At 35.9% G+C, this 51123-nt stretch overlaps 6 protein-coding genes and 3 pseudogenes across 7 annotated transcripts; 5 read left to right on the top strand and 4 right to left on the bottom strand.

Annotated features, from left to right (window-relative positions):
* Positions 1–428: 428 nt before the first annotated feature.
* On the bottom strand, positions 429–1002 carry LOC104715277 (uncharacterized). The gene has a single exon (XM_010432696.2). It carries the CDS (start codon positions 959–961, stop codon positions 608–610), a length of 354 nt encoding a protein of 117 aa, XP_010430998.1. The 5' UTR covers positions 962–1002; the 3' UTR covers positions 429–607.
* A 978-nt stretch (positions 1003–1980) lies between these two features.
* LOC147938316 (vacuolar protein sorting-associated protein 36 pseudogene) lies at positions 1981–7820 on the top strand (annotated as a pseudogene). Its single transcript, XR_015566247.1, has 2 exons — positions 1981–2136; positions 7005–7820. The product of XR_015566247.1 is annotated as a vacuolar protein sorting-associated protein 36 pseudogene (transcript).
* A 9152-nt stretch (positions 7821–16972) lies between these two features.
* On the top strand, positions 16973–17939 carry LOC147938315 (uncharacterized). Its single transcript, XM_087465586.1, has 3 exons — positions 16973–16997; positions 17075–17202; positions 17250–17939. Exons 1-3 carry the CDS (start codon positions 16973–16975, stop codon positions 17937–17939), a joined length of 843 nt encoding a protein of 280 aa, XP_087321712.1.
* Positions 17940–25798: 7859 nt separating this feature from the next.
* On the top strand, positions 25799–29044 carry LOC104715276 (serine/threonine-protein kinase GRIK1). The gene is given in 13 exon segments (XM_087466541.1): positions 25799–25999; positions 26210–26453; positions 26559–26907; positions 26991–27065; positions 27171–27215; positions 27389–27463; positions 27552–27639; positions 27734–27849; positions 27943–28038; positions 28121–28303; positions 28378–28456; positions 28583–28698; positions 28700–29044. Coding segments are annotated over 11 exon segments (1287 nt in total). The 5' UTR covers positions 25799–25999; positions 26210–26453; positions 26559–26607; the 3' UTR covers positions 28814–29044.
* A 7874-nt stretch (positions 29045–36918) lies between these two features.
* On the top strand, positions 36919–38413 carry LOC147938314 (uncharacterized). Its single transcript, XM_087465585.1, has 6 exons — positions 36919–37169; positions 37285–37650; positions 37729–37815; positions 37956–38030; positions 38123–38197; positions 38291–38413. Exons 1-6 carry the CDS (start codon positions 36975–36977, stop codon positions 38411–38413), a joined length of 921 nt encoding a protein of 306 aa, XP_087321711.1. The 5' UTR covers positions 36919–36974.
* A 472-nt stretch (positions 38414–38885) lies between these two features.
* On the top strand, positions 38886–39735 carry LOC147938313 (uncharacterized). Its single transcript, XM_087465584.1, has 3 exons — positions 38886–38945; positions 39038–39325; positions 39439–39735. The coding sequence occupies exons 1-3, from the start codon at positions 38886–38888 to the stop codon at positions 39733–39735; spliced, it is 645 nt and encodes a 214-aa protein (XP_087321710.1).
* A 2788-nt stretch (positions 39736–42523) lies between these two features.
* Positions 42524–44350, bottom strand: LOC104715274 (uncharacterized; annotated as a pseudogene).
* Positions 44351–45620: 1270 nt separating this feature from the next.
* LOC104710981 (uncharacterized) lies at positions 45621–46548 on the bottom strand. The gene has a single exon (XM_010427644.3). It carries the CDS (start codon positions 46383–46385, stop codon positions 45849–45851), a length of 537 nt encoding a protein of 178 aa, XP_010425946.2. The 5' UTR covers positions 46386–46548; the 3' UTR covers positions 45621–45848.
* Positions 46549–46814: 266 nt separating this feature from the next.
* LOC104710980 (uncharacterized) lies at positions 46815–47602 on the bottom strand (annotated as a pseudogene).
* Between the last annotated feature and the right edge of the window lie 3521 nt (positions 47603–51123).

Below are 51123 nucleotides of genomic sequence, written 5' to 3'. Positions count from 1 at the left end.
GCGCCTAGCGCCTAGAACGACTAGTCGGAGTTTAGACGTTTTTAGGCGGTTTAGGCGTTTACATTAAAAATTATTATATATATGATATTATATACAAAATTATGTAAAACATATGTTAGAATAAATAAATAGTAATAAATTATAAACCAAAATTAGTTAAAAATAAATTTATTTAATTTAAATTAATAATATATGAACATTTATAAATATGTATATGAATATAAAACTTAAAATTTTAAATATATTTAGTTAAAAATAAAAAATATATTATTATGTAATTTTTATGCGGTCTAAGCGGTCGTCTAAGCGTATGCTGAGCGCCTAGCGCCTAAATGGCGCCTACGCGGCCGCCTAGACCGCTTTCTTCAACAGAGCTTCCCAATAATAGTCATATTTTATCAAAAAGGTTATGGAGGTCTGGATTCATCTATATGCATGTCAAGCCTTAATATTAATATCATATATACCATATAGTTGGATCAAGAACTGTATTGGGATAAATAACAAATATATAGCAGTTCATAAATATGATGACCTTTATAATTATTGTATCCAAATAATAGCGTACATGTTACTGACATTTGTTAAAGCAAGAGACACACAAATCTTATTTGGGATAACCTAGTGCTTTGCAGGTAGTTTTAAGTACAGCGTCATAGATCCACCGCACAGGGAGCAAAGTACCAAAACAATCTTCTGGAAGACTGAGTAGGATTTTACAACACACTTTTGTGACCTTCTTGATTTCAAAGTGCTTCAATGCGTTTGTACAATTTGTAATTGTTCTTAGCTGGGAAGCACAAGGGATAGGCTTAGGCAATATTCCCATCTGTGATTGAGGTGCTAGTACCGACGATGAAGCACGCGCAAGATCATTTACTTTCTCATTTCCCTTTGTTTCTATAGATTTTGATAATACTATTATCAAAACTAAGATGATCGTTGCCCACATGATTTGCATGTTTCTACTCCTTTTTTATGTTGTACAACTTTGGGCTTATTCTTGACAAAATTATATATATATATATATATGTAGCTTTGTGCATATCTACAAAAAATACTAAAACTTCTCTTAGTATTTATAACTCTTAGATGATTGATTTTTTTTTTAGAAATCTATAATCTTTACTCATTATTTTTTTTACTTTATGCACATATTATTTTTCAATTATTCATATATCTTACCTTCCTTAGCTTCCCAAGATTGAAACAATTATTTTCTATTAAATAAAATAAGGAAGCTTGATGATATACAAAAATTTATTTTCTAGCCTAAATAATATTAGGGAGTATAGCATTACACCTACTTTTACCTAAAGTATTTTACCCACACCTATTTTCTGCTATTGCTATATTTCTTTTATAGCAAAATTATATCTTACCCCCTATAGGTGCTAAAAACCACAATTCTATGAACTAACTAAGTGAAATAGGATTAGGGAGACTTCGGGTCAGGCTCTCGGTAGAAATCAATAAGAACGATGAAGGAAGTGACGAACTGGATTTGTATTCAACTCTTTAATCGGAAAGTTACAATTACATATTTACAATTATCGCCAGATACTTATATTTAAGAACTCTTAACATAAATCTTCGAGATTTTCTCCAATGATCTTGCCTCGTTCGTCCATGATCCGCTCAACTCACCCCGAGATCCTCTCCTTCGTTAGACTCATCACTCCTCTAGGTCAAACGAATGCCTTCTGGGCCCTATGCCAGCCCACAATGAATTCTTAAAACCCGTCGCTCAGTGGGCCTCGTGCATGGTCTTTTGATCGGCAAAACCCAACACCAACAATTCCCCTCAGCCCTTTAGCTTCATTCTTGAGGTCGAGGGGAAGATATCCGAGGAATATTTTGATGTTTCGGTTTTGCGATCTTTCTTGGGGGATTATGCTAAATCTTGATTCCCGTGATTCGTGATGATTACCTCCTCTCTCCTCCCTAAGAATCCAACGGTGGATGCGAAATGATATGATAATGGGCAGCACTGAGAATGATCAAGTGGAAGTTGAGCTTGTTCAGGAAGATGCAATGCTTGTACCCGTTGGACCAATGATAATGGCGAGGACCAAACAACTTGCTGGAGCTGTCCAATTGATTTTTAACGATATTTGGAACAAAGAGGACAACCAAGTACAACACAACACCCTAACCTTGATCTGAACACAATGAAGAGCTAAGTGGACCGAAGGGTGTGTGGACATTGTACTCTTTTTCCTTATCATTGGTTTTGTCCCAATGGGTTTTTCAGGAAAGGTTTTAATGAGGCAATGGACTCACACTTCACTAATGGTCTACTCTTTTGTTTGGAAGTCCACTTTGAGCCGAATACAAGTCCAAGAAAGCCCAAAATAATCACTTTATTTTTTGGTCAAAGAGGGGTGACGAAAATGAAGTTCAACTCACCTTGGAAAGGAAAACTTCAAGAGTTTGGTCTACATTCAACTATCTATATTTATTGTCTTTTAGTTTCAAGAATAATCATTACTTAGCTTTGTTACCAAGTTTCTTATCTGTATATAAACACATGTAATCTCATTTGAGAATCATCAATCAATTTCCTTTTCATTTTATGAGTCTATCTCTTTGTTCCTTGTCTAGAACACTTCCTTGTTTCTTGATGTGTAATATCCAAAAAACAACCTTCTCTTGCTGGACTAGTGTGTCATATCTAGCAGCGATTGGAGTTGGGAATATTAGCAGCCTTCTGCAACTGTTGTGCGACCCCTCAATCCATAAAATCTCCCTCGTTGCACGTTGGACCTTGGCGAGTTTCTATCCTTTCTAATCCGGCTAAGTGATCCTCGAATTTGGATGTATCACGAAAGGTCCAAACGGTTCAGATCGAGAAAGAGAAATTCATGGGATCTTGTAAACCGTGGCCATTATGACTTACAAATCATTAATCACACGTCTCGTCATAACCGCACACTCATCCACTCACCAAGGTAATTTTCCTTTTCCCCTCTTTCTTAAGAATTTTAGGGCTTTCATCTTTGTCGTATATGCTTTTCTTCTAAAACCTTCTTCCGCTAACTCTCGTCGACTTCGAAGTCAATTCTTATCAACTCGCATCATGACAAATAAGCTAGAACTCTGAGGAAATCACATCCCACCGGTTACTACCGATAAGCACCTCACTGATCATCGTCAGAAGTTTGGTGTTCCTCATGATGTGGAGATGATGCTCTCCCCTGGAGAGTTATATACTCTGAAGACTGTTCCTCTCGGTTTCTGTTGTGCGTACAAGACGTACTTTGAGAGATGCGGGCTAGTTTTTCCCATCCCCGACATTATCTTCTTGATCCTCTGGGGGCTTCATATGGCGTTTTCATAGATGTGCCCAAACTTTTTTTAGCACGTTATCGGACTATACGTCAAAGGTCGAAGGAAAGACTCCTCCTTGGTGTCGACGACATCCTTCGATTATGTTTAATCAAACAAAACTCTGGTTTCCAAGGGACATTCTACATGTCTCAGAGGCAGGACAGGGAAATCCTTCACGCGATTGGAAAGGACAACCGTTGGAGGGGGAAGTATTTCTACTTCTGCATTACCCCCGCCTCGGTGGGGCGTTCAAACTTCACATAGCTCCTGACATAGTGGTCCATATGCGTGGGTCAGGACTATCTTTGACCATTTAGTTGATTTTTAGTTTTCCTCAACTCCAATTTTAATAGACCTTCGAGCTTTCGAACCTACCCATTGACTCTTTGTTTTTTTTTACAGATTCTGGAGAGCATCCCCTGACTCCATCAATCTAGAGTTTAACAAAGAGGTTATGGGGAGGATAAGTTTGGTGGAACACTTTTTTGCAAGCTTGAATTGTGGCAGCACTTAACATCCCGATCGTACCGGCCATACCTGCTGAGCTGCCGAACCCAAATTTGAACCCGCCTCCGGTCCAACTGATCCTGATTGAACATCCAGACTCACCTGCGCCAACTGCTCAGCCCTAAAATGAGGGCGCCGACTACTCGTCAGGTCCTCCAGGTAACAGGCGGGCCCTAAAACTGTGTCTTTTACGCTTATGTACTTGTTTTGTTATTTTTTTCTTTTTTGGTTATTGACCGTCATATCTTCGTCTTTTGAACAGCCAACCTAGCTCACCCACGCGTATCAAGCTCATCCTCGACCTCTACTCCTTCATTCTCCATGGCCAAGAAACCAATGCTCCGCGAAATCAGAGAGTAGACATCCGCCTCTCGCTGTGTTCGAGCTGGTGATGTGGACGCTGCTCTGACCTCCGCCCTTCGAGCTACCCGAACATCCCCGGCTTAAACCCACAGCGAGGAGGTGAACCAGGTGCTAGTGACGCCACCTGGACCTTCCAGCCATGGAAGGAGGTAATGCTGGTTAAATCACAGTCGACACACAACGAATCTCCCCCTCCTCAGAAAAGGGCAAGGTCACCTATCCTGAGACTACTCCAACTCAAGCACGTTTAACTCTAGAGTTCTCTCAGGCCCTTTGACCGAAAAGATAAATGCACTTTGGTGACATAGGTGGCCAAATCAATTCTTTAAACCTCTCCACAAGTCTCTGAAACCGGGGTGTCACAATTCACCACCACTAACAGATCGCAACGTCCTAAGAAATGGACACCTAAACAAAAAAAACATGAAAATGTATAGGGAGTATTTAAAGTATGTGTTTTTGTAAGAGGTTTCACATAATAAAGGTATGGGTGCTATTAACTCTTAATAATATAGATTAACTTAATACCCTTTCAATAAAATAATCTGAAAATAAAAACAAAAACACATAATTGAGTAATATATATTCATATTAAAATTACAAATATTTTTTGTTTTGTTCATCAATTATTTAAATAAAATAAAATATTTTCTAAATGCACCATTTATTAGAGAGTGTAATAAAAGAAAGGTAAAATTTACGCAAACATTTGTAACACCATATTTTGTGTTTTTATGTTCTAAATTTGTATATTAGTTAAATCTTATGAATTTACTAGATATTTCAGTTTTATAAGAATTGAAAAAATGTATAATAGACAAAGGTGGCTATAAGAGGGTGGATGCTCAAAACATAAGTATGAACTAGGATTTCACCCGTCGTACACTGCGGGGCTAAATATAAATTATTTTATTTTATTTTAAATAATAATTTTTAATTTATTTAGTTTTCAAATTCTCAATTAATTAACTTTTGTCTAATAAATTTATAATTTTGTTTACAATTCTTTTTCTTCTTCTTACAGTTTTATAAAGTTTATAACTTAATTACATTAAATTTTTTATTAGATAGAATATAAATTTCTAGATTTGTTTTGTTCTCTAGAATTAAACAGAGGTATATGCCTATATGGTATGTTATTTTATATTTTTATATGTATTTAATTTTTTTTTTGAATATTAAGAATGTGTTATAGTATGTGTAATATTTTTTAGTTCATATACCAAATAATTTATAAGTTAATTTTCCAAACTATGATTACAAATCTATAGTATATATGAGATAAACTAATAGTTTTAGTGTTGGTTCTATAGTCTAAACCCGCCATGCTAGGCGGGTCAGGCAACATGTTCAAAGATTTATAATCTGCAAAAATTCATCATATGAAATCCGTGAAAAGTAAAAATTAGTTTTATATAAGTTGAGATCAATGCGTTGAGATCAAAAATCTCGGCCACAGATCCTCCTTTAAGATCGAAAATCAATTAGTTTATTGATTAGGCTGATTGTTTAGAAAATTTGTGTATAGAGAAAATATTGTTTTGTAAAATAGAAAATTTTAATATTAATTAAATTAATTATAAATTTAATACTTACTGTTTAAGAGAATGGTTCCAATTGTTTTGGAAATTTATTTAGGATGGGAAATTTTGTTTTCAAAAATAGAAACTTAATATTAATTAATTAAATGAAAAACAAAATGTATATATAGATAGGGGAGGAGATGTTTACAGTATGTTGTTAGGTTTTAACTAAAAAATTAAAAAGTAATATTTTCTAAAAATTTAAGAAACATTTGTGTAAACAATTAATATATATTTTTACAAATTAAAAATTATTCTATAGAATATCTTCTAAAATATAATTGACCCACAAATAGAAAACCTAATCAAAGATAACTTAAAATGCCAAATCTTGGTTGTTGTAATTTAACTTTTTAAATTATGATCTTAACGAATTTAGAAAATAATTTTAATCCAATATAGCTAATGTTGTAATTAAAAATTAAAATTATGATATTAACAAATCTAAAAAACAATTTTAATCCAAAATAGCTAATTATAATAACAGCTTTGATATTTATCAATGAAAGTCATCCTTATGAAAACATGCAATTATTTTTTGTGTGAATTTAACTATTTCATATTAATATTAGAGAATGTAACTTTTTATTATTTTTGTATTTTTAAACAATCAGAATTAAGACATTTTAGAAAAATTAATTGAATGTTATATGGTAATTGAAAATAACTAAATTATTATGTTTCCAAAACTATTTAGTCTCTTACTATAGTTATGTATAACTTAATTACTACAGTGAAAATATTTTCTTTTTTTGAAATTATAATAATTATATTTCCAAAACAACAACTTAATTAAATTAGGATCCGATTTTTATGGAAAATTGTGTTTAATATTAGATTTGTAACAATAATTTATATATTTAAGGGGAAATTGGAAATAAAGGATGTTTTTTCCAAAAAATGTCCATATGTACTTTTATTTTTTAGGTTTGGTGAGATATGTTTTATAATAATAGGAATTCAGTTTTACCCTTACATTTTTAAACCAAAATAAAAACGAAAATACAGTAAATAAATAATTAACAAAATTTTTTTTAAAAAAACAAAGTGATGAAACCTCTAATCGAGTTAGAGGTTTATACACCCCGAAGAATGAAAACTCGAAAACCCGGCTTTGACGGACGGTGAATTACTGCGGCTTGTTCTTCTGATTAATCGACAGCGGTGGTTGAACAGCGGACAGAGAAATGTAGCTTAAAATAAAATAAAAAAGTTGTATGATCGATCTGCTTCCGAATTGAGTCTCCATGGCTTCGACGCAATGAGGTCGACTGTTTCCTCCTCTCCTCCGTCGATTTCGATTCCTAAGATGATCCGCCGCGATTCACCGCTTTGAAGTCCGGTAATCTTATCTTAACCACTCATCATCTCATATGGATCCCTTTGCAATCAAACAGATATGTTCCTTCTTTGATTCCTCTCGCCGCTGTTACTCACATCTTCTCTCATAAGAAATCGATAAGGTCTATGTTCCATTCGCCGAGAATCTGATTTCAAGCGGATCCGGGTTCGATTGTGGTGACTATTGTCTTCAAGGGAAAAGGGGATTTCGATGGATTTAAAAAAAAAATTTGGGAATGTTGGAGAGGCAGGGCATGGGAAGAGGGGGACAAGAGCGAGGCTGAGACTTCTCATTCAGGAGGATCTGGAACGGTTGCTCAAGGTTTATATGGAAACGATGGAACAGTGAGGATGGTGGGATTGGCTGGGATATTGAGGAAAGAGCAAGAACAGTGGGAGAGCACGCACAAGTACTTGCAAGATGATAAAAGTCTAGGACATGTATTTTTCATATGTTTTAACTTGATCTTGAAGAGTTTATCTGCAACTGTTTGTAGAAGGGAAAGATTCTTATTTGATTATTGGTTTCATATTCAAGTCAAGTTGCGTCTGAATTATAGTACTTTTGTTTGGTTTATAGATTAAGAAGGCTAAAGAGATGGTGAGTATGGCAGAAAAAATGCGTCAAAAGCTCTTGTCTTGCTTCGTCTGTATAATCTTGTCTTATCTTAGCAAAAATCAGTCTTTTTATGTTAAGGAACGAAAATTAAAGTTAGTTTGAAATTCAAATTAGAACGTACTCCTAACAAACAAATACAATCTTAGATAAATTATTTAGTTTCTTTTTTAAAATATTCACTTCCTATATATAGTGAAATCTAAAATTTTCAGAGTATACATTCTATATTTCTGTAGTATATATCTACTAATTTTTTCAGAAATAGAGTAAAAAGAAGAAGACATATTCTAACGTTTTCAGAGCATAAAGTAAATCGTAGAAGGTTTATACTAAAAAGTTTAGAACATAGAGTAAACCGTAGAATACATACTCTGAATATCGTAGAATTTTTGAATTTCGGACTACTAAACTATTTAGAACAAAAACCTTTTCTGAAATTAGTATAACATGTACAAAATGTTAGAATACAAAATCTAGTATTTTCAGAATAGTAGAAAACGTTTTCTAAATTTTTTATATCAAATTTTATCCATAAAAAAAATAAACTTATACATTTTTTTTTTTTGGAAAAAATAATATTACCTCTATTATTGTATATCTACTCATTTTCCTATATTTCACATTTTAAAACTTGTTAAATGTGAGGTTTTCAATTTCTATGGGTATTTTAGGTAAAAATGACCATTTTAAAAAAAAAGTGTATATAGACAGTTTTTTTTTAGTGATCCTTTATTTCCAATTTTCCCTATATTTAATATCAGTTCCAATTTTGGAAAATCGGTTAGTCATTTTAATATTTTTGTTTAAATTTTATAAATTAAATTTAAATACCAATGGCAGTCTTGTAAATAGGTGGCAAGTTTAGGATTTATTTGCTAAATGTACTTGAAAAATGTATATATAGATTGAGACCCACGCATCTTTCAAAACAAATTATAAATGCAAAAACCGTAACTTTTTGATAATGTATCCTATAAACTTTTTTAGACAACTATAGAGTTGCTTGGGGTGCGAGTCAGGACGGGCGCTTCATAGTTAGTTCAGCCTACTCCTTTTTAACTCGAACTAAGGTCCCATAGTTGTGTATGGAGTGCTTCTTTGGGCGGCTGTGGAAGGCAGTTCTTCCAGAGAGGGTAAGATTTTTCTTCTGGTTAGTTTCGAACCAGGTGGTTATGACCAATGCTGAAAGAGTCAGGCGCCATTTGAGTGATTATGGGATTTTTCAAGTGTGTAAGGATGGGGAGGAGAAAATTCTCCATGTTCTAAGAGATTGTCCAGCGATGTCGGGTTTGTGGAGAAGGATTGTGGCACCTGATAGATGTGCCTTGTTCTTTTACCAAACCCTGTTGGAGTGGATCCATACAAACTACAGGGACACAGAGTTGTGGTTTGCATTGCCCTGGGCTACCATTTTTGGAATGGCAGTGTGGTAGGGATGGAAATGAAGATGTCAGATTGTGTTTGGGGAGAATGGGAAATATCCTGATAAAGTTCGTTTTGGTAAAGATGTGGCACAGGAAGTGTTTCAAGCTCACTCGTTGGCGGGTACGAGGAGCCCGTTTGGTGACCAAATGGTGCGACACATTACATGGACTAGGCCGTAAGATGACTGGGTAAAAATTAATACAAATGGTGCTTCTCGGGACAACCTCGGGTTGGCTACAGCTGGTGGTATCTTGAGGGAAAAGGAAGGGGATTGGATTTGCGGTTTTGCCTTTAACATCGGTATTTGCTCTGCACCATTGGCGGAATTATGGGGTATCTACTATGGTTTGGTTATCGCCTGGGAAAGACGGATTACTCGGTTGGAGTTGGAGGTGGATTCAGAGTTGGTGGTTGGATTTCTTACGACAGTGATATGTGATACGTATCCCTTGTCATTCCTAGTACGCTTGTGCTATGACCTTCTTTTAAAGGACTGGACAGTCTCGATTTCTCATGTGTATATGTGACAACCCGTCCCGTTGACCCCACTAGCCCACTGCTAGCTTGCCCCCATAGGCCCGAAGCTGGCCCTGCAGGGCATCGATCCTAACCCCTCACTGGGCAAATGGAACTATTCATCCAAATCCATAGTAGGTTATTGGTGCGCCAGGCGTTCCTCGAACCCTGGTCCCCACCCTTTAACAACCTTCCCACAGGACAAGCAGTCACCAATTGACCTGCAGATCAATTGGTGACAGCTTGTCCTGTGGGAAGGTTGTTAAAGGGTGGGGACCAGGGTTCGAGGAACGCCTGGCGCACCAATAACCTACTGTGGATTTGGATGAATAGTTCCATTTGCCCAGTGAGGGGTTAGGATCGATGCCCTGCAGGGCCAGCTTCGGGCCTATGGGGGCAAGCTAGCAGTGGGCTAGTGGGGTCAACGGGACGGGTTGTCACCCTTTAACAACCTTCCCACAGGACAAGTTGCCACCATTTGCCCAGTGAGGGGTTAGGATCGATGCCCTGCAGGGCCAGCTTGGGGTCCGTTGGGACGGCTAGCGGTGGGCTAGTGGGGTCCACGGATGGTCCGTTGGGGCAGCTAGCGGTGGGCTAGTGGGATCCACGGGACGGGTTGTCACAGTATAGAGGCGAACCGTCTTGCTGACGGTTTGGCTAACTATGTATTCTCTCAACCGTTAGGGTTGCAGTTGTTAGAGGTTTGTCCCTCTTCTGTTGTTTTGATTTTCATGGAGGATGTTAGTGGGAATGTGTTCCCTCATTCTGTTCGTTTGTAACTATAAGTTTTCATTTTAATAAATTCAAGGAGGCTTTGTTTCCTTTCCACACAAACAAAAATGAGCTAATTGGATGAGAAATTGTTTACATATAAAAAATTGTGCAGAGATGTATGCGTCTGGCGTGCCAAACATTTTGCATTTACATCTTCAACTTATCCTATAATTTTTTAGGAAAGAATGAATACTTACATCTTCAACTTAAAAAATCAATACTATTTAATAATTACTAACTTGTTAAGAAAAGTAAATAGCACCAAATAATTTATTAATAGCAATAAATAACACGCCAAATTTGAAACTAGCTAAAACAACAAAATGTTTGAATTTAATTTTATGATTTTTTTTTAATGTATTACCGAAAATTCCGCTATATAATAAGACGGAAGTACAAAACATTGTTTTGTAGACTATATAATTTTAATAAGTTGGTTACAAATTGGTTATAGATTAATTTGTATATTATTTGTATAGTCTGGATTTATTGTTTCCAAAAATCTTAAAGAGAATATTATAAAAAAAATCATTTGATATCATCTAAGTTACCATATTAAATTTCTTTATTAAATTATTCATCAAATAAAATCCTTTGATATCTAACTTAACATATTAATTTGTTAATTATCATTATACTTCACCTCTCATTTTTATATATGAGTCTATTTTGTGAAACAAATAAATTATCATATTATTTATTATAATTGAAAATAGTTTTATTTTCGGATATAGCATAAGTTGAATTTTTAAAAACAAATATAAATGATTCAATCTATAAAATATTCAAGTTTTAGTAATATTATTCTTCAAAAATAATATCTATTGAATTAAAAAATTTACTGAGTAACGGGTCAAAACTTGAATATTTAAATTCAATTTCATACTTTTTTGTTGAATTTTATAATTTAATATAATATAATAAACTTTAAATCATTTATTTTGAAATATTTTTAAAATATTGAAACTTGATATAAAAGTTAGAAACTATAAACACTCTAAATTGGTTTGTTATAGCAATGTCAATAATATGTCACTATAATATGAAAGAATTTCAAAAAACTAAGTATATTAAAACAAAAAGTATAATATTATATTAAATTCCTCATAATATAATAACTCACTTTTTCAAAAACCAAATTCACAAAATTATGTCTTATAATGACATTCAAGTCATGATGTAGAATAGACATTGTTGAAATAACTTCACGTACATAAACTAATACAATATATTAAAATTTTATTTTAAAATAGAAAATATACAAAATTTTGTATAAAACAAAATTTAACCAGTGTTATAGCACGGATACTTATCTAAAATCATTAACAATATAAAACTTACAAAATAAGTGTCTTTTTTCAAGTCATCATATTTAGCATATGATTTTATTGCATAATATTTTATTAAAAAAAATAAAAACAAACGCATAAATTATATTTTATATAAAAATTACAATATAAATAAAATAAATTTTAACCCATGCTCTAACACGGGTCTTAATCTAGTATAAGATTATTTTTCATTTCTTTGACTTTAGAATTTGAATATTGTTATATTAACAAAATATTTTTGGATATAAATACACTAAATCCAAAGTATAGGGACATTCGTTGATACTCTCTTCCTCTCTTCCATGTAAAACATATAAATAGATACAAAAGCTCGAAATCGAATTAATCCTATCTTTGACTAGTACAACTCTTTCTCTCCCAGGCGATATAATCGAGGAACCCTTACCGCTTCTCTCTTCCGACGCTGGTGAAGTTTTACTTTGCCGGCGTCGGGACTTAATCCGGCTCCCTTCTCAGCCCTTACCTGCTAAAGAACTCTTTCCCGGAGATGGTATCTGATGACCCAGCTATTGTCAGATCTGGAACTTCGATTCACCAAAAGGAGACCTCATACCAGGCTTCAGAGATGGCGGAAGTAGATCTTCTTGAACCATCGGTTGCGCCGTACCTGGTGGGGATGTCGACGGCGCACGACGGTCCTCCCACCCTGGAATCGAGTTCCTTTACCGGAGATCTAAAGCTCCTAGGGTTCCATTCTGTTACCTCAAGCTCCGCTTTAATCCTCCAACCACCATCCCTCTCCTCGCCGGAGATGACTGAGCCCATGAATCCGACATCCGCTCAACCTGGCCGCCGCTTGAACTGTCCGATACACCCGCTTGAGAAACTAGGTTTCCCACTGTTGGGCTCAACAACTCTCGGCCCGTTAAGGTTTTGGAGCCCATTATCAATAGATGTCGCAATCGTTCCTCCTCTACTTTTATCCAGGTTTGATCGGAATTCAAATCTTTTCCACCCTAGCCAATTAGTGTGTAGACCTATGGAACCATTTGTTCGAAGACTGCATTTGGAAAGTAGTTCACCATTGTTGCTAGTTTGGCTAAGGATTTCTTTAGGGAACCTGTTTTTAGATATACTCATTGATTCGGCTCTTGAAGACAAAAGCCTGAATGAACTCGGCATTATGATCCAGACCATATGGCGCTGTGATTACCGACGTATCTTCACGCTCCCTTCACCATCTTGACTGCTTTCTATAAACTCTAAAATGCAATATTTTAACTTTGTGAAGTATCATCCTAAAACTCTAAAGATCAGTGGCATTATGATCCCAACTCCAAGGAGTGGGGGTTACCACTACTTCTTCCTGAGTTGCACACAGAACCCAACTACCCTGTCCATCGCTCCTTTTATCCTCAACCAGAGCACTTGCAACCCTGTTCATACCTTTGCCAAGGTTCTCCTTCGGGTAGACATCCTCATTACGGTGAGGCTTCAAAACTTGGCTTCCTTAACGCCGCTTAGTCTTAGATCCAAGACAGTGGCCACCTTCTCTTCCACCGACTTGTTCTTGGAAGTTACATTGATATTGCTTGACCTCACAAGTTCCATAACCCTTGATAGGATTTGGTCCATAGCTCTCAAGACTACAATCTCGATGACCATATTTATCTATGTATCTTTGTTATTTTGGCTTTGGGGATGGCCTTTCTTTGTTGTTTCTTTAAACTATGGTTCTTATCTTGTATGTGGTGTTCTATTTTAATGGAATGAAGCATATGGTTGTTCAAAAAAAAAAAGATACAAAAGCTCGTGGAATTGATCGGAAGTTTTGGTTGTTCAACTGCAGTTTTTGATTGACTCATTGTTGAACCCGAGGTACCTTACTTTAATTTGTAGTTTGTAAACTCAAAACATCTAATTATACAAAATCCTATAATCTAAAATACTGTAGATTATTGAAACTTTTATTGAAAGTATTGTGTGTGGTATTGGCAACCATAGAAATTATTTTTTGAAAATTTTATTACTGTAGATTATAAAAAATATCAGTGTTTTTGCAGCCATCTGACTACTAGCACACTCCGTCACTTTCGATTCTAGCGACACACAATTATTGTTGAGTTGACTTTTTTGTTGAATGATCTTCAGGAAAAAGGTGTTGTGAAAGATGTTACTTTTCTCAAAAGAGATTTAAAAGAATGATAAAAGAAAATATTGTATCATTGGTAGGGAAGATCGAAAGCTTACTACCAGATCCTCTTCTGTCCCGGGTACTCTTGAATCTTCCCACAAAAGATGATGTTGTTAACACAAGTGTTTTGTATACTAGATGGAGATCAGTTTGGCGTTTGGTTCCCGGGTTAGATCTTGATGATGATGAATTCTCGGATTATAGTTCCTTTATGAAATTTATCGATAGTTTCGTTAAGTTCTCTTCTGACTCACCTCACCCATTGCAATACTTCCAAGAGAGACCAGAGTGATCCCATGGCTATTAAGTCATGGGTATGCAGCGGTTATGTGACATTCTGGTTTCAGAGACTTGCGTAGAGGTTTTAAAGAATTGATTTGGCCACCTATGTCACCAAAGTGCACTTATCTTTTCGGTCAAGGGTCCTGAGAGAACTCTAGAGTTAAGCGTGCATGAGCTGGAGTAGTCTCAGGATGGGTGACCTTCTGGGAAGTGACTGTCGGAACTGTGCGAGTGAGGATAAAACACAAGGAAAGATCATGTGGTGATTTGTAGGGACGGTAACAAGTCATTAAAGTCTCCTGGACGTAGCATACCGACTGTCGGATATTGATGGGCTCACGGTCCTAGTGAGAGGATGTGAGGCCCATTAAGGAAGGTGGGCCCATGGAATGGGATTGGACATGGGGCCTACTAAGAGGTGGCGGTTGTTTACAAGTGGTATCAGAGCCGAACCCAGACGAGTGTGGAGTCGAGTGGGCTCACACCATCGGGGGTGACGGTCTTGGTACGCAATGAGGACGTTGCGATCTGTTAATGGAGGTAAATGGTGACATCCCAGTTTCAGAGACTTGTGGAGAGGTTTAAAAGAATTGATTTGACCACCTATATCACCAAAGTACACTTATCTTTTTGGTCAAGGGTCCTGAGAGAACTCTAGAGTTAAACGTGTTTGAGCTGAGTAGTCTCGGTCAAGGGTCCTGAGAGAACTCTAGAGTTAAACGTGTTTGAGCTGAGTAGTCTCAGGATGGGTGACCTTCCGGGAAGTGACTGTCGGAACTGTACGAGTGAGGACAAAACACAGGGAAATATCATGTGGTGATTTGTAGGGACGGTAACAAGTCTTTAAAGCCTCCTAGACGTAACAACCGGCCGTCGGGTATGGTTGGAATCACGGGTCTAGTGAGAGGACGTGAGACCCATTAAGGAAGGTAGGCCCATGGAGTGGGATTAGACATGGAGCCCACTAAGAGGTAGCGGTTGGGGTGTTACACGTTACACATAAACTTCAACATCTTTAGGTTAATTATACTAAGAGATATATTGGTTTCGAGCTTCTACCTATAAGGCTCTTTGTCTGCCAGACTTTGGTATGCTTGAGACTTCCGTTATGTGACCTTTAATGTGTTGTACAATGTTCCTTTACCGCGTCTTAAGACAATTCATCTGGAAGAAGTTTGGTCCACCAACCATGCGGCTATAGAGACCCTTATCGCGTCTTGTCCGGTTATTGAGGATTTGAGCATAGTTCAAGATGATTTGAAGGTCATACATGTGTTCTCTCAAACAATAAATAGTTTCAGTCTGGTTCGTGATTATATTGTTACTAACCATCAGGATATTGAAAAGTGGAAAGTTGAGATTTTCTCCTAAACTCAAGGTCAAGGATTTGAGTCTTGAAGATAACAAATCCTCAAGTTTCACCATATACAATTTGTGTTCATCTGCCGAAGGTAGATTTCGCTGTTGATTTCAATGTGAAAGGTGTGCTGGATCCAAATGACTATGAAAAGAGAAATAGCACTGGTTATTTCCTCAACAAGATCTCAAGTGTCTAGGATATGATCATATTATATGTTGCCATACTCTTAAGGTATATACTATACTATATAATGTCAATGAATCAAACATGGGAACGTTAATTTGGTTCATCAATTAAATTATATTCCTTATGCACTTTATTTTATTTTCTTTCAGGTTAACTAGAATCCCTACCTCAGTTTCAAATCATGTCCCAGTTGCATGCTAAAATCTTTGCTGCGGATTTGGAAATGTTACCCAACCTTCTGTGGAGCTGCCCCAATCTTAAAACACTCATCTTGGTACTGGTTTTTCTTGGTCTTGTGTGTTAGATTCGTTCATATATAAATATCATCCTCCCCATCTTATATTTGTTTATTTTGTGGTATATTTTCAGGAGCTTAAAGGTTCCATTAAGAGGAAAGAGGAAATTAGTTTCTCATATGTGCCTTGGTGCTTGTTGTCAAGCCTGGAGAGTGTCGAGATGAGAACGCCAATTGGTGGAATTGGAGTAGGCCTGGACATTTTAACCGAATCCGAATCCAAATCCGACCCGAAATGGGCAGTTCGGTTCGGATTCGGGTGGTATTAAATACCCGATCGGATTTATTTTTCTTGAAATTCGGATACTAAGTGGGTTTGAACCCAGTACCTTAGACATTAATTTATGTATCATAAACCATTTTGCCACCTTGATTATTCTGTCATAGTATAAAAACATTAAGTATTTATATATATATATATATATATATATATATATTCTAAAATTGACTTTTTTTTTTCTTTCTCAATCAACCGAATCCAGAATTGTTTTATATTTTTCAATACCCAAATCAATTTTACTAGAAACATGATAAGCAAATCTACAAAAAAAAAAAAAAAAAAGAGTGATACTTTGTGGGGTTTGAGGAGTGAGTGAGGTTGGAAGATAAATATGAATCATATCATATAATTTGCTATAGATATTGTTAGATTTGGTAGAGAATTTGAAGGCTTTGATTCTTGAAGTGGTGGCCATGGATAAACAAAACTAGGTTTTTTTTTTTCAACCATTGGGCCACAACTGGCCGGCCCATTAGCCAAATTCCTACATTCGTAGGAGCCGAGACTCGATCCCGGGTGTGATGGTGCCTTCTACAAATGGACTTACCTCCTGCCATTGCACTAAGGTCACTTCACAACAAAACTAGGTTTTTGGCTGAAGAAAATAGAGATGAAGAAGTCGAATATGGACATAGGCTTGGAATCTCGAGGTTCCCTAGGAAATTCAGCATTTTTTTTGGCAAATAGCCTCTGGATCCCTTCTGGTGATGGAACGTCTGGCTTATAGGGGAGTTCGGTGCGATCCTCTCTGTCCAAGATGTGGTCTGGCGGGTGAGTCTATTAATCATGTACTTTTTGAGTGTCCCCGTTCGCGTCGGATTTGGGAATTATTCTCATAGGAGTTATGTCGGGAAGGTTTTCCCTATAATTCTGTTTTCATGAACTTAGATTTCATTTACTAGAGGGTGTCGTCCCTGTCGTTGGCCTCGGGCTTAAGTTTTACTTTACCGTGGCTTGTTTGGTCAATTTGGAAAGATAGGAGCAAGAAAATTTATCAGGTTAATGAGGCTGAGCCATTTGAAGTTATTAATCAGGCGACATCTGATAAGCTGCTTTGGGAGGAGGTCAAATCCTACAATTCGGTTTCTCTACATCCCTCATCTTTGGAGGATCGGGATCCCGGTCCCCGATGTCAGGTCGATGGTTCTTGGAAAGTTTTGGATCCTCTGGAAGGTTTAGGTTGGTGGCTTTGTAATGGTGAGGAAACAACGATACTTTTAGGCGCACAAAGTCAGCGACGCAGTCCTTCTCCCATATACTCGGAGCTTCAGGTGTTGATTTGGGCGATGGAGTCCCTGGTGGAGTCAAGGATAGATTGTCCAAATTTCAAGACAGATTGTGCTGAATTAGTGGCAATGGTGCAATCTCATGAAGAATGGCCCGCTTTCTCCAATTTATTGGACGACTTCAGCTTGCTACGTTCATCCTTTCCTTCCTTCAAGCTATCGAGGATTCCGCGCACAGATAATGTACGGGCAGATTGTCTTGCCCGATCTTCGAGATCTTTGCTTTATGTGTTTTTTTTTGTAAACTCTTTGCCTCCGGTTTGGGCTACCAACTCTGGGGTATCTTCTAATTTAATGTTTGGTTGACAAAAAAAAAATAGAGATGAAGAAGAAGGAGACAAGAAGAGAGAGGTAGAAAGTAAAAAAAAAAAATTTCCATGAGAGAAGAAAAAAAAGTTTTTTTAATGAATTCGGGTAACCCGTAATTACCCGAACCCGAAGCCAAATTACCCGAACCCGACCCGATATTATAAAATACCCGATCGGATTTTATATCTCTACATCCGAATATTCAAAAACCCGAACATCTGAACCCGAATCCGATCGGATACCCGAATGCTCAGGGCTAAATTTGAGTAGAAATAGAACTAATAAAGTATTTCTTCGAGAATTCAACAGTCCTCAAGAAGCTTACTCTACGATTGGTCAAATCTATAATATGAAAGTTGGCTAAATCTCTCCCTCAGCATGCCACCTCAACATTTTAGAGAAACCTGGAGCTGACACCTAATTAAAACAACTAACCAATCAAAATATAACAATTAATACAACTCAGATTTTTTAACCAATCTTAATTATTCTCGGTTCTACGTCACCTTCTCTCTACTTGTAAGTCTCGCAGACCGAATCAGAAAAAGTAGAAAGTCTCACTCTTCTTTTTCTTCACACCATATGCTTTTCTTCCTAAACCCATATATAGAGAGAGAGAGAGAGAGTAGCAGCTGATGTGTTCATGTTGTAACAGACAATCTGTTTATCACCACTTACATATCATTTATAATTGTCTCAAGCTAGAGCGTAATTGTAATGGATTTGCCACAATTTTCACCCGAAGTAGAAATGCAATACATTTGGAGAGTTAGTCTCTCTCTCTCTCTCTCTCTCTCTCTCTCTCTCTTCTCCTCTTTCTCTCTTCTCCTCTTTCTCTCTTCTTTGGATATCTCTCTTTGATTCTCCAATTTCAGTCAATTTTCTATCACAAAACCAGAGAAGAAGTTTTTGAGACGGATGTAATTTGAGTAGGAAGCAAAATCAAATATGTCTCTGTTCAAGTTAGTTTCGCGACCAAAGATTTTTACCCAACTCAAACTTGGTGAAGATGGATTTGGACCCGTCTTCAAAGTAACCTCAATTCTGACATGCCGGATCTTAAATTTTCCTCTTTTAAGTGTATCTTTTACCATTTTGTTGTTTGTAAGTTCTTTGTGTGTGGTTTGTATTATATTGATTCATTCTCATTTTCAACATTTTTTTTTTGATATTTTTGTGTATCAACTCTTAGTCCAATAGCTTGATCCATAGTATTGGATATGATGCCATTGGGTTGAACATTGCTATGGTATGTTACAATTGAGGTTCTTTGAGGGTTTATGATTAGGGTGTATGCAGGTAGTCTCATCGCATATTAGAAGCAACCTCACTTTCTCAATCTAAAGTCAAATTAATAACAAAACACAAAAATCTTAAAAAAATATTTTCAAAAGCCTCTCAATGTTGGCCCGGCTCAAGGGGATGGCGGGAGGGGTAAAAGCCAAGGGTCCACTCTAAAATTCAGAAAAAAAAACTTTGAATAAAGGGGACCAAAATATATATATACTGTGAAAAAGATCTAAAAAAATTAGTTCACATAGGATCTAAAAAATATTGAGACGGGATGTTGGCTAGTGAAGTTTATTTTTTTTTGTGAGGACTCTTGCTTATTATTTTCACGTGGATTATACTTCTTCAGATGATGTAATTTTGTATTTGGTTATTTTTTGTTCTGTTTCTTTTCTTTTTTTTTCTTTTGTGATTTCAGATAATTTGATGATGGTTGGACATTAGTGACTTTAGATTTCTAAGCTCCCACCCAATTCCACCTTGAAGACCTTGATCAAAAATACACTTGGTTCTATCTGCTACGACTTTAGTCACGAACCAAGCTGTAAGTGTTTATATTTAAACGTACTAATTATAATTCATAGAGAAAGATATATTGACATGTTCAGAGTTCGATTATGACATAGTTTTGTTCTTTTGTTTAGTGGTCTCTTAGAGTCTTAGTTATATGTAACTTATTGATCCAACTGTCTCATTGATTTCTATCTCAAAATTTTAGTGTGTGAGCTTGATGTACCTGGAGAAATATATTAAACAAAGATATACTCATTTGAATTTTCGAGCGTTATGATGCCATATAAGATATAGAATGGTGTGAATGTGTGTCGGTATATCATATTTGTAGTAATATGATAAATATTATTCTTTAACATTAGATTGAAACAATATTTAAGTTCCTCTTTTTATAATGTAGTGCATTATGTTTGTGTCTTTTTCTTCAGACGCATGTGGTTATGATGAAAGCATCATGGAATATTGAGACTTTATGGTATTTTTCTTTTTATGTGCATCTATTTGTGATACAACAGTACTTGCGATAAACTTAGCCTTTTACTTTGTTTGAACAAGGTCAACCACCCAATACATTAAAACCACACCCAACAAGCTAACCATAAAACCAAAGAAAACAACACAAGATCAACGAGGCCAAAAATGAGCAGCAAGATTCGATTCATCAAAATACGAAAACAATTTAAAGCCCAAAAACGAAAAGTAAAATCAACTACAAAGGGAACCCATAAAACAGAATCATTAAAAACAAAAACAAATACAAAACACGCAAAAATACAAAAAATACAACCATATCAACGTTGATAATAAGGATAAAGCGTCATAAGAAATCAAAATATTTATATTATAAAAAAAACAAAAAATAGTATTTGTTTGTTAATTTTGTTTCTTTTGTTCATTATTTAAGATTGTATAATAGTATTTTTTTTGTTAATTATATAATTTGACCAACTGAATACCGCAGACACGATGAAACAATTATTTAGTATATTTATAATAATATTACATTTTTACCGTATAAAATTTCTTATGATTATAAAAAAGAAATTTTTTAGGGCTTTTTACAATTAACCCGTAAGAGAATTATACTTACATTATTATTTTTTTCAAAATTTAAAATGAGGTTAAATTTATCCTCTAAGGTTAATTTTTAGAGATAACCCGTGAAAGAATTATATCCGTAAAATCTATAAGATGTATTAAATTATATTATAAATAATGCAATTTATTAGATTTTGCCTACAAACAAATTATAATTACAATTTTTTAATCCACATATCAATAACCAGAAAAGGTTAATTTTCCATACCAAACAAAATAGTTATTTTCAAATATTAGAGTTTTAAAGGAAATTATAAATATATTGTATATATATATATATATTTTTGGAATATGTTATTAAGTGTAATAAATTTCTAAATATATAAATTGGTTTAGGAAATTTTAACCCCAATTGGAAGAATTATTCTAGGAAATTATGTTTGTCTTTTGTGCACTTTTTACAGAATTAAATTTGTAAATAAGTATAATTCAAAGGTTAGAACATCAAATGTACTTAAAAATGTTATTATAGATAATTCAACAAAATTATATAACTTAGTGTTTTATTTACTTACATTTAAATACTTTTTAACTTGGGAAAATAATTTTGGGTTTTTGAGCAAACAAAATAGAATTCTTTAAATAAACTATGTTATTAGATTAAGTAATTATAATTACAGTCTCACTTTACCAATTTATAAATCTTATGGAAAACAAATAAATAAATGATGTTAGAAAGTAAATAGTATTTTTCTCAATTGTCTTATTAATTTCTTCTAAAGTTTTTCACATATTATTATGAACCAAATCCGCAATACAATCAATTGATTTGACTAATTACTATTCTATAACCGCTGTCCCATTTAGATCAAATACAGTTGTTCTACAAGTTGTTGATTTAGTAGTAGTTGTTGTTGTTGCAACTGATGCAGGTGAAACTGTTGCGGTTGTAAAGAAGGTGTTTGCTATTGTTGTTATTGTGGTTGCCGAGAAGAAGGAATTGGTATCTTACTATTCCTAAAACATCTATTGAAGAGTATGAAATATCGGTTGAAATGATTGTTATTAAACAAACATAATTTTACAATCTACATAAAATATCCTATAAACAAACGTCAAAATTCAAAAATACGAAACAAAAAAATAAACATCATAAACGAAAACAACAACCCGCGCTACGCGCGGGCAGCCATCTAGTAAGAATGAAAACTAGAGTTATATAAACTCTAGATTTATTATTTCTTTTAGTCTGTTAAGTATGAGCGATATCCATAAATCATTTTCCATTTTTTAATTTATCGATTATTATCTTTTTCAATTTCACTCAATGTTAATTTTCTAAAAAAATTATCTCTAAATTTGTTTTATTGCTCTATATCCAACCTGATTCTGTTCACCAGTTTAACATGATTTAGCTAGAAAAAATGTGTTTATTGTTACATTATCAGTTGTTCACCAAATTAGAGCTATAGAAAAGATATAAGAAAAGTAATGAAGGGACGAACTCACATTAGCTAATAGCTGGTTATGTTTGTTTGATACTACTAGTCTCATTTTTAACTGTCTTTCATTTTGTTACTCCACTAGGTGCTTCCCCACGCAACGCGTGGGTTGTAGTGTAGTTGGCACTTTTTTTTTTTTGGTCTTTTTCGTTTTCTCTTTTGTATTATTTCATTTTAATTAGGCATATACAGGCTTTGCCGTCACTTTTATTTATACACTATATGTTTATACCATTTCGTTCAGATGTGTATAATTGTGGCGTTTACTTTTTATGAATTATGAAGATGTTGTTTCTTGCTTTTGAGGATCCAATCTTATCATTGACTGATATTGTTTCCAATACATTTATTGTATTATAGATTTTCTAATTAACTGCTTACGTAAACCCTTCATATGTTGATGTTGCAATAATAAGTTTTTTTTTTTTAAAATATCTTCCGTGTAAGTGATTATGTTTGTATGCCCATGTTTTGGTCTAATATCAATAAGATCGTTTCTGTTTTTCTTTAGTTGGCTTTGAAACGAATATTGAGTTAAGCAAATAATGGGTCGAATTATAGTGTTAATAAGTAATATAAATTCTTATGTATATATATTGTATATATGTGACTATAAATTTAGCTAACTAAAAAATTATGTAATATTTAAATACAATCTTGAACATATATATATATTTTTTTATTTGTGGGAGGAATGTATGAAATTATTGGATAGAAGTTATTTTTGAGTTAGATGACTTTTAATGTCTTTAAAGTGAGTTAAATATTAGTAAATTTTTATATGTGTCTTGACTTTTTTAAAAAGGAATACCAAGTGTTTCCTTCCAAATTTGAAGTGATATAGTATTTTAGTTTTCTTATATGATTTTATGAACTTCAATGTAAAAGTTTTTCAAAGTAATAAGTACACTCACTGATTGAATTATAAAATTTGGAGAAATGTTTATTTCGTTTAATCATCTGCTCTTTTAAATAAATTAAATAAGTATGTTGTTATTCCTACAAATAGGACAACATATATTACACATTGATCGTTTAAAAATGAATATGAACATCTAATTCTCAAATAAAGTTGATTGTTTTGTTAAAACCAACATATGTGAATTTAAATTTAACTATGCAAATTTAAAAAATAAATATGAATAGATTAGAAAGGCAAGAAATATAAAAGAAATATTTTTATATAAATAAAATAAAAATTGAAAACAATGTTAAATATATATAATACTTTCTACATTAAAATATAGAATCAAACTCTTACAAGTTACAACACATATGAGATATAACAACATTTGATATTGGTAGGAGAGGAGGAGAGAATGTTTACTATAAGATGGCAACACATATGAGATATAACAACATTTGATATTGGTGGGAGAGGAAGAGAGAATGATTACTTATAAGATAACAATCCAAATTAGATAAAGGAGATAAATCTTTTAAAATAAGAACAATGTAAAATATATATCATGTAGTCTCTAAAATTAAAATTTAGCATTAACAATTTACAATGATATTTCATTTTTTTTTACAACCCATACAACAAAAATAAGAAATCAAAAATAATAAAAAAAAATGAAAAATGATTTGAGGTATTGTAGAAGAGAATGAGAGAATGTGAAAATGAGATAGTAAAAGAATGTCAATATGAGAGAATGATAGATTGAGAGAATGCTTATTTATATTATAAGAAATGATGGAAGTTACATTTAGAACTATGGAGTTACAATAGTAATTCATTGTGTTTGAATAGAATTGAGTGGTAGAATATGATTAATGCATAATTTATTTTATTTTCAGTTATAATTTTATTTTAATGTGTGAGTTAAATGTATTGTGTTTATTGGATCTTAAATATTGTTTAAAGCAATTAGAAAGCAAATAAAAAAATAAAATAAATTAGAAAATATTAAATGAAAATCAACCAATAAGGAGATACCAAAACCTTACTTTTATATATATGATATATTGCTTTAAACTTTGAAATGAGAAATATATTATAAACAATAATTTTACATGAGAAATATATTAATTTAGCCAACCAAAATATGAATATAAGTTTAGCCAACCAAAATAAATAAAAAATATTAAAATTTAACCAAAAATATTAAAATTTAACCAAAAATAATTTCTCTTGAAAGATAATAAGTTAGTAGGAGGAATGAATTAATGTACAATTATTGGATAGGAGTTACATTTGCGTTAAATGGAGTTACATGTCTTTAATTATAAATAAATATTTTAATTTTTTATAACCTAAAATAAAAGGAATACCAAGTGGCTGAATCAAAATTCACATGATTTGGTTGTTTGTTTATATAAACTCAACACTTACACATAATATTTCAAAATAAAAAATATTACTTTTTAAGTGACAAACTAAATTAGTTTTCTTATAAAATTATATGAATTCTTCAATCTCAATAATTTTTAAAATCCTAAGGATAACTTATATTTTTTTGGTTTTCACTCATCAATTTAATTTATAGTGCTAGATTTCATTCTAATGGTTTCATCTTTAGAGAATTTAGTGAAATGATATTTTTAAAATTATATTTTATTTTTATATTTAAGTTCCAGTTGAATATGTTTTGTTTTTTGGATCATTTTTTATTTTGATTAAAGATACAAAAAACCAATTGTTTAATTATGTTCTTTTTGTTTTCAAAAACCTCAAATCATAAATATATATATATATATATATATATTATATTGATATCTGCAGATTTAACAATTGGATCACAAAACAAAATAGTCTTTATAAATGGATAAATGGATAATTATATTGATCTTTAAATATTATATTGATCTTTATAAATTATTTAAAATGATACATGAATATGTGAGATAACCAGAGACATAATAGATAATTACATATGAATCATTTCAACTTTATGATCTTATTGTGTGGTGAATATTGTAAGGAAGTATGAAAATAATGACTTATAAGATGTTAATATAAAATAGAAAATGGAGATAAACATTTTAAAAGATTAAAATAAATATATAAGATATGCATATCATACATACTCTAAAACTAAGCTTTTACAATGATATTTGATTTGATTTTTTATAACCATACAACAACAATAACAAAAAAATACAAAACAAAACAAAACAAAACAAAAAAGAGATTTGAGAGTAGTGGAAGAAGATAAGAGAATAAAAGAGCGATAGACTAAGAGAATAAGATAATGAGTATTTATAGGAAGAGAAATGATGAAAATTACATTTAGAAAAATGAGAGTTACAATTCTAATTTATTGTTTTGTTTTAATACAATTGATTAATACAACTTAGTGGAGAAATAAAGTTAATGCATAATTTATAGGGAGAAGCTATAAAGATTTCAGTTTTATATTATGTGAGTTAAATGTGAAAATTAATTATTTTACATTTGTGTTTTAATATAACTTCTTTTTTTTGTTAAAATTGCATTGCCAAATGGACCAATAAGGAGAGACTGAAACTCTACTTTTATATATATGATTAAAATAATAAGTTGTCAAAAACAATAAAATAAATATAAAATAACAGAACAATAATAATAATACAAATCCCGTTGGGGTGGTGTCAAGTCTCACGCACGACGGCCTCTGTGAGAGAGAGAGAGACAGAGAGCCCTAGCTTCCGCGGCAAATCCCTTTTTCTCATTGCTTCTTCTTGTTCCCTTTTGGTTGATTTCGAATTCGAATTCCGAAATCAGTTTGAATTGTAAGATTTTTATCTTTGAAGTATGATTGGGGTTTCTTAAAAGTCTCTTCTTTTATGGAATTTTTCATCGGTTCTCTTTTGTGTCATATGAATTGGTCATATGGGTTTGGAAAAGTTTATCCCTTTCTCTGGAAAAATTTGATCTTTTACCTCAAATTTGTGATCTTTAATGTTGTTTTGTTGACTTTTTTTTTTTTTTTTTTTTTGCAGAGGCTTTGGAGTTCATATTGCGCTCTCTATCTAATAGTTAATTAAAGATTTGGGGATATATACACTCTGGGGGAAGAGTTGAGATCAATTGATATCTTTAGTATAATAAAGTGGAGCTTCGACATGTTGCGTTTCAGTTGTAGTGGTTTCGATATCTCAAGTTGTTGTATCCATCTTGCTGAATGGCATCCTTTGGAATAACGAAGCTTACTCGGGCTTTGAAGCCCCTTTGTTAGTTTGCTGAGTACGACTTTTTGATTTTGTATTGTTTTGAAATTGATCGTTATGGTAAGTAGGTTTGCTACTCTTGAGTCAGGTTTTTGGTAATGTATTTAATGTTTCTTTGCAGGTAGCGTGAGTCAGCACTTGAGAGTTTTATAGGTTGTTGGAGTTAGATAATGTTTCTTGATAGTTTTTTTTCATCTGCCCAAGCGATGGGTTGTTTTGGTTGCTTTGGTTGCTCTGAGAGATCAAGACATTTACCAAATCCGTGCGATGATGATGATGATGATGATGATAGAGGAAGTGGTGATGAAACCAGCAATGCGGGAGGAGGAGGAGATGAAGAAGAAGAAGAGGAAGTGGAGGAGCTGAGCCGTTCCAAAAGATCTGAAGAGATTTTGATATGTAAACTACAAAATGGTTTAATCTGCAGGCAGTTTCCAGTTAAGGAAACCTACAAACTTGTACGCGGAGAGGTATGCGACTTCTTGTTCCCATGACTAAATGTGCTTTGTCGAATGGTGTTCTTATACCAGTTTGTTTCTTATATCATTTCCAGGATGAAGATGGAAAGAAGACAATAAATGAGTTTGTTCGTGAGCGTAAAATTGGAGCTGGTAGTTATGGGAAAGTGGTAAGTTGTGAAATCAAAGTTCAATGCTACTCTTTTATTCGCTCTTGAGCACATCTTCAACAAGGGTTACAGATTCCATAACATTGTAGTTTGTATGTATATCAGGTTTTATACCGAAGCACTGTCGATGACAAGTATTATGCTATTAAGGTATGCTCTTCGTTTTGTTTCCATGGCACCACTTGAAAGCTTATTTTGTTTTGCTAGTCTCATTTGAAATTTTATCACCATAGAGTAGATTATATTAATATATCCTTAGTTGATCACATGATGGGATTAAAAATTTATGGACATGTAGTGATTATAATTTTTTGGATTTCCAGGCTTTTCACAAGTCACATTTACTAAGGCTACGGGTTGCACCTTCAGAAACTGCTATGGGGGATGTTCTTCGTGAGGTATCATGATACAATGCCGATAGAATTTTGGAATAGGATTCATTTCAGAAAACTTACGTATATGTTTTTTTTAATCTGATGGTTGTAGGTTATGATTATGAAAATCCTGGAGCATCCTAATATTGTTAATCTCATTGAGGTGATTGACGACCCTGAGTTTGATGAGTTTTACATGGGTATTTCTTTCTCTTTTCTTTGTATATTTTCACCTCAAGTCTCTCTCTTCGGTGAATGTTCTATCATTTAATACTGCATTGTTTCTTTGTCTAGTTCTCGAATATGTTGATGGAAAATGGGCTTATGATGATTCTGGTGCTCTCGGAGAAAATACTGCTAGAAAGTATTTGCGGGATGTAGTTGCTGGCCTCATGTATCTTCATGCTCATGTATGTTCTGCACCGTCAACTACTTCTTAATCGACACTAAAGTTACTATGATTCACTCATTATGATTTTCTCTTTTTGGTTTGGATGAAATAGAATGTAATTCATGGGGACATCAAACCAGACAATTTGTTTGTTACTAGTACCGGGAGAGTGAAAATAGGAGATTTCAGTGTCAGCCAAGTATTCAAGGTACTGATAGTCTCAATTTCAGTCTTGTTTCTTTAAATGTTGTAATTTGAAATGATCAAACATAAAAGTACATTTGATGCAGGATGATGACGATCAACTCCGTAGATCTCCCGGGACTCCTGTCTTTACTGCCCCGGAATGTTGTTTAGGTATAACATACAGTGGCAAATCTGCAGACACATGGGCAGTGGGAGTTACTTTGTATCGTATGATATTAGGAGTATACCCATTTCTGGGTGATACACTTCAGGATACTTATGACAAGGTTTAGAGACATCTCCTAGAAACAATTTGTATAATGCAGTCGGCTTGGTTTTTTATTTTCTACTAATATTGCAGATTGTGTACAACCCGTTGATAATCCTGGATGAACTGAATCCTCATCTCAAGAACTTGATCGAAGGTCTCCTTTGCAAAGGTGAGTCCTTATTTAGTTGTTTTGTAAATTCAAATGAACCGTTATGATCAAATAAAAGTTACCCTTTGTAGATTAAAGATATCACCTTTTGTGTACAATGTGGCTCACGATATACACTTGTGGCAGATCCAAACCAGAGGATGACGTTGAAAGCTGTGGCTGAACATCCATGGGTTACTGGAGAAGATGGGGCTATTTCGGAATACTTTTGTTGGTGTAAACGCAAAGCTGGAGAAGAGGAAACAACTTAATGGGATTGAAAATGTAGCTGAAAGGCTAGGAACAGTATACTTGAACATGGCAAAGGCAATCATATCGTTGTGTGTCAGCAGTCAGAACCGTTTGTGTTGGTTGTAATAGTTCTTTGTGGCATTTTTACTCAATGCCATCATCTTTGAGGCTCTTGATCGTCTGATTTTTCTGTTTGCTCTCTTCAATTTTTTTCTTTTTTGTTATAAAGGAAACATGTTTTGGGTCGACTTTGCTATTTGAAATGTTATAATCTTTGTATAAACCAATGATGTTTATTTTCTTTTTTGTGTGTGTGGGGTAAACTTTAAAAAAAAAAATTGAGACATTTCACTCAAACTTTTCCTTTCGTCAATGAAGCTTAGACATTTTTGGTCAGCTGCCATCAGTGTCGCTGGTTATGTTACCAATGTTTGCAATATATAAGGCATAAATCTTAGGAAAGTTTAAGCACGAAAGACTAGATTCAAATCGGGGTGATTAAGCATGCTCGTCGAGACCATGATCACAATTGTATTAGTAAAAACAAAGGCATATCAAAGTTGTCGTCAAAAAAAAAAAAAAAATTCACGTTTTTGCACCCCAAAAAAGTGTATAGGTGAGACGGTGACGGTGACGGTGACGGTGTGTGATGCTTTTCCGATTTTCAGTTATAACAATTTGTGTGAAGGTGATTGTGTGTATATAAGCGTGGTAAGGGCATGTTTATAGGGACATCAGTTTAGGGTGTTTTTAGAGTATAAATATTGTAAAAATAATGTAAGATCAGTAGTTAAGAACTTTTGTTAAGAAGTTAGTTATTGGGAGAACAAGATCTTAAGATTTAATAATATAATATTCTTATAGAAATTTAATAATGTTTAATAAATACATAGATTAATGTTTAATAAATAATTTAAGAATGTTTAATACTATTTAATAAAATAATGTTTATTAATATTCTTAAACATATTACAATTATAAAAATTTATAAAATAACATTTTAATTGCAAACTTATAAAACTTTTACTAAAATTCAAAAAAACAAACATATTACTTAATTAATTAAACAAGACAAACATTTTATTTAATTAATACATAGATTAATGACCAAATTTATTCCAAATATTCTCAATCAAATCCTCCTTTAATTTGCGATGTGCTTGTTTATCACGAATTATTGTATGGCCATCACCTAAACCCTCAAGATTTGAAGACATAGTTACTGAAAAGGTAAGATCCGGAGTAGTTCCAGTTCCATCTTCTGGTTGGAATTCTTGTTCGTCATAGAGTGTGTATGAATCTCGTTCATCTTCGACAATCATATTATGCAGTATGAGACATGCTCTCATAATATATGCAATTTTACCCTTTGACCATAAAAAAGATGGATTTTTAATCATGGCGAATCTAGATTGCAAGACTCCAAATGGACGCTCAACATCTTTTCGTGCACCTTCTTGTTTTTCTGCAAATAAACGATGTTTCGGATGTTGTGGTTGTGGGATGGATTTAACAAATGTCGCCCATTCCGGGTAAATACCATCCGTCAGATAGTAAGCCAAATTATACTCATTTCCGTTGACATAGTACGTAACTTCGGGAGCTCGACCGTAAATAATGTCATTAAATACTGGTGATTGATCAAGGACATTTAAATTGTTACAAGTACCTGGAGCTCCAAAAAATGCGTGCCATATCCATAGATCTTGTGAAGCTACTTCCTCCAAAACAATTGTTGGCTTATCAGTGCCTCTTGAATACATTCCTTTCCAAGCGGTTGGGCAATTTTTCCACTGCCAATGCATACAGTTAATGCTTCCAACCATCCCGGGAAAACCCCTCTGTTCTCCATAAAATAGTAGCCTTTGAAGATCCTCTGGTGTTGGTCGGCGTAGGTATTCAGTGCCAAACAAGTCAACTATCCCGACGACAAAATGTTCCAAACATTTATGAGCAGTACAAGCAGCAAGACGTATGTACTCGTCAACCGAGTCCGTCGTAGTCCCATTTGCTAAAAGTCGAATTGCTGCAGTATATTGTTGTAAGGGTGATAGACCATTCCAGAAGGTTGCATCCCTTTTTGGCTTAAAATATGGAACTTCTTCACTGAGACGATTCACAATACGCAAGAACAACGGCTTGTTCATTCGAAACCGTCGCCGGAAGTGGTGAGCATTGTAAGTCGGATTATCAGAAAAATAATCGTTTCACAAACGTTTATGCCCTTCTTCTCGTTTTCTATCAATATATACACGTGGTTTCCTTTCCACCGGAATTTCCTCTTCAACAGCTTCAAATTGGTTACTAAATTGCTCTTGAAAATATTGGTTTAAACTATCGTTATTGGGATCATAATGGTAGTGAAAATTGTTGGAAGAAGATGTCATGACAAGGTTGTGAAAGAAAATGTCTTTGGTGTGGGGTTGAAAATGGTTTGATTTGGTATGTTTGAGTTGAACAAAAGAGAGAAGGTGAACAAAAGAGAGAAGAGTGTATGATTTGGTATGTTTGAGTTGGGCAGAATAGAGAAGAGTGTATGATTTGGTATGTTTTTCTTCTCATATATATAGAGAAGTAAATAAAAGTCTTGTGAATAATTGGACAAAGTAACTAGAGAAGTTAACTTGGTGCATGTGAACAATTGGACAAAGTAAATAAAAGTCTTGGTGCATGTGAACAATCGGACAAAGTAAATAAAAGTCTTGTGACTCTTGTCTTTAACTAAAATCCAAACAAAGTAAACAACAACATCCTAAACAAAAAAAAAACAAACAAGCCGTTCACGGGTTCACCATTCCAAAGCAAACAACAACAACAAACATTAGAAACAAATTTACTTGAGCTGGATCACTTGATCCTTGAGCTGGATCACTTGATCCTTGAGCTGGATCACTTGATCCTTGAGCTGGATCACTTGATCCTTGAGCTGGATCACTTCGTCCTTGAGCTGGATCACTTGCTCCTTGAGCTGGATCACTAAAAGCTTGAGCTGGATCATTTGGTCGTTGAGCTGGATCACTTGGTCCTTGAGTTGGATCACTTGGTTGTTGGGTTGAGCTTCACGGTTCGACAGACTAGGTAGTGGTTCAGTTTCACGGTTCGACAGACTATGTAGTGGTCCAATCTCGGTTGATGGTTGCGGTTCATAGTAACAGGTCTCAGCCTCATCTTCTGTATCGGAACTATAGTCTAATGGGCTGTTTATGCCCTCATCATATTCAGAGAACATGTCTTCCTCAACCTGAAACCAAAACATATACATAAGTTAAAAACAAACATTCGACATTCATTAGAAACCAAAACAATTATTTAAGTTTCTGAAAACACATAAATATATATAACTCGAGTTAAACATAAACATTAGCAAATTCATTAAAAACATAAACTAGAGTTAAAACATAAACATACCCCGAAAACTTAAAAAATAAACTAGAGTTAAAACATAAACATAAAAGCTTTTTCATCCATAAACATAAACATAAACATAAAATAAACATAAACCCTAAAGCTAAAACAGTTCAGCCATTAGCTTCTTCTTTAGAGCTTTTTCATCTTCATCTAGTGTTTCTTTCTTGGCAATGAGAGTGTCAAAAATGGACATCTTTTGAAGTTCTTTCATGCCCTCTAAATCCTTCTTTTTGATCTCCCACATGTGACTAAACTCTGTCGATGGTGCAGCCTTCTCTTTACCTTTGTTCCTTGATTTTTTCATTGCCTTTATTCCAGCAGGCCTGCTCTCGTGCTCACCCACAACAGACCCTGAAGATGGTGCAGCCTCATCAGCTTTTCTTTTGTTAGAGCTGGTTGTCTTTGGAGTGGGGTTCATAGGCTCTAAATTAATCCATTTATGTTCATAGCGAAACACATTCCAAGCATACTCCAAAACAAACTTCTTCTTGTACAGCTTCGTGTATAGTTGGTGAGCATTCTGCAGAATATCCACATCATTCATGCCACTAGCTTTCTCACCATTTGCCTCTGCGTATGCTCCACAGAACTTACTAACTTCCCTGCTTATTTTTTGCCATCGTTGTCTACAATGATCAGGGAGCCTTGGTTCACCACCACCAAGGACATGATCACTTGTTGCATAATAATCACCAATGCGCTTCCAAAAGGACCCATACGGTTGATCATTCCCAACAATCCCATCCTTCGATGTGTTTAACCAGGCGCTTATTAGGACTAAGTCATCTTGTGCGGACCATATCCTTCTCTCCCTACGCTATTCTGATGTCTCTTCTGTTTGACTAGGAGGTTGACTCGGCTGTGAACTAGTTTGTGAACTAAAAGAAGGGATTTGAGAGGAACCAAGGTTTACATTGGGAGCAAAGCTGTCGTATGGGAAGTTTAGAAGACTAAAGTAGGGTTGAGACTGACTATTAGGATTATTATTTGATTCCATAGCAAGCAGAGTTAAAACGGAAGAAGGTGAGGAAGAGAAGTAATGATTTAAAACGAAAGAAGGTGAGGAAGAGAAGTAGTGATTTAAAATGGAAGAAGGTGGGGAAGAGAAGTAATGATTTAAAACGAAAGAAGGTGAGATTATTGGAAATGTCTTAGAGATTGGTAAGAAAGAAGGAAATAAGATTGGTTAATATAGAGAAGTTAAGAAGATCATTAAATTCAAAGTTTGGTGTTGTTAGAGAATTTTAATTCTAAATAACCATTACCTACTTCAGTCAAATCAGAAGTAAATAAAAGACATTTAGTGTTTTAGATAATAAAAACCACAAAAGTTTGGTTTCGTTAAAGGCTACAACTCACTTTACAACTATAGTCTACACTATCACAACTAAACAACCAACATAGACCATCGCAATCACCATCACAATAACTATAGACTACAACGACTCAACCATATTATACAATAGACTAACTAGGCAACCATCCCATACCATCACAACTAAAGCAAGCAAACAATACTTTTCAAGCAATGCCATGTAGTGACCGTAGCAAACACCATCACAATAACCAAGCAAACAATACTTTTCAAGCAATAACATATAGTCACTGGTACTTACCTTTTACTTTCGAGTAAGGAATGTTGTTGATGGTGGTCCGATTTAAATCGCCCTGCTTAACCTCACCTACATGCCTCATAAACAAACCAAAATCAATTAATGATGATTTACAATACAACAAACGCTACAACAAATGCAAGAAGATTATCAAGAACCCTAAATCCAACGACCAAACGCAACAAACGCTACAACAAACGCAACAAACGCTACATCAAAATACAACAAACGCTACAACAAACGCAACAAACGCTACAACAAACGCAAAAACCCTAAACCCTAAATCAATTTTCCCCCAAATTCGAAACCCTAAATCAAAACCTAATCGAAACCCTAAATTAATTTTTCCCCAAATTCGAAACCCTAAATCGAACCCTAATCGAAACCCTATAATGAATCAAATTTTTCCCAAATAAGAAACCCTAAATTGAAACCTAATCGAAACCCTAAATCAATTTTTCCCCAAATTCGAAACCCTAAATCGAAAGGAAACAGAGAAGACGACGAGACAGAGGAGATTACCTAGCCGACGAGACAGAGGAGACAGAGAAGACGACGAGATCTTGAGCTTGGCGACACAGAGGAGATCTCTAGACTTCGCGAGACAGAGGAGAGAGAGGAGACGACGAGATTCGGTGGACACGAGGAAACGAGGAGACAAGGAGATCGGTCGCCTTGGTGTTTCAATGGCCGGACAGAGGAGACGACAGTGATGGGAACAAAAATCTCTCCCCGTTTCGCCTTCTCGTCGTTTGCGAGAGAAGAAGAAAAAATTATGTTCGAAGCAAATGAAAAATAAAACCAAGCTTTCTTTCAGAGCGTGACACGTCACCATAAGATCAGCAGAAGAACTGATCTTATTCAAGATCAATTGGACCGATATTATGGATACTGTTCAATTAATTTTAATTTTAAAAGCCCTAAGATCACATGGGGTGATGCCCTGATAAATATGGCCTAACATGGACATTCAAATCATTTAACACAAAAATGTTAATTTAATTTTTATTATCATGTGAAGATATTAACATCATTGTCTGTTATGGTTTAAGGTTTTCTCCGATCCATATAACATTATTCATAATGCAAATAAGCCCATGATAGCATATGCAGCTAATGATCTCACTACAGAAGGTGATTATGTGATCCAACATTCCAGCTTATGTGGATAGATCAGCTGATCCCAAAGACATACACTGGAGATTTTTACTGAATTTTATGTAATTGTTTTTGTCAAATAATAAAGAAAATTTATCATTTTAGAAAAGGGCAATTGTCATGGATACCATCATTTTTAGTTTTTGGGTCAAAATACCACAAGGCCCAATAATTTCCATTTCTAACATTTCTAATTAAAACGTCTGACGAAAATACCCTCACATTCCTCAAACCCTCGTTCGCATCTCCTCTCTCTTGAGACGAAAAGACTGATCATTGGACTCTCGTCGCCGGCATATCTCGCCGGCATATATCGCCATCTCGAGTCGCCGTTCATTGAAATCGACTTCTTCTTCATCTCCTTCCATCGCCTCATTCCAAAAAGGATCTGATACGGTGGTTACCGGAGGCTCGCCGCTTTACCGACCTATCTCCTCGCTGTATGTCGTCGCTGTTGTTCTTTTTGATCTAACCACCATTATCTCAACATATTTCGATTTGCGGTTCTTTTTGGCTGTGTTTATGTGTGTTTAATTTTGATTTTTTAAAAACCTAAATCAATTAGATGCAAGTTTGATAGGGTTGTGTGATTATGTGTGATTATGTGTTTGATTTCGTGTAAATCGATAGGGTTAGTGATCAAAGCAATCGAATTTCAAATCAGATTATATTTCTTGACTTTATTTATGTCTAATTTTGATTTTCTTAAACCCTAAATCAATTCGATGGGAAATTAAGTAAGATTCTTGTGGGTTATAATTCAATTCTTGTTGTTTTTGAGTTTTTGTTGTAGATTATTTCAGTTTTTGGGTCTAAGATTATATTCAACAGTTACCTCACTAGATTAATCTAGATTAATTGTGATCTTTTGTTCCTATTTCACTTTGTTCTTATCTGTTTCCGTTTTGTGTAATAGGCTTCTCCTATATACTTGGGTGGACAAGTATAGATTGAGGAAGGAAGTCCAAATCCAGAGCAAGTAAGTCTTCCTTTGAAGAAATTGTGTGATTTATGTGTGATATTATGTGTTTTGCAGCTTCCCGTAACCCTATTCATCTCATTAGTGATAAAGCAATTGAATTTTAAGTTGGTTTGTTGACAAGTTTACTCACATTCCCTCCATGGTTACTCCATTACTGCTTTCTCATATTTTTCGATCCCTTTAGCATAGTTAGGTTTGGTATACGGTTTCTAATTGCTAGAGTTTCAGTGATTACTGAATGCATATGAATCCGTTTAGTGAAAGCATAATTTAGTCAGATGGCTAGTTTTTTAAAAAAATTCATGAAAGCATCTATATAATTTAGGATCACTTTCCTGATATGATTTGCGTTTCATCTTTACAGTCAGATGCTAGTTTTTTTAAAAGTTCATGAAAGCATCTATATAATTTAGGATCACTTTCCTGATATGATATGCGTTTCTTCTCTTTCTTTTATATGTTGCAGGATATGGGTGATTCTTTCCCTATAGATATAAAGCTTCCTGAACTTTGTTTCAACATTGGAGAGGAACCAAGATCAGATGTGAAGATAAACCAGTTTCCAAACTACGATGCTGTCATACAAGTAAAAAGCATCCTCTCAGTTGCGGAGTATGAGAGGATCAAGAATTCGTTCCTGGGACCTATTTTGAAGGTTATCAACAGAGGACTGATGATGTCTGGGAAGATGGTGCACTGTTTTCTGAGCAGGAGTTTAAAGGTATCAAAGGATAATGAACTATGGATGCATTTTGGAGGACAACCAATGAGATTCTCAATAAGAGAATTTCATATGGTCACTGGATTGAAATGCACTGAATGGGGAGCTAATGAAGATCAACGGCAGAATCGCTATGACTAGGCTAACACTGAAGATGCTCACACATATGAAGATCTTTTGGATATTCTACAAGAAACTAATCCAGAGGCATCAGATGAAAGATTCTCTCTTGCGATGGTGATCCTTATCGAATGCATCTTCTTTCAGAGGTACAAAGGTAACAAGCTTCCTGCAAAAAAACCTTAAGAGAGCTCAGCATCTGGATGTCTTGGCTAATTATCCGTGGGGAAAGATGCTTATAATATTCTGATTAAGTCAGTAAAGAAGAATGTCAAATTAAATCTGATGAAGCATAAATATGACTTACATGGATATCCGTTGGCACTGCACTTGTGGATTCTAGAGTCTGTTCCTATGTTAAAGTCATCTTTCAGCACATTGAGTGTAATTGAGCGACCATCAGCATATCTCTGTGAAAAATACACATGTACAGTTAATCCATCGATTGCTCAAGTGGAGAACATTGAAGCATCAAACCATGTAAGTTATTCTCTTTAATTTAGGACTAAATCGTTTTAAAATATTGAATCATTTTCAAATATAATCACGATCGTAAGAAGAACTAATATCATTTTCAAATATTGATTGTGTGCAGCTCAAGGTTATTCACATATTACCATCGATACCCGATGATACAGAAGATACAATCTTCTTGGAAGACACTCCTGATCAAGATTTGAGTATGTTAACAGATGTACTGAACAAGGGATACAAATTGACACTTGAAGACTGGAGAAAAAGAGCATTGGATGTTGGTGCAGTGATGGAAGATATTGCTAGGAATTCTTACCAGTTACGTAACAAGGAGACACTAAAGCCATCCTCTTCTGGAGAGTCACTAATGGAGAAGCTAGATAAACTTTACAACATGGTTACGGATGGGTTCAGAGATATCAACTGCCGGTTATCGAAAATAGAGGAGAGTCTGAGAAATTATAAACCTACCAATACAGACGATCAGGTAAAACATTTTTTTTTTATTTATCAACTTCCAGCTTCCTCTTTATCAACTGGTAACCGTTTTTGTTTTGTGTTGTAGGAGCAACACCAAGATAGTGGAATGTCTCCAGTTGCCAATTCTCCAATTACCAACCTACATTCCCCTGTTCTCCAAGCGCTGAACAAAGTACAGATAATGTGACTCAAGTTTCTGACTCTCAGATTCCTACGGAGGTAAGAATTTTTTTTCTTACTTGTAAATTAAATTTTAGGGAAAGCAGTCTTAATTCTGTACTAATGCTTCCTAAAAACGATTTGTATTTGCAGAGTGGTGATGGGATCCATCCGACTAACAATTCTCCCACTGAACAATATACATGTGACTTTCAGATTCCTACGGAGGTAAGAATTTTTTTCTTACTTGTAAATTAAATTTTAGGGAAAGTAGTCTTAATTATGTACTAATGCTTCCTAAAAACGATTTGTATTTGCAGAGTGGTGATGGGAACCGTCCAACTAACAATTCTCCCACTGAACAATATACATCTGAGACTCAGATTCCTAAGGAGGTAAGAATCTGTTTCTTATTTGTTGTTTGAATATTAGGGAAAGTATTCATAATTATGCACTAAAGCTTCCTAAAAAACGAATTATATTTGCAGTGTGGTGATGGGATCCGACCATCTAACAGGTCTTCCACTGAACAAAAAACAGTGCATGTGGCTCTGACTTCTGAGACTCAGATTACTAAGGAGGTAAGAATTGGTTTGGTATTTGTATTTTGAATGATAGGGAAAGTATTCTTAATCAATGTACTAAAAGCTTCTAATGTTTTTTTCAGCAATCATTGATTGACTGTGTACAATTGCTGCAAGAAGTTGAAGTTAGGTGTGAGAGCAAAGGGAGCAAAGGAATAGTGCGAGCAATTCATGATACAGGAATCAGTGTTTTAATGGACAAATCAAAGAAAGAAGAATTTTTTGGAAAAGAACAAATACTGTTTTTCCATAGAGAGAATGAAGGTGAACTAAATCAGAAAGAGAAGGAAGGTGAACCAAATCCAGAAGTTTTAACTGCTGAGGTAAATGTAATGATTCTTAGAACTTTTTAAAAATATTCTAACACATTATATTGACAAGTGAAATAATTCATCTCTAGTTCTTTACTCCAAGCGAAAACCAAACAGAGAGGTTCACCCAAACCGAAAAGCTCGATTCAGAAGCTCAGATGACCCAGAAGCTTGATTCATAAGCTCAGATGGCCCAGAAGCTCGATTCAGAAGCTCAGATGACCCAGAAGCTCGATTCAGCTGTTGATGTAAGTTTTATTATACAACTTTTTCCTGTTATTAATTTTGTAAGAAAGTCTTCTTAAGCTAAAAAAGGTTCTAAAACGTGTTTTGCTTGTAGGGTGATGAGGAGAACCTTCCTCAGGAAGGTGATGATGAAGTGAACCTTCCTCAGGAAGGTGAGAACCTTCCTCAAGAAGGTGATGATGAAGAGAACCTTCCTCAGGAAGGTGATGATGAAGTGAACCTTCCTCAGGAAGGTGAGAATCTAAATGATGGTCTTGATAAAGAAGAAGATCATGTACCAGAAGGAGTGAGCCCAAATGATGGTGGTGATGAAAAAGAAGACAAACATAATCCACAAGATGAAGGACCATCATTTGATCTTAAATGTTTTAGTTCACCTGAGGTATGTCAATTTAATTCAGTTCTTGTTTGTTTTGTATATATCATTGCTGATTTTTGTAAAAAGTACAAAGAGGACATTCATAAACACGTTTCTTTGTTACATCTTGATTTCAGGAAAAAAAGAGAAAGCTGGATAAGAAAGATAAAATTGTTATTCCAAGAAAGAAGCAAAGAGTTGATGGTGATGGTGAGAAGCAAAAAGATGATGGTGAAGGTGAGAAGCATGTTCCAAGGCGAAGCAATCGGCTCACAACTCCATCATTTTCAACCATTACTCCATATAAAGCACCAAGAAACCCTGCCACATCTGCTATTCATCCAATGTTCAACCCTTTCCTGTCTCCATCTTTCAATGATATTGAAGAATTAAATTCTTGGAAGAGCTCAAATATCAGAACAGGGTTAGTGTGACGTTTTAACAATTCTTGTCAACTTTAAAAATTAAGTTTTTATCAAAGTATAAGAGAATGTTTTTTTGATAATTCCAGGGTAATAACGAATACAGAACCATTAACCTCACATTGGATACATTTGCTGGGAAGACCAGAGAAGAAATTGCAAGAAACGGTACTGCTCACAAAATTTGTTTCAGTTTCTTTTGTGTTGGGTGGTTTCATGAATCTTATCCTGAATGTCAGATTATTAAATATTATCGTGTCTATTTCTCCTAATATACTAAAAGTCTTTTTCTTTCTTTTTTTAATGTAGCATATTGATGCAGCTTTGGGATTACTTTGGTTGAGAAGAAACAAGGATCCCATTTATTTTCACAACAAGAGACTTCCAAAATCAACCTTTGTGAGGCCAGACTTCTTTTCAAATTTGATAGCTGGATACTTCAGTTTCAAGGAGGATAACTTTAAATCACAACACGTGTTTCCAAAAGAAGTCACTGATATTGTGAGTGGGAAGTTGCCTTCGGTTTGTCATCCTACTGAGAAGTGGCAGGATCTCGAGGGAGTTTATGGTATTGCCTATAACTCTAAATACAAACAGTACATTGGTATGGAAATAAGCTTCAAGTCCCGGAAGATTACTGTTTTTGATTGTCGAACTCATGAGAGTAAAGGTGACTTGGTGGAAACTCATGTTAAGCCAATTGCATGTAAGAACTTATTTGATTATGATAATTTGATTATGATGTGAATTTTATGCTTGTGATATATTACTGATAACTATTTATGTGTATTGCAGAGATGATACCTTATCTCTTACCCACTGAAAGAAACAGAGGAACAGTTGATCTGTCTCCATTTAAAGTCTTATGCCCTAAGAAGTTCTTTCGTCGCATTAAGAGTGAAGCAAACTGTGGATTATTCATCCTCAAAATGGTGGAATGCCACTCAATGGGCGTAGAAGAGATGATAAGTAAGCTTCAAGAAGAGGTTTCAGAAGATATTAGAGCCAAGTTATATTTTGATATCTATCATGATATCATTCTTAAGAAGATTGAGATGTTTAGAGGTTGATTTTTTGTTTTCAGATGGTAGACTTTTCTTTGGATTTATAAGTTTACAATGGATTTATTCGAATCATATGTTGTGTGTTTTGGGATTATGATTTAAATGTTAAAATACTAAGTAAATGGTGTGTTTTGTGAAACTTTTCTTATTTTAGATGGTCTTTGTACAAATTAGGGAAAGAATGAAAAGTTATTTAGGAAGGGTTTATAGAAAATCAGGATGACTTTCCTCAAAAAAAATAAAAAATAAGGATGGGATTACTTAAATGCACATCCAAGAGGTTCGAACCCGCGACATTGAGAGTTAACAAGGGGGAGAGTAACCAGTAGGCCAAAGCCTATTATTCGGTAATTAGTAATAAGCTTTATTATATATGGTGAAACACTTAGGATGACATTTAGGAAGGGATTACAAAAAAATAAGGATGGAATTCCTTAAATGCATAACCATGAGATTCGAACCCACGACGTCAAGAGTTTACAAGGGGGAGAGTAACCAGTAGGCCAAAGCCTGTTATTCGGTAATTAGTAATAAGCTTTATTATATATGGTGAAACACTTAGGATGACATGTAGGAAGGGATTACAAAAAATAAGGATGGCATTCCTTAAATGCACATCCAGGAGATTCGAACCCGCGACATCAAGAGTTTACAAGGGGGAGAGTAACCAGTAGGCCAAAGCCTGTTATTCGGTAATTAGTAATAAGCTTTATTATATATGGTGAAACACTTAGGATGACATTTAGGAAGGGATTACAAAAAATAAGGATGGCATTCCTTAAATGCACATCCAGGAGGTTCGAACCCACGACATCGAGAGTTTACAAGGAGGAGAGTAACCAGTAGGCCAAAGCCTGTTATTCGGTAATTAGTAATAAGCTTTATTATATATGGTGAAACACTTAGGATGACATTTAGGAAGGGATTACAAAAAATAAGGATGGCATTCCTTAAATGCACATCCAGGAGATTCAAACCCGCGACATCAAGAGTTTACAAGGGGGAGAGTAACCAGTAGGCCAAAGCCTGTTATTCGGTAATTAGTAATAAGCTTTATTATATATGGTGAAACACTTAGGATGACATTTAGGAAGGAATTACAAAAAATAAGGATGGCATTCCTTAAATGCGCATCCAGGAGGTTTGAACCCACAACATCGAGAGTTTACAAGGGGGAGAGTAACCAATAGGCTAAAGCCTGTTATTCGATAATTAGTAATAAGCTTTATTATATATGATGAAATATATAGGCTATTTATTTTAGGAAGACTATTTTGTTATTTAGGATAGCATTCCTTAATAGTGTAGGTATGTAATTTAAGAAATAATGATGCAAAAATGGATTCACAACCTATAAAAACACACAAAAACAAGAATGTGTGTTAAAAAAACTGAAAGCTTTCATAAATAACAACATAAAGGAAAGACAAATTATATCTACTAAAAAACTTAATTATATTTAGGAAGGAGTTTCTGAAATTCAGGATGACCTTCCTTCACAATATAAAAGTATGTTGTCTTATGTTTCACATAACAGAATGACTACCCAATCAAATGAAAACTATAAATTGAAATTAAAGAATAGAATACTGTAAAGTATGAAACACATCATCCTATTTGTATCATCCTCTACAACACCTACAAAAAAAAAATAAAAAATGTTAAAATACATATCCCAAAAATGTCACAGATTCAACATATAGCTTTGTTGTATGAAATTTATAACTAACCGATAATCATATGGGAAGTCGGCATGTACTCTTATTGTGTCCTGCTGTGCCACATCTACTGCACTTGTGACTCTGAGACTTTGAACCTAGCACCCCAAATTCTCCAACAGATCACTTTCTTTTTTTTGGTGGTCTCCCAGTGTTTGGCTTACTAAATGGAGGTGCACAAAAGAATTCTTCTATAGAATCAGGGAAAATCCAATCATTTATATCTCCATTCGGGTGTATGCTTTCAGCATATACTTTAGCCCATGTCTCAGTCAAGTAGCAAACATGAACAAACTTTTTCTCATCCCTATTTGAACGCTTCGCAGCAGCAATGGCATGAATGCACTGAATTTTGTCGATGTCAAAAACACAGCAACTGCAATGCATGTTTTTCAAGTGAACAAACTTGTTAATGTTGTCCTTCACCTCAAACTCGTCTTCATCAACTTGGAAAACGTCAAGTTTCATTGCAGCTGAGAACCTTGATACCAACTTCTTCACTACTTGCGGCGTGACAAGCTTGTCATGTTTAGCAGCCTTTTCACGTCTCTCATGAAACCACGAAGTCAAAGTTAGCCTGATTGTCTCAAGGAGAGAAAGAACTGGCAACTCTCTTGGTTCTTTCAACATCGAATTAAATGATTCAGCAATGTTTGTTGTCATAATATTGTAACGATTAGAAGGAGCATAGGAACAAGCCCATTTTCTGAAATCAGCCTTTTGTAAATACTCAGCCAACTTAGGATTTGCATCTTGAATCTGGATGAATATTTTAGCAAACTCTTCACGAGTATAAGCAATGGCTGCAGATTCAAGAAGTGGCAAATATGATTGACCCTTGAAACTTACTTTGATGTTGTTTCCAAGGTGGTATTTGCAGATTCCATGATGTGATGCTGGATACAACTCTATAAGTGCTTTTGCAATGGACGATGCACGATCAGAGACAAACACCAAATCTGGGGCATCAGGTATGATAGTACGGAGACACCTAAAAAACCAATTCCAAGATTTATCATTTTCTGAATCAACAATAGCAAAGCCTATCGGGTATAGGTGATGATCTCCATCTTGTGCTGTAGCTACTAATAAAGATCCTTTAAATTTCCCCTTCAAGAAGGTACCATCTACTGCAATCACTCTTCTCAGCAAATCAAAACCTCTTATCGATGGACCGAATGCAATGAACACATATTTGAATTTAGTACCAGAATCCATCTCAAGATAAACAACTGATCCTGGATTTCTTTCCTTAGCCATGAACAACCATTTTGCTATGTTGTGGTAACTGTCCTCAGGAGTTCCTCTAACCAAAATCTGAGCTGCCTCTTTTGCTCTCCAAGCTTTTTTGTATTGTATATGAACACCATGATCTAATCTAACTCTCTCAATTATCTGTTTTGGCTTGAGTCCAGCCTTCTTTTCTGCAAAATGACTGCAAATAAAAGAACCAAGGAGTTTTGCAGTGGCTTGCCTATGGTTCTCATTCCTGTACGTTGTATCGCAATTGTGTTCTCCCATATACTTAATCACTACAAAGAAATCATATGACTTGAGCTTCATTGCACGCATCTTCCAGTTGCAACTAGGGTCGACACAACCCAATATCAATCTTGTTCTGTCTGACCACAAAGATCTGAACTCAAACTTGAACTCAAGTGCAAACAGCCGCATCTTCATCATCAACTCTGCTTTGTTTTTGAAATATTTCCCCTCATGTATATAATCAGTCCCTTGAGTGTGATGTGAAAAACCTCTAGGAATACCATCATAAATCACTTTTTCAGCAGATGAACAGGTATCAGAATGTGATTCAGAAACTGTGGCGCCACTTCCACTTGGTTCATGAAACTCCTACATATAAAATGTAAACATTAGGGGATATCTGATAAAGACTTTAGGACGACTTTCCTAACATATAGATATCAGACTTGATTTCATCATATCCTTTTTAATGCACAAAGAAAGATTCTAATATATATGACTCTATTCTTCACAGCAAGCACCTATTACAAAAAGCACATATGTATTCTATCATTTGTAAGACATTGTTTTTTGAGTAAAAAAATAGAGCCAAGTTTACCTTGGTTAGATAACGAACTGATGCAACAGATATATCACTATTTGAAAACTGAAAACCTTGAATGCATCGGTTGTTCTCTAAAGTAGCTGACAGAGTATTACTTTCAACATTCCCAGAATCAATAGGCAACTACATAAAAAACAAAAAAAAAACATCATATATAAGAAAGACATACTAATGCAGTAAGAAAACTACAGTGTATTCACTTACAGTCACACATAAACGATTCAACTCAGGGTCATCTTGAAACTTCCTGAAAAATGTCTGTACTTGACGATCATTTCGCAAATACATTGGTGGAGAATCTTCTACCATCAAATTCATCCTTGAAGAAAGCCTATAGCTAAGTTTGATATCATTCACTAAACAATCAAATCCAAAATCTTCAATTACCATCTCAGCTAAAACCTTATATGTGATATTCTCATCTACTTCACTAAGAGATCCTCCTTTTTTAGAATCAATTGCAAAATCCCATACTCCTCTATGGTTTTGTTTCCACTCCCCACAAACAGAGTATAACTCAATCATAGTCACTAATCAGTTAGAGATCACCTTGCGATTGAGGCTAGATCTCAATATGAATCGAGAGGAACCACTACCAAATTGAAATTGCGAATCGAGAGGAACCACTATCAAATTAAGCAGGATCGATCACTAAACTGACATCGGAGCTAGACAAAGTTGACAGATATCACCGTAAATGATGGGACACAACGACGGAGCTAATCGTTACCGGAAGATCTCGTCGGAGAAGTTGGTGCCATCGTATCTCGTGGAAGAAATAATTTGAGTTTATAAAATCTTAACACAATTTGGGTTTATAAAATGCAAGGATAAAAGAGTCATTATATTTATTAATGAACGTATTGATGGAAAAATAAGGAATGTATGGTATTTGAGGAAAAAAACTATTTGAGTAGCATTTTAGGGCATTTCTCTTTAGAAAATGTTATAGTATTTTTTTCAAATTTAGCAAATCTCCAACAGAATTCAAAGTTTTTAAAATTCAAAAATAATTTACTTCAAAAATACTTAAATGTTATTTGTATATTAGAATGCATTATTAAACATAAGTTATCACGTATGATTGGGAACCTAATCACCCGGAGATCATAAACTTCAGAGATTATACAAATAACACGAACGAAAAAAAAAATATATCAATAAATGTTTTCGAATTCAAATTTAAAAAGTTACCAGAAAAAGAAAAAAAAAATCAAAAATTTAATTCAGCCTTTCGTCGCCGGATCTCTCTCTCTACAAAATCTCATTGGCGGCGTAACCGTAACGAGATCTGCGAATATTCTCTTGCCGTTTCTTGCACACAAATCCGGCGACTCCAACCACACACACCGCCGCAATCACTCCGAAAGCTACCCCTACCTTCTTCCCTCCACTCATTCCTCCTTCTCCGGACGGTGATTTTTTCCCTTCAATCCCAGTCATATCGCTGTGGTTGATATCACTAGCTTCCTCCGACGGAGACGGAGACGGATATGAAGACGAAGAAGGAGACTGAGAATCATTCGGTAACGGCGGAGAGTTCGACGGAGAAGGAGAAGGAGAAGGAGAGTGTGTCGTTTCAGGTTCTGGAGGAGAAGAGTATTCAATTGGAGATTGCGCTGGAGAAGGAGGAGATCCGAGTTCCGGCGGATGTGCGCGGTGAATCATAGGCGAATCTGCTGAGTTTACGGCGAGATCCGGTGACGGAGCTGGTGAGGATTTAGTTAAAATCTCACCGGAGGCGAGTACGAGCATTAGCGTCATAGCAACAATGATGATTCCGAGCTTCATTTTTGTATTTCCTCAGATCTTCTTCTCTGATGATGATGATGATGATGATGATGATGATGAGTAAGTAAGTAAAGAAGAAGAAGAGGAAAAGATCTGGAGAAGTTAGTTTTATGAGTGAGAGAATGAGAGAAATAATAATGGTGATCGCTAGATTTGCGGCTACGAAAAGTGTACGACTAACCAGATTCTGACACGTAGGATACGTATAGGAGTAGAGAAAGGAGCGAAACACTGGATCAGATCATGGTAGTTTCTAATTTAATTATTTAAAAATTCGCGTAAATTGTGAACGGTAGCGAGAGCTGATGCGTGAAATGGGCACGTGGGGTTCACGTGAAGAGCTGACCCCCCCTCACGTAACGTTATCTTAGTCACCGGCACTCAGCATGTATTTTGCAAGACAATTAATATATCGTAAGAAAAATCACTAAAAACTTTTTTTTTTTTTTTTTTTTTTTTTTTTTTTGCTAAATCGGTGTTCAACATTTGCATCATGCATGGTTCAAGTTTCAACAAATCAAAACTTCAAAATTCCCAATATCAAATCAAAGTAAAATATGAAGTATATCATAACTGAGCTATCCTAAGAAATCCTAAAAGAGAAAGAAAACCAAAGTTCTAAGAAAATATTTCATCGGGAAAAAAGGAAAAGCCAAAGGTATTGCTCATGGCAAAAGCCAGAAGAAAAATAATATTGATACTAAGCAGCTTTCGGCTTAGGTGTCCTCTTCTTCAACGTAACATCCTCTTCGGTGCCGAGTTCTTCATTCCAATAAAGAAGAGCAATGCTCCAAGAGTGCAACACTCTGCAAGAACTCAGTCAACAGAAGGGAGAAATGACGTTCCTGAGGTCCGTAGTTGTAGAAATCATACAGAATGGGACTGACAACCACCAAGTAGAAAGCCAGAAGATAAGCACCAACGATGTTTCCGATAACAAAGAGTAAGCCTCCAGCTCCTTTCAGGGCAATAATAGTGACAACGACTTGCCTCACCTCTATCTTGGGCAAATTTACCCCTAATCTAGAAGATAGATGTGCCTTAGCCAAATTAAGCTTTGGAGCCAATTCTTTAGCTGCAGGACCACCATCAACTCCAAAGTCATTGAACATTTGCCAAGCGGAGAGGATCAAGAGAGAAGCGAAGAGAACTCTTCTAAGGAAAGAGAAGAAACCCATCTCTCAGATTTTGTTCGCGAGATTTGTCTGACGGAGACAGAGTGATGTGATCGCAGGACGCCACCTCAGCCAAGAAGACCAAGACACACCGGACGCGACCGAGACGCCTGACCAAGACGCATCGGACGCGACCAGGGCAACCTCTTCAAACGTGGCCAAGGCTCCAACGATCCTTCCCGGAGCCACCACACGTTCCAAGAGCTCAGCAAAGGCGGCCAAACAGCGGCTCAACCTATTTGTCCGAACCTACGTCCGACACCAGCCACCCAACGAAGACTCCGAGGGCTCAGTCCGTTTAATCTTCACTCTTACCCAAGAGTGAAGACGGTCAAGTCGTTAAGCGAGGAAGTGTACTCTTTTTCCTCACTCCGGGTTTGTCCCAATGGGTTTTACCGGAGGAGGTTTTAACGAGGCATGGAGCTAAACGCAAAACGCCTAAAGGCTAAGTTGCTTCACGCGCAAGGCCAAGGCGGTTATCTCTCTTTCCCTCTTATTTTTGGTTTAATTTTGAACTTGAGAATATTCTCTTTTGATCCTATGTTTGTGAACGTTGGAGAGTGTTTGTGGCTAAGCGTGTTAGTCAAAAGGTGGCGATGTGTTCTCTTTGTAAAGGGGACACGTCAAAAGGACGATGTGCGGATCAAGATGAATCCGCGTGTCCTTAAGCTCCTATCTAGACCTAGCTATTTAAACTCTCTTTAAGCCCTTGTTCCTCCTTAGACTTGTATGAAAATAAAACTTTTCCTCAAGAGAGATTCTTGAAACTTGTCTCACTCTTCTCTTTCTTCAATCCGGAATTGAACCTTGAGAAAACCCTAACAAGACGCGAACCGGGTTCGCCCTTGTTAGCGACCGTATCAAGAGGAGAGCCAAACCTCTTGTGTCGTCAATCGATCCATCCGTATTTTCCCTCATCACGTTTCCATCTGTCCTCTTTCATCTTTCTCGAGTCCCCTCGAACCATCTCAAATCTTTCCCGCTATCGTTTCCCTCGAAAACGTCCACCCGCTCGTCCCGCATCCGTACTGTCCGATTGAACCGTTCGTGGCTTCCCGGAGTATCTCTCGAACGGCTCGTTTGAATTCCTTCAAACTCCATCTCCATCGTTTGATTCTCCCCTAGATCCGAAGCCAAGAACCTCGGCCGTGAACAGCTTCACCGATTGAAAGTTGGCCGAGAGCTCAAGCCGCGTCCGTACCGCGATCATAGACGACTGCGTCCGGCGGTCACATCAGCTTGGTATCAGAGCTTCAAAGCTCCTACGAGGTTGTTTCTTTCCAGAACTCTCTGTTCCTTTTAAAGTTTCAATCTTTAAGTTTAAAGCTTGCATCTTTTAGCTCCATAGGACTCGCTTGTTCTTTTGGTTTAATTTGGTGCATGCTTAGAATTGTCTTTCGTCCGCCTAGGTTGTTAGAATTCGCATTTGTTCTTCGTGTTCATATCTCTGTTCCTTTGTGTTCTTGTGAGCTTACTTTTAGATCCATAAAGCTAGTTTCGCGATTAGTTTTTGTGTTTCCGGTCTTAGGCATAAATCAATTCTTGTCGCGTAGCACTTTTACTTTTGCTTTTGCTTTATTTGTTTTAGTCATAGGATTGCATGTGTCATAGCTGTCCTCAATCATTGTTAGAGGAACGAATCTTTGTGTGGTCCTCTTGAGCGTGTGAGACTCACGTGTGGTTTTCTTTTTCTTTTGTGTGAGCCACGCCACGTCACCAACAACCAGTCCGTACGATGGCCGAAGAAATTCCACCAGCGCCACCAGAGATTGGTGTCACCCTCGTTGCATTACGAACCGGCCTAGAGCAACTAGCTGATCGCCTCACGAGGATTGAACTTATGAACCCTCCTCGCGAAGATCCGTTACCCGCGAGGCGACCACGACGCGAGCCGGCGAGTGACCAGTCCGATGATGACTTTGAACCGAGGCCTAGACGACGACACCGCTATGACGATCAAGACGACGAAGGTCCGAGACGTTATGAGCCGCACCACAAGATGGTCCCACCAACGTTCGCAGGCAAGTCAGACCCCGAGGCCTATCTTGAATGGGAAAGTCGCATGGACCACTTATACTCGTGCCATGGCTATCCGGAGCTACGAAAGGTCCAATATGCGGTGGCACAGTTCACCGATCACGCCCTTACCTGGTGGGATCGACTGCAAGCTGAACAACTACGCAACCGCGACCGACCTATCACTGTTTGGGAGGTCTTGAAAGCAGAGATGCGAAGACGCTACGTGCCTCCCTACTACCACCGCGAGCTCCAGAAGAAGTTTCGGCGACTAACGCAAGGTGCACGGAACGTGGAGGAGTATTACGAAGAATTTGAACACTTGCGCAACCGGTTGCAAGTCGATGACTCCGAAGAATCACTTATGGCTCAATTCTTGGACGGATTGCAAGAGCGCATTGCGCGCAAGGTCGAGCGCCAACCCTATCAAACCTTTGAAGAATTGTTGCATCTCTCGGTGCAAATTGAGACTCAAATCATGAAGAAGAGCGCCTCTGCGCCTCGTGGCCGAACTCAAGGGGCTGCCAATTGGACTCCTAACGCGTCGCCATCAAACCGATTGCCGGAAAAACCAAAGGCGACCAGCGCGGACTCAAGGTTCAAACCTAGGGAGCCGGCCACCAATGAGCGCCAAGATCCGCGACGCAACACCACCGACGTCCGGAGCCGCGACATTGTATGTTTCAAGTGTCAAGGGAGAGGCCATTACGCTCGTGATTATCCGAACGCACGGACGATGATACTGACCGAGGCTGGCGAGATCGAGTCCGACGATGAGGCCGCGGAAGAAATGGTGCGAGGAGAAACCAAGCTGGAAGAAGCTGTTGCGGAACCCGAGGTCGGAGAGCTGCTCATGATACACCGCATCCTGAACGCCGGTGTAGCCACGGATGACGCCAACCAACGTGACAACATCTTCCACACGAGATGCACTGTAAGTGGTCGCGTTTGTGGCTTGATCATAGACGGAGGTTCTTGCACTAATGTGGCAAGTTCCAGTCTTGTCAAGAAACTTTCTCTTGAAACCACAAACCACCCTCGCCCTTATCGCTTGAGATGATTAAATGATAAGACCGTGATCCAAGTAAAGGAACAAGTCACGGTCCCATTCAGTATCGGTCCGTATAAGAATCAAGTTCTTTGTGATGTGGTGCCTATGCAAGCTAGCCACCTCTTATTGGGGCGCCCATGGCACTTTGATAAGCGCACCACACACTGCAGCCATACTAACCAATACTTTTTCGTTCATGACAACAAACGTATTTGCTTGAGACCCTTGAGCCCCACGCAAGTACATGAAATGCAAGACAAGGTGTCTAAAGACTCGAACGATAAAAAGAATTTCTTGATTCAATATGGTGATGTTAGAAAGTCCCTTAAGGACTCAGCCCAAGTGATTTTGATGTTGTTTCGAGATGCATTGCTTTCAGGTCTTGATGGTTCACTAGAAGCCTTACCGGAGGTCATACGCGGCGTCCTCAAGCGGTTCGCCGATGTGTTTCCCGAAGAACTCCCCGAAGGTCTACCACCGATCAGAGGCATCGAAC

Source organism: Camelina sativa, chromosome 9, assembly GCF_030686135.1.
Source record: "Camelina sativa cultivar CO46 ecotype springtype chromosome 9, ASM3068613v1".
NCBI lineage: Eukaryota > Viridiplantae > Streptophyta > Magnoliopsida > Brassicales > Brassicaceae > Camelina > Camelina sativa.
Note: the sequence above shows the minus strand (reverse complement) of the source record. Positions and strands in the feature narration are given on the sequence as shown.

Excerpts from the sequence above, each read along its gene's own strand:
- LOC147938315 (XM_087465586.1), top strand. The coding sequence starts at position 16,973 with ATGGACATAGGCTTGGAATCTCGAG. Across the intron at positions 16,998-17,074 it reads CATAGGCTTGGAATCTCGAG|GGGAGTTCGGTGCGATCCTC; the intron begins GTTCCCTAGGAA and ends TCTGGCTTATAG. Across the intron at positions 17,203-17,249 it reads ATAGGAGTTATGTCGGGAAG|AGGGTGTCGTCCCTGTCGTT; the intron begins GTTTTCCCTATA and ends TTCATTTACTAG.
- LOC104710981 (XM_010427644.3), bottom strand. The coding sequence starts at position 46,385 with ATGAAGCTCGGAATCATCATTGTTGCTATGACGCTAATGCTCGTACTC.
- LOC147938313 (XM_087465584.1), top strand. The coding sequence starts at position 38,886 with ATGGCCCAGAAGCTCGATTCAGAAGCTCAGATGACCCAGAAGCTCGAT. Across the intron at positions 38,946-39,037 it reads AGCTCGATTCAGCTGTTGAT|GGTGATGAGGAGAACCTTCC; the intron begins GTAAGTTTTATT and ends TTTTGCTTGTAG. Across the intron at positions 39,326-39,438 it reads AATGTTTTAGTTCACCTGAG|GAAAAAAAGAGAAAGCTGGA; the intron begins GTATGTCAATTT and ends TCTTGATTTCAG.
- LOC147938314 (XM_087465585.1), top strand. The coding sequence starts at position 36,975 with ATGAAGCATAAATATGACTTACATGGATATCCGTTGGCACTGCACTTG. Across the intron at positions 37,170-37,284 it reads ACATTGAAGCATCAAACCAT|CTCAAGGTTATTCACATATT; the intron begins GTAAGTTATTCT and ends GATTGTGTGCAG. Across the intron at positions 38,031-38,122 it reads ACTTTCAGATTCCTACGGAG|AGTGGTGATGGGAACCGTCC; the intron begins GTAAGAATTTTT and ends TTGTATTTGCAG.
- LOC104715277 (XM_010432696.2), bottom strand. The coding sequence starts at position 961 with ATGCAAATCATGTGGGCAACGATCATCTTAGTTTTGATAATAGTATTA.